The 72089-nt window shown below is 43.6% G+C and overlaps 1 protein-coding gene across 3 annotated transcripts; it reads right to left on the reverse strand.

Annotated features, from left to right (window-relative positions):
• Positions 1 to 4681: 4681 nt before the first annotated feature.
• Positions 4682 to 49990, reverse strand: CRBN (cereblon). 3 transcript variants are annotated; one of them, XM_056856474.1, is made up of 11 exons: positions 49893 to 49969; positions 34954 to 35063; positions 33507 to 33709; positions 32215 to 32364; positions 23957 to 24119; positions 21442 to 21504; positions 19576 to 19660; positions 18052 to 18167; positions 15875 to 15939; positions 5560 to 5691; positions 4682 to 4980 (listed from the first exon to the last, which is right to left on the reverse strand). In XM_056856474.1, the coding sequence occupies exons 1-11, from the start codon at positions 49954 to 49956 to the stop codon at positions 4797 to 4799; spliced, it is 1335 nt and encodes a 444-aa protein (XP_056712452.1). In that variant the 5' UTR covers positions 49957 to 49969; the 3' UTR covers positions 4682 to 4796. The 3 variants fall into 3 exon arrangements, with proteins under 3 accessions (XP_056712452.1, XP_056712460.1, XP_056712445.1); XM_056856467.1 differs by having other exon boundaries at positions 4684 to 4980; positions 34954 to 35066; positions 49893 to 49990; XM_056856482.1 differs by lacking the exon at positions 49893 to 49969 and having other exon boundaries at positions 4683 to 4980; positions 33507 to 33702; positions 34954 to 35064.
• Positions 49991 to 72089: the final 22099 nt, after the last annotated feature.

Here is a 72089-nt window from a genome sequence, read left to right on the forward strand (position 1 = left end):
TGAAAATTATTACTGCAAGTATTCTGTAAGACTGGTATTTCCACTTTTAAATCAACTGTGACTAAGGAGCACTTTCCACCTCCCAAGGAAGCCTGTTCCACTGAGGAACTGCTCTGTTAGAAAATTCCTCCTAATGTCTAGATGGAAACTTCGGAGTTAATTTCAACCCATTGGTTCTGGTCCGACCTTCTGGGGCAACAGAAAACAACCTGGCACCATTCTCTGTATATGACAGCTCTTCAGGTACTTGAAGATGGTTATCATATCCCCCGTCTTCTCCTCTTCAGGCTAAACATACCCAGCTCCTTCAACCTTTCCTCATAGGACATGGTCTCCAGACCCCTCACCATCTTTGTTGCCCTCCTCCAGACAAGTTCCAGCTCGTCTACATCTTTCTTAAACTGTGATGCCCAAAACTGAACACAATACTCTAGGTGAGGTCTAACCAGAGCAGAGTAAAGCGATACCATCACTTCTGTTGATGCAGCCAAAGATCGCATTTGCCTTTTTAGCTACCGCATCACACTGCTGACTCATGTTCAGTGTTTGGTCTACGAAGACCCCAAGATCCTTTTCGCACACAGTACTGCTCAGACAAGTCTCCCCCATCTATAATTATGCATTTGATTTTTCCTACCTAAATGCAGAACTTTACATTTATCTCGGTTGAAATGCATTTTATTGGTTTTAGCCCAATTCTCCCGCCTGTCAAGATCATTCTAGCCTCTTCACCATACTGGCAACAATCCAAATGGCCAGATGTGGGCTATGCAACACTCAAGCTATCAAGGTAACTGAACTGTGGTTTCTTAACTACCCTCACTTGTCTTGTCTTCAGTGCTGGCCCACAAAAAAACAGTAGTTCCAAATACTTTTAATTAGATTCCATGAACACTATACTATTAGACCAAATACTATGGATTTACTGACCCTTTAGCCTCTTCAGATGACATATGAGCCAGTCTGAAATATATTATGGCTGAATGCCAATATGAACAGAAAACGCTGCGAAACAAAAGCAGCTCTGCTCCTTCTATCAGCCCAAATCAATCCTAGTTTTGAAATACAGCAGACAGGATTTTGTTTTTGACAATGTTTTTCCAATGGAAAACTGAATCATTTTGAACAGCAGACAGAGCAGCCGTTAAAGCACTGGTTCCCAACCGGGGGTCCGTGGACCCCCAGGGGTCCGTGAGAACTAAATTAAGGTCCGCGAAACAAAGTAATAAACCCATAATTAATATTTTCAATTAAAAGTTCTCTATTATAAAAATATATTCAAATATTATTCTAAGTTTAATGTTTAACTAACAGTTATGATTAAAGTTTATTTTCAAATTCTTGGAATTTTTATTTTGAACCTTGGGGTCCCTGCACCGAACAAAAAAGTCCTAGTGGTCCCTGGTCAAAAAAAGGTTGGGAACCACTGTGTTAAAGGCACAGGGTATTTTTCCAACTGCAACTTTCACAAAGCAGTCTGAACAACCGCCGGGTAAAAGAACCCCCCACTGGCGGAGCAAAGTTTTCCCCATACAAAAATAGCACTATGAGAGATTATATGCTTGCTGATGTTCTCAAAACATAACAGTGATAAGTAATAGAAAAAGACTGCCAGATTTATGTGATTTTTTTATAAAAAGAGTTTAGAAATCCAGTGATATTTGCACTGACTTCTAACCTTAAGAGAAACAGTGTGGTGTAGTGGTTAAGAGCAGCTGAATATAAACAGGTTCGATTCCCCACTTCTTCACATGAAGCCTGCCCGGTGCCCTCTGGCCAGTCACAGTTCTCCCTGAACTCTCTCAGCCCAGGCAGAAGCAGGCAATGGCAAACCACCTCTGAACATCTCTTGCCTTGAAAACTCTGAGTCGCCATAAGTCAGCTGTGACTTGACGGAACTTTACACAGACACACTAAATTTAAATTTATCACAAACTGACATTGTTTGGGCTCAATTCAGATTATATGTTTTTAATATTTTGTTCTCAGATGGCTAAACTGATTTCTGCATTTTAGTATCTGCCTCATCACTAAGTTGTTCAGCTTAATGCCCTGAAAGTTCCCTTTTCTTACTGCTGATAGTACAACCCACACTGTGCAAGAAAAGGGAAAACCAAGAAAACACACGGAAGCATGAATGTTTTTTATACCGGTACTAGAAAGCATGTACTCTACATAAAGAATCCTTCATTGATGGTACTTTAAACAACCAGTTGTACAACAGGAGGATATACTGTCTTTGTAATTAAAATTACACTATTTGGGGAGTTATAAAATGTCATGAGGTTGGTAATCTCAAATCTACAATGCAGACTGGAGCAACTGGAGAAAAAACTGTCAATATAACATGAAATTAACACTTGCTTTTTGCTGATATCACTTGATAATGGTTTCCCTATTCTCTCCCCCCCCACCTTAGTTCCAACTTTTGTTTCTACACCCACAGCAAACCAAAAATAGTTCACGCTTGCCTTCATAATAACTATTCTATTTTCATTAGAGGCAACTAAATAGCAAACCTAAGTCCTGTGAAGTCAATGGGCTTAGCAGGGTGTAATTTTGCACTGGTAGCCAAACTTGTTAGGATCAGTTCATCACGCACTGCTGATACAGAACCTCTTTTTGTTCCAAAGGGCCCTGTACAAAAGCAAAGTTGTTTTCAAGATAGTGGTAGTTTCCTTACAAAGGCAACACCTGTTGAAAGAAGTCTAATTAAACCACTACTTCTGCCCCCCCAGATTCATTCACAACAAGATTAAAAGCAGTTCACTATCTCATACACGTCATCTTGCCCATATAAAACTAACAATAAGCCTGCAGATGCGGTATTCGGTATTTTCTTAATTGTGGGACTTCCCTGATCCTGTGGTATAGTGCTACTATAATCAAATGATACGCACGGAATGGAGGAAGTTTAATTTTAATGTATGTTTGCAATATGCTAGCACTGGTTGAAAACTTATCTTCAACAACACCACCACCACATCCCAGCCTCTTCTGTAGTAATGTCCCCTGAAATTTCAAAAATGAGATCTTCCTGAAATCCTGGATATCTGCAAACCCCACTAAATAGAATGAAGACCACCGGAATCTAGGCCCTTCAAAAAACAAAGGGCACAGTATTTTATTATACGCAACATTTTACTCATTTAAGGGGGAGGAGGAAGCTCTCTAGGTTTTCTGAATGGGTTTTGCACATGTTAAACTTTCATATTCCCTGTGCTTCCAACAACATAGCTTTATATTGCAAGGTGAAGAAAATTTAAAAGGCTTTCTCTAACAAAAATGGTCCATATTTTGCTCTGTTCAAAACGAGGTTTCAGCTAATATTGCTTTTCACAGCTCAATGGAAGGACAAAGCTGCCGCACAAAACAAGGTAGATAGATCAACTGTGCCTGGGATAAGGAAGTTTGGCAAACAAAGAGGTAGACTTCAAGGAACAGCGCGAGCCAGAACAATTTTTGTCTGCATGTAAAGAATCCGGAATCAGTATTAAACGCCACTTTCTCCCTGAAATGAATTTCCACCTGCAAAGTGCAGAAACCAAGGAGTTATAATTAAATGTCAGATCACTGAGGTTTTCAAGCAATGTCTCACAGACTAGATAAATACATTGGTATTTATACAAAATCACTGATTTTTAGCAGTGTTTTTACTTCAACAAAATGACTATCAACACTGAACAAGATCTCTACAATTTACATTGAACAAACAAGGAGGGGAAGAAGTAGGCTTTGGGGTAGGGGAAACGCTATAACCATATATATATATGTAAGAAAAATCTGCCATTTACAAACACTGCTTGTCAAAGTGCATTCTGGGGAAAAAAAACAGCAAAAAAGTTACAACCCTGTTTTTGGCACCCTTTTCTGTAGCATGGCCAGGCAATGTTAAAAGACAGTTAAGATATAGCTGCTTCCTTCCAATGCCAAAACTAAACGTTACTGAGCAACAGCTCAGCCAAGGGCTCCACAGAATCTTAAGCATGTATACAAAGAGACATAATGTCTCCGAGGATTGAAGGGATCAACTGGAAGTAGTCTAGGACTGACTGAAATGCTCTAAAGGGGTCTTACAGGAATAGTGGTTCCGTTTCTTTTTTAAAAAAATTAATAGGTCAAAAGATGTCAACTGAACGGAATCAGATAAAAAGGATAAAACAAGGACAGTACAATTCTATAGGGATTCTTTACAAAGGAATTGCATATAGTAGCTCCTTTAGCAGCGGGTTCCAGCACTTGCATTTCAAGCAACATCTTTTTTAACTTGGATAATTACTATCCCATCAGACCTCATCATAATTTAAGGCTTCTTCAAGCAAAACTCTAATGTCTATAAGCTATTTCACTCTGTAAGAAAATTGGGATTTCTATACATTCACAACATTCTGTAAGCAAACACCTTAAAAACAGTGGGCATGTCTATCTTTCTACACAAGTCAAATTAGACATCGTCTTCACTCCTAATCAAGAAGTGTTAAGACAGTTTTGTCTCGTCAGCAGTTTGTGTCTTCTTATATAATTACAGGTCAGGTATAAGCTGTGTGATCCTCAAGGTCTGCCAGATTTCTGGAAGCAGTCTGCTTTTCTTGTGCTCTGTCTCACATTTAGTCCTTTTTTCATCCAGATGTCCACATTCAAAAATTAAACGTTTCATGGCCTTTGGAAACAATAGTACCTTTCCTCTGCTGAAGCTCAAATATACTGGTTTTTAAATATATAATCAAACATATGCAGCACATAGCAGATTCATTTAAGAGACATCAACTGCTTCTAGTGCATCCAAAAAGAAGGTGTCACAGGCAAAGCAACGGTGTTTTTTCTTCACCCGATTCATTCTCCGCTTCTGGAATCCTTGGCAGCAGGGCAGAACGGGTCAGTCCCCAGAATCTTTGAGGCGACATATCCTTCCTTGTTGCAGTAAACTTCCAACCTATATGGCTTCCACAGATCCTACACTGGGCTATCGTCCATGCGTACCTACAAGATGATACCATGAATGGAACACACACACATATATATCTCAAGAACAATGCACAACACCACTTACAGTAATTAATACAGTAAAACCATTGCAGTAAGTGGATACACATGCACAGGGCGTGAACTGTAACAATCTAAAAGTGTAGGTGGTGACCTAAGATCATTTGTTGACAGATGGGCTTAGAAGCTGCAAATGGCTAGATACTTCTCCCTGACACATAAGCTTTCCAAATACAAAGAGATTTTGGTATGGGAGTGGTTCTACAGAATATCGCCAAGTATATTCTGGAGTGGTACATCTGGGTGAAGGGCTGTACCATATGCTCCTTAAATGTGAGGAATGGAGGAATCACAATGAACTTTGCGTTAGAGCGAGAAATGAACAGCTTGTACATCTGGACAAAGTCTTACAGTTTAGTGCCTTTGTAATTTAGCTGTTCTGGCAAACTCTAACTTGTGTGCCTCCCAGCCATTCTATTCTACTTACAAATCTGCCTCCTGGATGGCTGTGCACACCAGGTGCAATACCAGCAGCAGTAAAGAGCAAAACACTCGTATCAAAAAACATTTCATTACCCAGGAAACCAGCTGTGCTCAGTAGAAGATCTGCCACTCAGATTCAGGTTGCAGGCTTTGTACACAGTAAGGGTCTCATGCACGTAGCCATGTGGATTCACATACGCAGCCATAGGTCCACACAAGGATAAACTGCAACAAACGATTGCTACGTCAGTTAAGAAGCTACAGGATCCAAGAGTGCTTGTAACCCAAACCGGCAATAACCCAGCAGTCTAGATTCTACTTCAAGCAAATTCCTCAGACACCTGTGCTGGAAGTTTTGCTCTGTCTGTCTGTCTACAGTGAGGGAACAAAGTATTTGATCCCCTGCTAAATTTGCCCGTTTGCCCTCTGACGAAGAAATTTTAATGGTAGGTTTATTGTAGCTGTGAGAGACAGAATAACAACAGGAAAAACCCCAGAAACCCAGAATACAAAAGTCAGAGATTGATGTGCATTATAATGAGTGAAGTAAGTATTTGATCCCCTATCAACCAGCCAGATTAGGGTTAGGGTTCTGCTGTCAACAGAAGCAATCAATCCATCAGATTCCAAACTAGCCACCATGACCAAAACCAAAGAGCTGTCCAAGGATGTCAGGGACAAGACTGTAGATCTGCACAAGGCTGGACTGGGCTACAAGACTATTGCCAAGCAGCTTGGTGAGAAGGTGACAACCCTAGCCCTAACCTTAACTGTCAACCTCCCTCGGTCTGGGGCTCCATGCAAGATCTCATCTCGTGGAGTTGCAATGATATGAGAACGGTGATGAAGCAGCCCAGAACTAAATGAGGGGAACTTGTCAATGATCTCAGGGCAGCTGGGACCATAGTCATCATGAAAACAGTTGGTAACACACTACGCCGTGAAGGACTGAGATCTGGCAGAGCCCGCAAGGTCCCCTTGCTCAAGACAGCACATGTACAGGCCCGTCTGCAGTTTGCCAATGCACATCTGAATGACCCAGAGGAGAACTGGGTGAAAGTGTTGTGGTCAGATGAGACCAAAATCGAGCTCTTTGGCATCAACTCAACTCGCCGTGTTTGGAGGAGGAGGAATGCTGCCTACGACCCCAAGAACACCATCCCCACCGTCCAACATGGAGGGGGACATATTATGCTTTGGGTGTTTTTCTGCTAAGGGGACAGGACACCTTCATCGCATCGAAGGGACCAGGTATCGTCAAATCTTGGGTGAGCACCTCCTTCCCTCAGCCAGGGCATTGAAAATGGGTCGAGGATGGGTATTCCAGCATGACAATGACCCAAAACACACGGCCAAGGCAACAAAGGAGTGGCTCAAGAAGCAGCACGTTAAGGTCCTGGAGTGGCCTAGCCAGTCTCCAGACCTGTCAGGCTGCTATCTCGGTTTCAGTATTGTTTCTGTGTTGGTACTGTACTGTCTAGCCTCAAGGCCGACCACACATACCAAGGCCTGGGAACACTGCTCCTGGGAAAGTTGACTCTGTCTGTGTATGCTGATGTTGTATAATCTCCCGCCATTTACTGCCTTATATTATCGTTCGGCTAGTGAGACTCTCATAGCTGCCATAGTTCCCTGTATGCACTGTATTGCCTTTTTGACCAGTAAAAGTCATCTGATTGGATTCTATATGACTCTGTGGTGATTTCTGGTTCGAAGGGTCAGGAGCTTACATTATGGCAGCTATCTATCTCCTTCTTCATTGTACTACTAGTCAGGCTGGAGCCCAGGAGGGTTCGCCTGCCGCTTGGATGGGAGCTGAGAAGCTCTCCGAGTGACCTATTATCCTGGATTCCTCTCAGAAGGATCCCACCCTGTTACAGGACTTAGTCGCTGAACTCTTCAGGACTACCCTAGAGGTTTGCCGCTTGAGGGGACTGGTACAGGAACAGTGGCAATCTCTTAAAGGGACTCTCTGGATGTTGACGTCGGAGGATACTGATACTCGTTTAGATCTTCAAGACTTGGATCAATTACTGGACGATGCCCGGTTGGCAACTGAGGATTTACAAATACTAACTGGACTTTTGGATAATCTTATTTCTCGAGAGACTCTTTCCTCTAGTTCTACCATGGCGGGAGCCCCGCCGGAGGGTTTTTCCCTGATCCCGGATGCGGCCAGTTGTCAGGCTGAGGCCAAGCGAGTCGCTATTAGCACCGCTCTTCTCCTTGTGGAATGTACAAAGGACACCCAGGTAGCCACCTTGGCTCAAGTTTTGACCTCGACTTTTGGAGCCGAGGCACCCGCACTGGCGGTTCGAATACAACCTCTGCTGGGCGGGGAACCCGACCCCATACTCTCACTCCTAGAGACAGAACTTTTGCCGCGCATTACGGCGGAGGCTGCCCTAAGACTTGAGAACGCCAAAGTTCTTGCGGATCAGAAAGCCGCCGAAGCGGCTAAGGTCGCAAGAGAGAGAGAAGCTGCTGAAGCAGCCAGGGCGGCTGCAGCAAGAGTTAGGGATCGGGCGAACATGGACACGCGCCCCAAGGACAATGTACAAGGGCTATCAGGTCTGTCTTTTCCCCTGGCGTTTGTCCCGTCGCGCGCGACCCAACGCGCACGCCGTTTGGCTGACCGACGTCGAGACTCAGGAGAGTCTGAAGACGAGGATCTATATGGGGATAGCTCTCAATGGGCCACAAGCTTCCGGACCAGTAAACCTCATCTTACTGGTGGCCCAAGTGAGGAGGTTCACCTCTTACGAGCCCAGAATCGGGAGCTCTCCGACCGTGTTGATCAACTCCAGGAACTAATGGAACGTATGCTTCAGGAGAACAGGCAATTACAACAAACCCTGATAGCCCAGACACAGCCCGTTCCGATACCGGGTCAGGGGGTACCCATACAGCCACCCCAACCACCCGCTAATGTGCCTGCTCCACCCTTGCCTCCTGGAGCTCCTGTTGTTCCTCCGCCCGGACCACCCGTGCAACCGGGCCAACCTGCGCCCGGCCCTTGGAAGCAACTGAAATTGAGGACTACGTACGACGGATCTCTCGAGACTTTGCCTTGTTTCTTGCATCAAGTGGACAGTTATATGCGAGAACAAGGACAACTTTTCCCCACGGAAGATAGCCGGGTGCGTTATGTAGCTTCCCTTCTGACAGGTAAAGCGGCTGACTGGATGGTCCTCCAGTTTGACACCCGCTCTCGTGCTATTCGTTCCCTCAACAACTTCATGACTGCCCTGAGAAGGAGGTTTGAGGACCCCTTCCTGGGGGAAAGAGCCAAAACGGCACTCTTACAATTAAAACAAGGCTCTGCTACAGTTCGAGAATTTGCCGATGAATTTCAACGGCTGGCAAGTAAAATTGTAGGTTGGCCCGAGACCACCCTGATCCATCATTTCAGGGAAGCCTTGCATCCTGACGTTCTGAAATGGTCTTACATGCGGGGCGATCCCGATACCCTCGAAGACTGGATCCTATTGGCCGAGGAAATGGAAAGCCGCCGACGCTTTATTTCTCTCGTCCGTCAAAAGCACAAGGAAAAAGGCACCCAAAAGCCTCAACCCAAGGCACCACCGCTCGTCCCACGAAATCCTCCACGTCCGCCCCAGGAACGTGAAGCCCGATTTCAGAGGGGTGCCTGTCTTACTTGCGGAGAAATGGGCCACTTTGCAGCTGTTTGCCCGCACCGCCATGAATTATTTCGTCCCAGCACGACAACCCGCGCCAGAGGTCGTCCACCACGCAGAGGCACCGCGGCCACCCGCAGCGCAGCTCCGGGAAGACCCACACCCTCTGCACTCCATGCCGGGGACCCAGCCTCCCTGCCTACTACCAACGACCCCGCCGGGTCTCGGATTACAAGTGCCCCATTGGGGGACAACTTTCCCTCTTCGGATGAGGAAAATCCTTGGAATTCTCCAGCCTTAAACCTGGAATCTCCCCTCGACTTGTCAAAAAACGGCTCCGGTCTGTGGTGAATGGAGCGTCTCCACAGACCTCTCAGGATCCTCCTATCAAACCGAATGCTCCTACCAAAATCAAAGAAGTGGACTCCACCGTCTACGTGGATGCAGTTTTACAACACCTTAACGGTGGCCCACAACTACCCGTCAAAGCACTAATTGACTCCGGTTGCTGTCGCACTCTCATAAGCGAAGCCACTTTTGCTGCACTCAGAGCCGACTCTGAGGCTTTACCCGCCCCTGTCCAATTTGCCCAAATGGACGGAAGCCATTTCCAGGGGGGTCCAGTTGATCACCGCACCATAGGGGTGGCAATGGGAATTGGCTCCCACTGGGAGCAAATAGACTTCACTATAGCCCCTATCCGTTTTGAAGTGGTCTTGGGTATTAACTGGATTAAAGGACACAGTCCCAGCATTAACTGGGAAACAAACACTATCTCCTTCGCCAGTCCTATGTGCGATCAGCACCGGCAGAACTTTGCGCTGTTATATCCACCCGTCCCAGCATTGGCCTCCGATGTCCCAGCGCTTCCAGTCCTACCTAACGTCTATCGAGACTTCGTGGATGTCTTCGACCTTAAAGAATGTGACACCTTACCCCCCCACCGAGCCTCGGACTGTACAATTGAGGTGGTCAAGGACTGCACATTAACCAAAAGCAAAATTTACCCTATGAGCGCTTCCGAGCGCACTGTTCTCCGGGACTTCCTTGACAAAAACCTCGCCAGAGGGTTCATTCGCCCATCGAATGCCCCGAACTCGGCCCCCGCGTTTTTTGTCCGAAAAAAGGAGGGCGACCTTCGTTTATGCATTGACTTCCGAAAACTCAATGCGGTTACCCAAACCAACGCCTATCCTATCCCATTAATTTCTGATATTTTGGGACAATTACAGGAGGGCCGGATATTCTCCAAACTAGACTTGGTGGAAGCCTACTACCGAGTCCGCATCCACGAAGGAGATGAGCACCTCACTGCCTTCTCTAGCTGTTTCGGTATGTATGAATTCCTCGTGATGCCGTTCGGATTAAAAGGGGCCCCGGGGGTCTTCATGCAACTCATCAACGAAATCCTTCATGACTTGCTATATCGCAGGGTGGTGGTTTATTTAGACGACATTCTTATTTATTCAAAAACCATGGAAGAGCATGTAACTCTAGTCCGAGAAGTTCTGCAGCGCCTGCGCAACCACCAACTCTTTGCCAAACTGGCTAAATGCGAGTTTCATCAAAGCCAGCTCACATTTTTAGGATACATAATCTCCCACCAAGGTCTTCGCATGGACCCTGTCAAAGTCCAAGCCGTTCTCGATTGGACTCCCCCCACCAACCGCAAGCAAGTGCAACAGTTTTTGGGGTTTGCAAACTTTTATCGAGGGTTCATTCCTAACTTCGCCCAAGTGGCCCTACCCATTACTGATCTACTAAAAACCAAAGGGAAAGCAAACACAGCTGCCTTACCTTCCGCAAAAATCCTGTGGACTGATCAATGCCAAGCTGCGTTTGTGGCTCTCAAACGCCTCTTCACATCCGAACCCGTATTACAGCACCCGGACCCAAACCAAATGTTTGTTGTGCAAGTCGATGCCTCCGATGTAGCTATGGGAGGGGCCCTTCTCCAGAAAGGTCCGGATGGCCTTCTTCACCCCTGCGCTTACTTTTCGAGGAAATTTGCGCACGCACAATTGAACTGGCCCATTTGGGAAAAAGAGGCAGCGGCCGTTCACCATGCCCTAACTCTCTGGAGGCAATTCTTAGAGGGGTCCAATATCCCCTTCGAGGTTTGGACCGATCACAAGAATCTAGCTGCCCTCACAGGGTCCCATAAACTATCAGCGAAACAACAACGTTGGGCTGAATTCTTCGCTCAGTTTCGTTTCGTCCTAAAGCATGTTCCTGGGAAGCAAAACGTTCTCGCAGATGCCCTCTCCCGGTTGCCACAATACCCGGTAAAACTCGAGAGACCGACTGACTCTCTGTTCACCCCTACGCAAAGGGGAGCCCTTCCTGTACTGGCCGTGCAAACTCGATCTCAGCAACAGCATCCCAGGTCCAGTTCTCCAGCACCTCCAACCCGAGCGGCTACCCAACCGCCCTCGCAACAGCAACGAACCGACGATCCCGATCCTCCAACCCCACCGGCTGCCCTACCGCCTACAACCTGCGCACCACCGCACGTAAGCTCTACCCCCATAACTACTCCTAAAACTACTATAGCCGGGGGGGGGGTCCCGCCAAGATTCCCATCTCCGAATCCTTTTTAAATACCCTTCGGGACCACTGCCTTTCTGAACGCTCCACTCATACCCTACCCCCTGGGGTAATGGAACAGGGGGGCTCATGGTACAAAGACTCTAAATTGTACGTACCCAAGGCACTTCGAAAAGACGTTTTACACTTAGCTCATGGAGTAAAAACAGCTGGACACTTTGGATTCCTAAAAACTCTCCACTTATTGCGCCGACAATTTTGGTGGGGGGGAATGCGTTCCGATGTTGACTCTTTTATTCGCAGCTGCCCTGTTTACGCCACAATGAAACGCTCACAAGGCAAACCCCCGGGGCTACTGCAACCTCTAGAAACACCCAACAGACCATGGGAAGTGATTGCTATGGACTTTATGACTGATCTCCCTCTCAGCGGGGGAAAAACTGTATTATGGGTTGTTACCGATTTGTTTTCCAAGCAAATCCATTTGGTTCCATGCGCAGGAATCCCCTCTGCTCAAAAAATGGCCCGCCTCTTCGTGACACATATCTTCAAATTACATTCGTTTCCGCGCAAAATAATCTGTGACCGCGGCAGTGGCTTTGTTTCCAAGTTTTGGAAAGCATTTCTCAAGTTGGTGGGGGTAGAACAAGGATTGTCTACTGCATACCATCCCCAAACCGATGGTCAAACTGAACGTGTAAATGCTGTCCTTGAATGTTATTTACGCTGTTATGTTAACTACCACCAAGATAACTGGGTAGAAATGTTACCTTTTGCAGAATATGCCTACAATAATGCTGTACATCAATCTACAGGTTTTAGCCCATTCTATGCAGTGTATGGGCAAGATTTTGGTCCTGTTACTCCCACAAGCACTGTGGAGGGGGAGGGAGATCCTGACATTGCTTCCTGGGCACACACCCTCCGTACCACTTGGCCTTGGCTCATTAACAATCTCGACCGAGCCAAGCGCAAATACAAAGCACAAGCTGATAAACATCGTTCCCCCGGGGGCGAACTGCGAGTGGGTAAATTGGTCTATCTTTCCACCAAAAACCTACGTTCCACCCGTCCGTGCCTTAAACTCAATGCTAAATTCATTGGCCCATTCCCGATCACACGGGTCATAAATCCTGTCACGGTGGAATTAGCTCTCCCGAAAACCCTGAGGCGTGTGCATCCCGTTTTCCACATTAGCCTCCTGAAGCCCCATACGGCCTCTCCACGATGGCATCCCGATCCGCCCCCCGAACAGCCCATTATGGTGGGGGGGGAAGAGCACTTCGAAGTCTCCAAAATCCTTGACTCCCGTGTTCACCATGGAAACCTACAGTATTTGGTCCGGTGGAAGCACTTCCCCCCTGCCTACGACGAATGGGTTCGCGCACGAGATGTCTCCGCCCCCAAACTAATTGATGCCTTTCACACTGCCTACCCGGACAGGCCATCCCCCTTACCGACTGGGTGGACTCCAATCTGGAAAACCGGGTTTGATTCCCCACTCCTCCATGTGAAAATCTGTGGAGGGAGCTGAAGGTTCAAATAGCTACACATCAGCCTCGAAATCTTACTGACTTGGAGAGGATCTGCAAAGAGGAGTGGGACAAAATACCTCCTGAGATGTGTGCAAACCTGGTGGCCACCTACAAGAAACGTCTGACCTCTGTAATTGCCAACAAGGGTTTTGCCAAGTACTAAGTCATCTTTTGCAAAGGGATCAAATACTTATTTCACTCATTAAAATGCACATCAATCTCTGACTTTTGTCTTCTGGGTTTCTGGGAGTTTTCCTGTTGTTATTCTGTCTCTCACAGCCACAATAAACCTACCATTAAAATTATGGACTGGTCATTTCTTCGTCAGAGGGCAAACGGGTAAATTCAGCAGGGGATCAAATACTTTCCCCCCTCACTGTATCCATCCATCCATCCATCCACACATCAAGACTGCAAGGAACTACACAGAAGCCTGTAAAGATTTGCAGACTCAGCACTGTCTTCCCCATGCTGATTCCTCCCCACCATACCCACTGACCAAAATTATAACCAAGGCTAGTTGCCTAGTAGTACAAAGTGCTCGCAAACCTATCTCAGACCCAGAAGTAGAAACCAGTTATGATCAAGACCAATTCTGCTTTGACCATGTGACACTAAAATGCATTTAGTGTATTTAGTGACAAACAGCCACATCCTTACAGAATTATGTATTACAAAAAGAAGAGTTGGTTTTTACATGCCGATTTTCTCTACCTTTTAAGGAGAATCAAACCAGCTTACAATCTTGAAGAGGACTGTGACTAGCCCAAGGTCACCCAGCTGGCTTCATGTGTAGGAGTGGGGAATGGAACCCAGTTCTCCAGATTAGAGTCCACCGCTCACATGGAGGAGTGGGGAATCAAACCCGGTTTTCCAGATTGGAGTCCACCGCTCTTAACCATTATACCACCCTGGCTCTCTACATGTAGATACACTGGCTCTTAAACATGTAGATACTATTTGAGTCCACTCCCTAACAACTATGTACAGAAGCAGTTAGGCATAACATTGATCTTATGCACTATATTTATAGAAGACCTCTCAATCTTAATAGTTCCTGATAAAAACAAATTGAATTACAACTGTTCCAGTCTAAAAATACATCCAAAAACTAACAGGGAAAATATTTAATCAGATACCACGGCACTACAGATATTGTCATAGTAAGTATGGAAACACCACCAAAGCAAATGTAATTTATTGAAATTAAATTTAAATACAATTTATTTAAATGCAATTGTAAAAGACACAGTAAAAAAGAGTATATTTTGACTCCCCTCTAAAAGAGGAGACAATGCCTGCCAAACCTCCAAGTGGAAGGTGTTTCAGAGCCAGGAGCCACCACAGAAAATCCCTGCTCCTTGACAATTCCCCAGCACCTACAACAGGTGGTAAATGCTTCCTTGGCAGATTTCAATGGCTACTTGTATGGATGAAGGTAGCCAGGCACTCATTGTTTTAGACTGAGTGTTATTTGGGAGCAAAGAAGATACACATGTATTTGATTCTAAGGACATATTCAGATGTCACAAACCCCAGTTCCACTAAACCAAAGTTAGTTGTAGTGTCCAAATGAACACAGTCAAATCAGAGTTGTTGCTGGACTCTAAGAACAAGTGTTAATTACAGCCTGTAGCAATTGTCAGAATGGACAAACCCCAGTATGATTAGCAGCGCCGTCCCATTCAGCATCACTGACTGGCTGAAAAACCGAGCTGTTCCAGCAGCATTTGGCTTTTGCTGCTAGTTTCTCAGGCCGCATTTCTCCCGCCCCCTCTATGCCTTCACTTCATTAAGCACTCATCCATGAAGGTGAACTTGGGCCAGTAACTCTCTCTCCCAGCCTAACCTAGCTCACAGGGCTCCTGAAAGATTAAAATGGATAAAACAAGAACTACGCAAATTGCTTTAAGCTCCTTGGATAAAAGAGGTGGGAGAGAAGTTCCCAGAGGGGAAATGTAGAAGGCAACAAGAATAAAATAGATAGTTTAATAATTATTGTGCAAGTGGCCATTGTTATAAGCACAAATAGTTCACAACTCCACCTGTCATCTTTCCCAACCTGTCCCCATGAACCAGTATTTTGTGTTGCACAAGAAATATTATTGTGGCCCGGGGGGTGGGGTGGGGAGAGAGGGATTGAGGATTAAAAATTAAGTTGTCAAATTTTACAAAATCGCCATAGCACGACACTTTTCTTCCCATGTAAATAGGTGCTGCTATGACTGCACCTGAAGCGTGAGCTATAGTGGAAAAGGGAGGAGCCAGACAGCAAGCACAACCCATTGCTGAAATGGAAATGATCTGCCTCTCCTGAAGAGAGGCATTTTTACCAGAAGTAATTCAGAAGGCTTGCTTCGTGGGTATGAAACTGCAATGCTGGACTGTCTTGGATCCACAGGAAAATTTCCACAGAGGGAAGGGGGGATAATGTCGGTCAGCTCCTCTCTTGTGCTACAGAGTTCCGATTCCCCCATCAAGTAGCTCCTTGGGGGGGTCTCCTGTCCCCCGAGAACAGCAATCCAAGGGCAATTTTAGGCTGCATCAGAAACTAATCAGGGTTGGCACATGACATGTGACTTATTAATTCTAGTAGCCTAACCTGGGTTTGTATGAACAGTGGTTTCGTGTGGCATTAGAATGATACCTAGTTCAAAGGGTGAAAATGTAGATCCATTACAAACTCACCTGAATATTTCATTTTTTGTGGTTATTTCTGTGTCTTGACAATGCTTACAACATAGGGATGTACACTATAACAAAGCAAACAATGAGAAAAGCTCAATTCAAGCTTTTAGCCAGGCAATGTATAAAAATCGTATTGTCCTTATTTTTAACAACTACAAATTATATATAATTAGGACCAAATCCTGATTAAAAGTTACTATCTTGAATACTCTAATCATATACATGGAATTACTTTTCATGTATTTTGCATGTTTTTGAAGATTTGAGTTGAACACACTTTGTGGAAGGGGTATCAGCCTGTAATGCCCATATAATTTCCTGCAATCGCTCAAGTGGGGAAAATGCTATTGTTGTAATATATGCATACAACTACACCGAAACTATGCTACCTTAATACATGCAAGAGTTTACCGCTGAAGTTGGGTAAAAATGGATTTAGTTTTCCTCTGAAAGAGTGTTTTGAGAGAGAAAAATGCATCAATTTTCTCCTCAAATGATGTACTGGTAAAAATATGTGTTTTTTCCCCTCCATAATTTGTCATTTACAATTTTTGGAAAACAAATATAAAAACCATAACAGCACTGAAGAGAAGCATTTAAAGTCCTTTTATTCAACTTGAGACTAGCCTGAAGATACACGAGGCAAAATAAATCTCTCCACTTCAGGTACTGCTAATACATAAGGAGTCAGAACAACCAAATGTCTTGGAACCACATTACATGAAACGGCACCTTCAAGTAATATGGGAATTCTACCTCACCATTTAGAGCCTTGAAAGCATATAATATTTGGCCTTTGAAATTTTTGTAGAGTCACATTTATTTCAAATGCTTTTTATTTCATATTCATGCAGGGCTTCATTAAGATCCCAGTATAAAACTTTTGTATATAAATGCAATATTGGGATGAGGTGACAGGACAAGATATTACAGAGTTGGATTCTACGCCCTACAAGTGCCACTGGTCACATGGAGCAAAACTTTCCTACCTGCTCCCTTCCAACTGCAACAGGCTGTGCTTCCCCAAATGTATCTCTTAGGATTACAGACTCTTGGAAGCAGCATAAGGTGTCTGCAGGGAGCGGGGGTGAATCAGCAGAAGCCCAGTGAAAGCTAAAGAAAGCTTAAGATCTATAGAATTCCTGACACCTTTTTTAATGGACAGTTGTTTAATATTTTCTTATTTTAAAAATACGGAATCACACTTGCAGGGGGTATACCAAAGGGTATATTCCTCCATCTTGTTTTCTTTGACTTTGCTGTTAAAAATGTACTCCCAAACTGCTCTTTAAGCAGGAACTTGGCTCAAGGACTTTTAAGAGAACAACCTTCTTTGGTAGGCACTGTTCCTAACAATTCTCTCAAACTACAGTGAACACTTTGTTCTCCACCCTCTTCCTGAAGTTCTCTTGATCCTCAGGAACAGATCGGGGGGGGGGGGGCTCAACAGGAAAAGGAAGGTGGTAATGTTTTGCTCCACAGCCTTCACTCCATTGACAGTACTTAGGACCCAAGCCAGAAATCCATTCTGGTAAGCACGGAACAACATGACATAGTAGTTTTGTTGCCAAACATTTTTAACATTTAAACAAACATCGTTGCAAATGTCTACAGTATAAGGGCTTATATAACCACTTCCCAGTGTGTTTTTTTCCAATTGGAAATAGTTAGAAAGTTCTTAGACTTCTTCATGTTGTGCATCTGGAATGAGTGAAATGCTTTGCAAGACAAGATTTCTCTTGTTTAGAAAGCAAAATATTTAATAGGAAGGTTTTTTCAGTGCTCCCCAAAGCTCTCCCAAGCTTTCTATGCTATACATTTTCAGAGTGAAAAACTTTGCCTTAAGAAGCATTTTACTCCTTCGAAAAGATAAAATATTTCATAGGAGGGTTTTCCCCCAGTTAACAACATTTTGATTTTTCCATCAGAAAAACTGAAAAAAGGTCCTTGAGAAAAAAAGAGAGTAAAAGTTTTCACCCCAAATGCATCAGTTTTCCCGAGTATTCACCTCTCTAATTATTAGCAAAGCTTATCTCAAAAAACCTGATTCTCAAATATAAAAATGAGGGAGAACACAGGGGAGACAGCGTTAAAAGATTTTTCTTGTTTGAAAATAACAACATCAACGATGAATACTGAATGGGCTCAACATAATAAAGACATCCAAGTATACTTACTTTGTTCATGATATCTAGCTCACATCGAAGCCGCTGAATAGCACTACCAATTTTGAGGAGCTGAATTCGTAATGCATCATCGATGGGCAGACAAGCTGCAACCCTGTATGAAAAATCTGGGCAGGGTGTGGGGGGCAGAGAAGAGAAAAACCACTTTCATTTTATGATTTTTGTTTAAGAAGTCAAAAGGCTGAATCGGAAGCTTGATATTGGAGTCATTTTGTATTCCTTGTTATCAGTGCCTATTTTTACTTAAAGCACTAACAGTCAACACTGCATTCTATCGTGGTATCTCTAGTGGAAAAGATGGGTGGTGGGGATATCTTCTATGTACTTTTAGCATGTGCTCATGCGCTGAACTCTTGTGCGGTTTTACCTTTCATTAATTGGGGTTCATGTCTTAACAACAACTCTAGTGGCATGGCAATGGATATACATCCTATGAGGAAAGGTTGAAGGAGCTGGGTATTTTCAGCCTGAAGAGGAAAAGACTGAGAGGTGATACGATAACCATCTTCAAGTACTTGAAGGGCTTTCATACAGAGGATGGTGCCGAGTTGTTTTCTGTTGCCCCAGAAGGCTGGACCAGAACTAACGGGTTGAAATTAAAAAGAGTTTCTGTCTAGACATTAGGAAGAATTTTCTAACAGTTAGAGCGGTTCCTCAGTGGAACAAGCTTCCTCGGGAGGCGGTAAGCTCTCGTTCCCTGGAGGTTTTTAAGCAGAGGTTAGATGACCATCTGTCAGCAATGATGATTCTATGACCTCAGGCAGATCATGAGAGGGAGGGCATCTTGGCCATCTTCTGGGTATGGAGTAGGGGTCACTGGGTGTGTGTGGGAGGAGGTAGTTGTGCAGAGGGTCGGACGAGATGACCCTGGTGGTCTCTTCCAACTCTATGATTCTCTACGTTATTTGGTGTGGAGACACCGTGGAACTGATGTCAAAAAGGTGACAATATTGCTATGTGGACATAGCAGTGACCTCTGGCTGCATTACATAAATGGCAAGAGTGGGATGAGCAAGAAAAACAACCATGTTTAGCACAGAGACGGCACTTCACTTTAGCAGCAAATGAGCCCCTCTCTTGGGCTTTCTGCCCACCAACTAAGTTGCACAACAGCTTTATAGCTGCAGAGTGATGGAGATTGACCTTAAAGCTGCCTGAAGGACCTCTGATGATGGAGGTGTGGTGACCCCACAAGATGGTAGAAATGCATGTAGCAAGTAGTAATGGCCACATAAAAACCCTTTCAAATAGTTTCCATGTAAGGTCTTACTATGCAGAGGGGCCCAAATGCTATTAATGTATAGAAAAGAGCAGCATGCACCTTTAAGGTGAACAATCTGGTCTGGCACCTTGAAGACTAACATACTGTATTGTAAAAATAACCCACTTATTCAGGGAAAACTTCCCCCCAGTAACAGCGAACTACCTGCGGACCACTAATGGTTAAGAAACAAGGAGAAATGCAGGATGACATATTAAGGATTTTTAAAATTTAGTTAAGTGTGTTAAGAGTACCTATTGGATTTGATGGAAGTGATTCATCTTTAAGATTTTCATCCCACTCATGCAGCTGCTGCTTGACTCTTTCCATCAGGGTTTCCTTGTGTTAGAAGAAAAACCTAATTTAAACATAAAAACTTCTTTTTTCTTGTTTAAAGAAAAAGAACAAACATAGAAAGAGATATCCTATGAGGTTTGTTTTATTTCAGAGGGGCAAAATGTACTGTTTGAAATATGACAAAGGCATTCCTTAGGAATGTTTTTATGCATACGAAAATGAAGCAAACTATGAGCAATACTGAAACACAGGATACTACACTTGTACCAAAGATATGTACGCACGCTCAACAGCTAAAATATATCAAGTTACCTCTATTCTATGTCATATTTCAGTGGTTAAGAGAATAAATTGTGATCAATCCCAATTCTACCACTAACTCAGTAGGTAACATTCACTCTTGGTCTCCCATTTACAATATGGGGATAATATCAGTGGCCTACTTTGAAGGATTGCCATTATTACAAGACAACAATGTGTGTGAAAAACCTTCCACACTGCAAGCGCTATATAAATGCTATTATTCAATGACTTTTGCAGGTATCATTCAACAGGCATTTTACAAGATTAGGCTAGGCTGTAACAGAATATTAACTTTTACATTTACCAACAACAATAGGAAACAAGTAATTCTGTCATGCAGAAAAGGTTTCTGTTCAGTATTCACAACAATTTAACTCCTAATTTAACCTCTTTAATTGTGTAAGTACACTTACATAGCATAAGAGGAGTGAAGTACATATATAGAAAAGGGACATTACCCATGCAATCCTGAAGGGGAGGGCTGAAGCGGCACAGGAGGCTGCATAACCCTGCACCAGCTTTTGTGACACTTTGCGCTGTGATTAAGTGACACAGACGCCAGCGCGGGGGGCACTTATGCCGGCGCTGGGGTGTGATGCAGCAGCCTGGGTCTCACCTGCCAGCGCTCCTGCGTGGGCTTCAAAAATCCGGAAGCGAGTCCCCACACTGGCATCGGGGGGAGGGCGTTCCTGGGGCATTCCCAGGGCCGAGCTGATGTTAGTCATTTCCAATCTCTTTCGCCCCGGAAACGCCCCACTACACTGCAGTGTTGTAGCCCCAAGAAACTCCATGGAGGAGTTTGACAGTTTCTGTTTTTAAATACTTTATTTTCCAGCCGGAAAGCCTGTGAGGAGGTGGAGTGGCTGCACGGCTCCCAGCCATCGACTAATTACCCCCTTTCAGGAATGGGCTATCCACCTACTTTTGCTAAGGATGAATATATTAACTGAAAATATTCTATACTGCCAACAGAAGTGCAGTGGACAAGATATTAAAGGCATAGCAGAGGTATTGAAATAAGAAAATAAAGAAAGCATTTTTCTTCATTATGCTCAGGGTCCAGAAGGGCACTAAACAAATAAACCAAACAAAGCTCAAAGCCTATCTGAAGGGCAATTATTGAACTTTGATAACAAATTAAAGGCTACATTGGTGCAGCTCATCAGAGGCAAGAAGTACGCTTTTACGATCATGTTCGTTAATTCAAAACTAAGCCAGCAAGAGAACCTCTTGAAGTACAAAGTCAATAAGATAAAAATAACAGCATTATCATAATTAATCCACTGGAGAATGTACCAACTTTGGTAGGAGAATACAGCAATGATTCATTAGTAAGAAAACAAAAGACAACAGTCCAACCTGTAGAAAGCACATAGGGCTGTACCCTATTTCGCAGAAGAAGGGAGTTGCACAACGTATCATATGTTATTTTTTTTAAAGTAAATATTTTTAAAGATTAACAACCCACAATGATGTATGAAGTTAAATGTAACAAAGGTTAAGAGCCTGTTAATACTTACAGCATCGTATAAGGAATACAGCCAAGATGGCCAGGAAGTCAGACTAGCACAGTGGAACTTCCGCTGTAAAGACAAACATTTTCATTATTATTACAGAATAAGCTATTTCTCAAATTTATATTCTGCCTCTCTGCCTTAATCAGGGTCACCAAGGCAGCTTTACCAACACCAGAGGAAGGGTAACAGTATTAGGAAGCAGCGGCTTATTTAAAAATTACCCCTTTCTAGCACCTCCCCCATTTTGTATTTGCATCACTATTCTTTTCAGGATTTTCCACTAAAGAACGCAAAATGCCTTTTGAACCCCAGAACATCCCAATAAGGGAAACTGGGAAAAATATATATTTTCAGATGATGAAACAAAAGCAAGAAAGACTTGCATTTCTGAACAACACTGACTTGAGCTTCTTGGAGGAAGGTGCGGAGAGGATAAAATGTAACTAATGCATATTTCCATTTGCATTCATGTGCTTGAAACTGCCCCATTCATAGGGGAAATTGTTTGACCCGTGAAGCTAACCCTATGCTGCTTCATATTAAGCAGTTTATTGGGAAACACAGGGCATGGATTAATCTGGTCACAGTTGCATTGTTTTTAGGACTTCAATGTTTACTCTCTATTGAATCTATTAAACCAAAACACCACATCTGAAGAAAATTAATCCTAAATGAACGGGGGAAGCATTGCAAGAAGAGAGAAAAGCAAAGCCAGCACATAAAGGTATGCTTTATGATTTTGAATTAGACTCTACATTAGGGACCATTTATCGTCTGATCACCTGTCTTAAACCCACACTGAGATTTGCTGGAGGACTAAAGCAGTCACCAGATTAGATTCTGTATTCTACTTATCTTCTTTTAAAACTCTACCCTGCTTTTTTTAAAGGTCTTAAGACACATTAACATATATTCACATGAAAAGAATTAAAGCTACAAGTTTAGGCAGAATAGAGGCTCGGCCTGTACAGTGTATTACAGTAATCTGGACGTGATCAAGGCATGCATAGAAGTGGCCAAGCCTGCCTCTTTTAAGAAAAAGCACAGTTAGTTCACCAACCTAAGCTGAGCAGAAAAGCCTTGAACACTCTATTGAGTGCAGCGGATTACCTGGCCATCCGGGAGAGAACTACCCACCTGCATCAGAAAAAATTAAAATCTAGCAGGAACCTAACAACAGAATTCAACCTTCTCTAATTTAGGGGTTAGGTAGTCAAGTGTTTTCAGTTCTTCAAAGTAGCCTTTTGGCTGGTTGGTTAGTAGGTGAGAAGGAAAGAAGGAAGCAGAAAAACGAGAGACCAGTGGGGGCTTTCAGAGAAATAAAGAGGAAATAGTAGATGAATGCAATAGTAGGGGAAGGGGAAATGAGATGCCCCCGGCAAGATGAAAAGCTGAAGTATGGTAAAGTCCTATTTATTTCTGCAAGCAATTGGAGTATACTCTTTTTTGCATGCAGGAATATGCGTATGTTAACACAGCTCTATCCAGAACACCTGATCCAACTATTCTGGGAGCACACAGTGTTGACACTGGCTGACCGTGCACTGGAAAACCTTCAGTACAACTGGCTCATTAAATGTGCAAATTCACAAGTGACATTATCGTGGAGAACAATGAGGCAAGAAGGCCAAAGATTAAAAGCAACACCATCTACTAAGCCTTGTCCCAAATCTACCTCAACAATCCACACGACAATGAAAGATCAGGAGAAAGTCACATGCTGCATTAAGGTAAAAATCCTGCATAGCCAAGCTGACCTGAATGATACCATTCTCAAGGTTAAAACTACAAACAAAACAGAGGCCCAAGACTGATGCGACCCAGGATCACCCAGGATGTGGTGATGGCTGCCAACTTGGAAGGCTTTAAGAGGGGAGTGGACATATTCATGGAGGACTATCCATGGCTACTAGTCAAAATGAATACTAGTCATGATGCATACCTATTCTCTCCAGGATCAGATGAACATGCCTAATATGTGAAACACAGGCAGGATAATGCTGCGGCAGTTATCTTGTTTGTGGGCTTCCTAGAGGTACTTGGTTGGCCACCGTGTGAACAGACTGCTGGACTTGATGGACCTTTGTCTGATCCGCATGGCTTTTCTTATGTCTTAAGTTTGTTCTTATGTGACTACTCTGCCTATTACATCTCTACACAGATGCAGCCTGTCCTACTTCTGGAAAGCAGAGGAATTAAAGTATGTACCTTAATATGTATTTAGACATCGCCTTTCAGCTCAGCCTCTATCACCCTCTTTCCTTCCCCTGGTCCATGTAAAAAAAAATCCTTTCCTTCCAAAAGCAGCCAACAGGTAATTAGAATCAGCTGTGACTTATCTAACAAACTCGCAGCTGCCCACTGCAATGAACTGATAAGCCACCCAAACAAACAGCGGCAAACGGAGGGAGGCTGACAGATACGGTCCCGGTTTGCACATCTCTCTTTTAAAAGAAGACAGATGGAATTTATATTGATTTTTGAAATGTCATATAAAAAAATACAATTAGCTTCTGACCTTTTGATATTTCTGCCGCCATTGATGTACATGCTGATCCTGCCACGCTATGGGCTTGGAAGAAGGAAATAGGTGGCATCTGCTGCGGGACTCCAGCTGAACGGCCAACATCGTTGAAGGCAAGACTCGCTCAGGAAGGATTTGCACTTTTGCCTGCTGGATTCTGATAAAAAAAGATTTCATATAGTATGAAAATCGCACCCATCTGGCTTCTATGGACTGAATAAACATGGCTATTTATTCAGCCCCTTTATCTACATAAACAAGGCATCTCAAAGAGTGAGCTACACAGACCTTTAAGCGATTTCACATGATTTCCTGCATTTTTTTTTACAGTTTGTGAATACTCCCCCATCCATTTCTGACATCATTGATGGTCAAATAATTCCATTTCCATCACAGCTATGCTTTCGTTAACTCGGTTTTGAAAAGAACCCTGACACTTTAAAACGAGGAAAGGTATTCAAACCAAGCACAAGCTTACACTCTTTCCTGCCATCACAGCAAAATACAAAACTGGATTTGGAAGTTTTGAATATAATTATCCTCGCTGATGTGTGTGTAAGTGCCTATACTACTCCTGTTGGGGGTGAAGGAGGCAAGAGGTTTCTCCTCCACCAGACAAGAGATGAACACAATAGAAGAACTGCCCCACAACATTGTACAGACGGGTGGGAGGGGTAAGTAAAGAACAAGTTGCTTACCTACACACACACACACACCCTGGCCCAAAACAGAGGTCCCCAACATTGTGCCTGTGGACGCCATGCTTTTCCTGGACCCCACCAAGTGTTTGCAGAAAGTGGTCGGGGCCAGGTTGGGGCCTTTGCCCAGCAAGTTTTTTTTTAATTGTCCAATGACGTTTTGATTGGCTATGCAAAAATTTTAAAAACCTGTCACTACAGCATAAGGATCTTCACTGTATGACTGAAGGTAAGCTACAGAAGCCATTTTGTGGCTGGCTCTGCTTCCTGCAACAGTTGTTTTGTGGCTGCACCCACCACTCTACCAGAATTCCAAAGGTTCCCGCAGACTTAAAAAGTTTGGGGACCCCTTCTCCTAAACATAGTTCTGTAGGAACTATGTTAGCGTTTTACAAGGTAATATAGTTCTAAAAGGCCCACTTCCAGCAATGCTGAGCTATATAAGAAAATCTCCCTATATTACTGATGGTAGGAAGCAAGCCCCCTAACCTTAGCGCTACTGGAGATTTCTCTTTGGGCTTAAGCTTCATAGCACTGAAAGGATGCTTGCAGCTACTGAAGTCCCAAAACAGCAGAGCGTCTTCCAAAGGTACCAAGTTTAGGTTGCAGTCATATGCAGTCCTACCTGGGTGTAAGCCTTACTAAACACAGTGGGTTCAGCTTCAGAGTAAACATATGGTATTTGATATCCGAATTACACAGGAAACTGCATTAAAGAGTTTGGGTTGGAAGGCAAAAAGTGTGAGTTGCTTCTCATCTAGGCCTAACCTCTTACAGGGTCGCAGCTTGGATCTTTGGAAGGTTATTTAGGAGCTTTAGTAACAGCAAGGAAGGTTATTTAGGAGCTTTTAGTAACAAAAACCACGAAGCTCCAAACTACAGCCCTATAATGCTTACTTAGAGGGTAGGTGGGGAGGAAGCTACCGACTTTCCCTCAGTCCTAGTTCTACAGAACAATAATTCATACCTCCTGCAATATTATGTCGCATGACCTCACTTGTTCAGTGATAAGAAAAGCATTTTAGCTGAAAATCCGATTACTACAAGCAAGCCAAAGATCATTAGGTTAAGTTGTAACTCAAAAAACCACAGAAAGGAAATCTATCCAGTAAACAGAAAAAGTGCAACTTACTAGACAGCTCAAAATTCTGAAAATGGCTACCCGCTTCATTTTTAGAAAGGCAATCTGTATGGATCTGTGCTACTAACAGCATTGCCCATAACAGCTATACTTTAAAAAGTGTGTGTGTGTAAAAGTTGAAATGTATTTCCTTCTGCCTCCTGCAGCATTAAATCCATGTTTTCATCCTTCTGGCATTTATTCATACGATAATTTTGTAATTAGTAGCCTATCTAAAGAATTTCACAGTACATGAGACTTGTCAAGAAAGGTAAGAGGTACCGTAATATGTATAACACCTAAATCAGTCTATGTAGAGTTACTCTGAAGTAGGTCCAAACCCAACTCCCTTCTCCTTGGAACATAGTTCCTCTGAAATAATGTTAAGCCATCCAGATTTACACAACAAAAGATATGGTTGTTTGAACCTCACGTGCAATTTTATCATCTTTTTAAATGAGGCAATTAATACTGGATGTTTCAATAGAAATCATTACATCAAAGATTCCCCCCTCCCCCCATTCTTACAGGGTCGCAGCTTGCATCTTTGGAAGGTTATTTAGGAGCTTTAGTAACAGCAAGCAGCCTTCGTGATCTACCCCCCCACTCTGTTCAGGAGTCAAATAACAAGTCAGTTAACTACATACATTTTAAGAAGCTGGTTAACTACAGTAAAAGCTGTAAAAAAAAAAAAAAGTTGCCCTGAAATCCCTGGCAACCAGGGCTGCTGCTTAACCAAATACACTAGTTGAACAAGTGAGGACCCATCATCTCCTTCTCCACAGAGCAGCTGCAAAGGAGGAACAGAAATTGGGTCCCTGTGGCCTCTCAGGCATAGGCACAGCCTACTGGAAAGCAGAACGATGGGAGCCCATGGCCAGAACTGCAGAGACAGAACTCCATCTCCCCACGCTGCCTATCAGCAGTGCAGTGGGCAAGGGGTGTATTTAAAGGACCAGGAACACAGGAGATCAGCAGTTTGGGGGACAGGAAGTATGTTCTGGCTATGTCCAGAACATGGCTCATCCCCACACCCATACCAGGCCAAATACCTCCAGTCAGCTGTGTAGAGGGGCAGTGATGTTCAGCAACCTGGGATCCCAGCCACAAGTGCTGCCTGCAAGCCACCAGCTGGGACTTTGAGCCCGTTCCACCACTGCCTGCTCCCCCTTGAGCAGAGAGTGGCATCCAGCATGCCAGTTAACCGAGTCCCAGAGAACACATCTTTTACTGTACAGTAAATGAATGCCCTTAGTAGCGGCTGCTAGGCAACCACAAAAATATTGCCAGCCTTCAAGTTTGGTTTCCTGTCACTAAAAGACAGTGGGAAGGGCCAGGGCCCTCTGCAGGTCTGAGGGAGGATTTAGGCTCACCACTGACCACTGGGCGACTTGCTACCATCCAACTTGCGTGACTCACCCAGGACTGACTGCTTGTTACTGTTAAAAAGCAGCCATCCCATGAAAGTAAGTGTTATGTAGGAGTTAAAGAGTTTCAGGCTAGGATCTGGAAGAATCAGATTTGAATAATCTTTCTGCCGTGGAAACTCACTGACTCACCATGGGCCAGTTACACATTCTCAGCCTAAGTTATCTCACTGGTTTGTTGTGAAGAGAAAATGGAGCAGAGGAGGAGGATATAAGCTGCATTGGGTCACCATGGGTAGAAAGATGGGGTGGAAATGAAGCAAATAAATACACCTGAAGATGGGGGGGGGGGAGAAGAGATTGTTGGGCAGGAGAAGAGGAGGAAAGGTGGTTATGAGGGTTGCCAGGGGCAGGGAAAGAGGAAAGAGTTTGGGGAAGGGGATACAGTGGAAAATGAGGTGCCCCTGCAAGCTGTGTGGGTTCTCCACTATAAAACTAGGCCTAGCCTGACAAACTAGCACCACAAATCTAGGCCACAGTTTTCCTAGGTACAGGCTGCCAGAGGGAGGGAAGGATGGAAAGCTGAAGACGGGGGCATACTAAAGGTAGGGTGGCTGGTGGGTGGGACAGAGAGAGGGGAGAAGGAAAACAGGAGAGAATATGGGGGCTTTCAGGGAAGGGCAACAGTGTGGGGGTAGGTGAAAATGAGATGCCCCCCCTACGATTCCTTCCAGGTTTCCTGCTTGTATCCATCTATTTTGAAAACTTGCAGTCTGTCCTCCTTCAACATACTTCACAGTAGAAATATGGCACAGAAATCTGTACCCTCCCCAAAAAAACCAGAACTGCATGCCCTTTAAAATGAAGTACTAAACTGACAGCAATAATTCAGTGGAAACGAAGCCAAGCCTGAGCCATATTTAGGTTATGAAGAACGAAGCTGTCTATTTTTCAACACGGATTCAAGAGGGCTTGCAGAATAAGCAGTTTAGACCCTAACTGATAGCATTCCATAAAATGTCTTACAAAAAGAGCAGAACCACCAGAAGTATAAAATTAAATACATTAGCACCAGAATAAAAGTGGATTAGTAGTCACTTAGAAGTAAAATGAATAGAAGCGGCTTGTTATATTCAACAGCGAAATTGGGGGGGGGGGGGAATGCAAACGAAACAAAAACCCAGCCTGCTAAACAAGCATCAACAGTCAGCAGCTGCCGGGATAAAAAATAAAATGTAACCTGCTGCTGAAAGGCCAGCTGATCTGACACTGGCCGTCAGGATCGTTAGATATATTACTAATGTGCCAAAGTTCTTTTAAAGAGTAGAACAGAGTCTTTCACGGTATCAAAATATTTTCAAAGATGGAAATGGCCTTAATGTGTGCTGCCATCTTGTGTCCACCCCACCCACCTACAAGTCCGGATAATTTATTTTTATTATCAAAGATGGAAGAGGACTGCAAAGATGTTTTCATTACATGCACCAGACAATCATCTTCCCCCCTCAAGAGTCCCTTCCAAAAACGGCCTCATATTGACTTCTCATACCAAATCCTCAAATTACTTTTTGAGCCAAAAATCTGAAAGGTCAGAGAGACAGAGAAAAGCGTCTAAAGGATATGGAAGGGGTAAGGGAAAAAACGTGAAAAATGACAAAAGCCCCTCAAGAATACAAAGCTGTATTTCTAAACAGTTTCAAACACAAGATCTGAAGCCCTAGAAAAGTGACAACTGGCATCAAAAGGAATCATTTTTTTCCAAACGTTGTATTCTATTCTTCAAAAAGCGATCTACAAAATATCAATACCTTAGGCAGAATTCTATTGTGCTTCACAGCACATAGCTCAGCTCTAAACTTAAGTTGCATAATCCAAATATCTTACCATTTTGACTCCCTCTAATGCCTCAGGGACACTAAGAGTTTTCCATTAGCACAACTAGTTACGCTCATTCTTTGCTAGGTCTGTGAAGCTTTGGGACAGAGGATGTAATAAATCTGTTTTAATGTTCTCGTTATTTAACATCCCTCCTGCAAACATATCACAGGTACTGCAGAGGGGTAGTGCAGTTTTTTGAACTGCCACACGAGAGAATACGTATGCTTTGTCACAAATACAGTAGCTGGAACTCTAGAGCTCTACATTTATTTAGTATCAATCAATAAGTTTAATACGGTCCAAGACCAGCAAATAAAAGATATACATATACATAAAAAGGATAGCAAGTATATACCCCAATAAATACTTGTCATGAGTAATCACTCACTCATAAAAAGCCGTTGAGAGCATGATTTTAAAATATAATACATAACTGGAATCAACATAAGTCTAAAATCACTCAACCATTGAGTTCAACCCATGCACGCCTAGTCCTCATAGCTTGCCATCCAAATTTGGCCACTTTAAAAGTTAGCTCCATGTCCTTATCTGAGAGCATGTTAGAGAGACGGATTGCTCTGGTTCTCCCTGGAAAACCAGCTATTACAGAGGAAATGGCTTCTTGTAACTTACTATAAATTTTACAGTCAAACATGACATGTTCGAGGGTCTCTATACTCCCATCAGAACAGGGGCATAAACGTTCACCATAAGGTAACTTTTGGTATCTCCCTTCCAAAAGAGCTGAAGGGAGAACGTTACATCGCATCAAGGTGAAGGCCCTCCTGTAGTCTGGATTAACCAAGTGGTTAAGATAAAACATCGGGACCACGTTGGTAAGAGTGTTGCAGTTGTAACACACATTTTTAACTCTATTTAGGTCATGCTGTCTTTCTACATCCAGAACTCTTTGCCTTATCAAGGCCCTGGCCTGTAAATAGTCCATTGATAGGAGATGTTGTGAGAGACCATAGTAGCCTAGTTTGTTCTTCAGGTTTCTCAACCAGGGGGAAATGTTTATTTAGTAAACCAACACACTCAGAGTGACAGCCCAAGATTTTCTTCACAAGACCATGGGTGGCCTTATGTGGTTGGAGGGATGTATGGCACAAAAGCTCCATGCGCAGGGCTACCGGGGGAAGAAATCTGGCTTGTGGCAATCATGCTGTACAGGCATGCGGGGGGCAGGGCTTGCACTATTTTTGCTCCGCTGTCATGCAAGATCATCTCTGGCTGGATAAGTAAGTGAATAAGCAGGTGAGGTAACTGGACTTGGAAGGATTCCTTGTTTCACACTGAATGCTATTTTTTTCTGGGATGGTTTCAGTTTCTGAACCTAGGGTGCAACTTCAGCGTATCATGTTTCAGTTGTTCTAACTTGTGTGAGTGTGTGTGTGTTAAGTGCCGTCAAGTTGCAGCCGACTTATGGCGACCCCTTTTGGGGTTTTCATGGCAAGAGACTAACAGAAGTGGTTTGCCAGTGCCTTCCTCTGCACAGCAACCCTGGGATTCCTTGGTGGTCTCCCATCCAAATACTAACCAGGGCTGATCCTGTTTAGCTTCTGAGATCTGACGAGATCAGGCTATTAATTTACATATCTTTTAAATTACAGTTCACTGCTCTGAATCTTTCAGATGAGGGAGGCAACAAAGTTAATCTTCAGTCATCTTTTCTGATCTCTATAAATGGTCTCAGAATGTTACCATCAATATTCTCTCACACCCCAGTTTTTGTTCATTGTTAAAATCAATTCCTGGATAGGACAACTTGGAAGTATTATATTGTGTGATTATAAGGGGAAGTGTACAAGCGCAAAGATACAATTTAAATGTTATTAAGTAATATTTTGAGATTTCCTGCCAGAAACCCCCAGAGGTTGTTCACAAATTGACAGATATATCTAGAAGGCATCTCCATGATCAGAAGCAAATTATTAATTATTAATTTTCAAGAACAGCCCAGATAAATAAAACTATGCAAGTCAAGTATAAATAGTAGTGCAGACCAACTAGACTAGTCAAGTACTCAGAGACCAGTTTTACCAGGGGTTCCAACCTAGATGAACCTATGGGTACTTTTGGAATTCTGAGAACAAGTAGCGGGTACCACGACAAAATGGCTGCCATGGAGTAGGGGCAGAAGCAATCATAATATGGCTACCATGAGGACTGGGACCAATCACAAAATACTAGGAATATCCACAAAACAGGCTCAAACAGCATGCAGGCAGCCATTTCCAAAAAGACATTTCCAGCAAAAATAAAGGTGCTGCCTCCTGAATCTCCCACTCAAATGATCTGGAAGAAAACCAGCATTTGCTTTGGACAGTAAGTGCAAGAAAACATATCAGGGGCATCATGGCATCCACAGGAACACTGGGATCACTGAGCAACACGTTCATGAATTATACCACTATGAGCGCATTTCTGGGGGGGGGGGCAAAAGTCACCGGGAGGCAGTGTGACCCCGCGCCAGCTTAAGGACCCACTTATCACAGGATAAGGGCCCTTATGCCGGTGCAGAAGGTATTAGCGTTGGTGCCTGGGTGCTGCGGATCTATGCGGGGCTCCCCTGCTGGCACAGCCTCTCCAGTAACTAAATCCTGGAAGAAAATGGTGGCACCAGCATGGGGGGGGGGGGCAGACCCGCGGTGTTCCCAGGGGTGGAGCTGACTTTAGACAGCTTCCTAACCCCTTCCAGCCCAGGAACACCCCTCGCTACTGCAGCAGGGCTACGACACCTTTTTGGTGTCACAGCCCTGCTGTTCTCAACAGGGGCATTTTCCCCATTTTTGCCTTTTTTATTTTAATTCTCCATGGCGGCCAGGAAGCCTCTGAGGAGGCAGTGTGATTGCGCCACTCCTGGCCGCTGATAATCCACCCCCCCCACACACACACACCCAGGAATCGGCTGCCCAGCTCATTCCTAATTTGAGAAGGGGTAATAACCTAATTTAAAAATGAAGCTGGCACGTTCATGTGGATCACTACAGCCCAACATTTTTAGTAACTGTGTGTTGATTGTTGTACACAACATAGCTACCAGTGACTTCAAGAACTTGTACCTGGTTTGTGAATAGCAATTTGTACTGACAAATTTTTTTGAGTGTTTGTACTGACAAGATTATAAAAATCTGTTGTCTACAACAGGTTTCCCCATTCACCCATGGAATATGTGTATTTTCCTACCCATCTGACTGAGTTCTTAGTTCGAGCACCTTAAACCTCTGTCTTCCTATAGCTTTTACTTTAACTGTTTCAATTCCATACTCCCGTTCTTCGCGGTAGGCATAAATTTCAGCAGTCGTTCCAAAATGCGCTTCCCTTTCAGGTATATTACTAAGAGAAAAATACACAAAATAGACATTGTTAACCACCTTTTCAAGTATTTCCTCTCTCCAACAACTTTATTTTTTCCCCTAGAATAAAATTTCACCTTTTTTCAATCTTTAAAAAAAACTGGTACAGTAGTATTCTATACTATTAACAAAAATATAAACATTCATTTGATGACACGATAATGTAGAAACATGAGCAATGTGTCAAACATTTAATCAAATGTAGCGAAGTGAAAAATGTTATTTATGCCACCCAAGATTTTCAACCAATTTCAAAAGTGAGGTTGATATCTCATGGGCTAGGCTTCCCGCTGCCCACAAAATGAATAATCTTCCATGAGAAGACAACCACTCACTTCACAGCAAGGAGCTTTAAAATACAATCCCATGAAAATAATCACACCTGAAATGCATGCATATTCTGCCACTATTTACTACTGCCTCCAATACACTGTCACTCCTTTAATTTTCTTTGTTTTACACTGTAACCTTCTAGGGATAAGGGTTTTCCCTTGTACTCTATAAAGCACCATGCACATTGATGGTGCTACATAAAGAACAAGAACCACCACCAAAAACCCTTCTCTTATATTGACCATATGTGTGGTTCACAGTTTCAGCTTCTTTAGCACCCAAGTAGGGACACTGTATGAGGATAGGTTCCACTTCACTGAGTGGCTAGTGAAGTTGTATATACAGGCATACCGTTTTATTGCGCTTCGCAGACATTTGAGCAAATCTTTGTTTTTTGAGCAAATCTTTGTTTGAGCAAATCTTTGTTTTATTGGCACCATTTTCCCAACAGCATGTGCTCACTTCGTGTCTCTGTATCAAACTTTGGTAATTCTCGCAATATTTCTAACTTTTTCGTTATTTTTACAGTAGTTTATTTTTAGCCCTAATGCTATTGCACTTTAATGGACTATAGTATAGTCTAAACGTAACTTTTACATGCACCGGGAAGCCAAAAATTTTTTGTGACTCGCTTTATTGCATTGTGGAGCTCAGAGTATACACTGCAGCCACCAAGGAGCTTTGGACTGCAGCTAATGAATCACGTTAACACCAATAACCTTCAATTTATTGCTTCCCCTAGATGTAGTATCAATGCCATGTATTTACCAATCCATTGAAGTCTTTTACCTGTATGCAAGAACAGCAAAGGTTCTGTCTTTCTGGATTAAATTCCGCACCATGCTGACCTCTTGGGGGTGAAAGAGCTGCAGAGGTAACGTCTGTCCAGGAATCAACATCACCATTACATGAGGCAAGACTGGAATCGTCTGGCAACTGTCGTCATCATGAACAGTCCTCCCATGAAACTCTTCCATATCAGACCCTAAATACTTTCAAAATTTAAAACATAAAATGGAAATCTTACAATATAATAAGAGTCCTGGGATTTGTTAACACTTTATAAATGTAAAAATTAAGACACCAACTATAGGATGAAGGAAAGAAAACAGCTAATACTGTTCTCCAAACATTTGCAAAAATTGTAGTGGAAGTTTGTACAGTCATAGAATCACTGAGTTGGAAGGGACCTCCAGGGTCATCTATTCCAACCCCCTGCTCAATGCAGGAAATTCACAATTACCTCCCCCCCACCTCCATTTACCCCTACTCCACACCCAGATGCCCCCCCCTCAAAAAAAACCCCTCCAGGATCCCTGGCCAATCTGGCCTGGAGGAAAACTGCTTCCTGACCCCAAAGTGGTGATCGGCTCTACCCTGGGCATGCAAGAAAGGGGCACAAAAGCCAAACACTGATGCAAACCTTCCTGCTCTCCATCTCATGTTCTGCCTAAATCCTATAATATGCAAGAGTGATTGAATGCTATAGCTTGTGCTACTGGTTGGCAAGGTGAAGTTCAGTTAAGTCCAACAAGCAGAACAATAACTTTCTAATAGGTTCCATTTTTCTAGACAGGTGTAGAAATGTCCCTCTGTAAGTGGAAGGGTACCTCTGGAGCAACCTTGCATTCTAACCATCTGTAATTATACTAATATATTCAAAATATTTAATGAAGAAATGCTGAACCAGGTTAGATGAAGGGTAGGGTAGGAATTTTCAAGCATGTAGTGTACATTTAAGGTACACAGAGACAGCTAGATGCACACCTCCCTCCTGCATGATTTGAGGCTTGAAAAGAACCAGTTCTACTAGGATTCCTGGAAACCTCTGGGTGGGGATGGAAACGAGAAAATGCTGTTGCTTTTATCTTGCATAGAAGAGAATAAAGGGAGGCCTCACTTGCTGAAACTGGATCATGGTGGTATAGAAAGAGGAATCCAAGGTGTTAGGGATTATACTCCTTATCAGTTATATAGGCTAATTCAGTCAAATTATCCAGAAGGAGCACTTGTGGAGGGGATGAAAGCTACTAGCAGACAGAAAGCTGTTATAAGCTTTATAAAGGACAGTTGAATTATGGGGAGTATGATGTTTTAAAAAATTTAGTTATATGAATTTGGGTGAGCTGGTCCCATTATAGTGCTTTTCATCTGAGCCCCACGTCATCAACACTTGCAGTTCTGCAGCATGGATAATGATGACGTTGAGGAAAGGAGAATACTGCAGGGCACATACCATGTGTGACGTTGGTAGGCTAGTATCAAAATTAATGATGTTTGGCTTTTCAGCATCCTTGCTGTCTTGATCTTCAACTTCCATTTCAACATCATCCTCTTCATCACTCTCTGCTAGAAAGGCAAAACAGAATACATACATTGGTTAAAAAACAAAACAACCACGAGCATTCAGCTGCCTGAAAGGGTCAATGTTTGAAGTATTTTGGGGGAAAGAATGTCCTGCACGCGTAATTACCATGATGGGTTAAGTTTTCAAGTTTTCTTCTGAGACAATATAAGCAGCTTATACCAAGAGTATAACTTAGTACTGTTTATATTGGCTGCAGGAAATCCTCCTGCTCAGGTAGGAAATCTTTCCCAGATCTGCTAAATAACATCATTTTAACTAGCGATTCCTAGGAGTGAGCATATTGACTTTATATATCCAAAAGCACATGCCACTGAGTTTATAGCCTGTTGATCCCTCACAGTAGGTTATCCTCCATGCGATTTTTTTTCTTTGTATGCTGAGCATTTTCCTTTTCAGAGGTGACGACAGGGAAAGCTGTGTACAAACCTACAAAACCCCACCTAAACAAAGCTCAGAATGCAAAAGATTAAAAAATAAGTTTAAATTTGTGATTTTTACCTCCATAAGTTCTAAACTCGTCAATATTTTCCAAGCTTTTGTACACAACGGAAACAATGTCGGAACAAATTATTGAACACACAATACATTTACTACTACTTTTCAACATTTTCAAAACTATGGATATCTACATGCAAGTTAACGGTGGCCGCCTCTGCAAGGCTTGTTCAAAACGTTTTGCAGGAATTATTTGAGAACATGTAACTCTGTGAAAAATACAAACTAACATTTAGTTGAGTCTTCCTGCAAAGTCACATTTTCTCACCCTGCAACTGCAAAATTCTTTCTTCGCAAAAGTAATTTTGGCCTTAAACCACATTTCATCAGCTTTCGGGGTTTTACCTCATCATAAAAATAGTTGTTATGCAGATGAGCTATCCTAGCCAGCACTCCAGTGGTGCCAATGTCAGATGAATAAAGTCGATATGGCAAGATGTATTTAATGTTAGAGCAACTGCAGTTTATAATGCCTATCCCCTTGTGTGTATGTTGTTCCATTGTTGTGAAACAGAAAATCACTACAAGGGAACATTTAACTATTTTTTCCTTTTCTAATCCTCCTGTAACTGTAGGCCCTTAAAAAAAATCAATAAGAACAAAACCTGGAATATTTGTTTTGGTGTGAGCATTTTGAGCTCCAGCGAGCTGACACTTTATTTTTTTTATATTAATAAGTTGAGATAATTGATGTTTCAAAATGCAGTATTCCTCCGGCAATTGAGTGGCAGAAGAATTGCGAAAATTCTGATAGATTATACGCATATAAGATTTTAATTTTATACATTCCCCATTAAACCAGGAAATTTTAGGTTTATGGTTTATATGATTAGCATTTGGAACGTTAACTTCTTGATGTAATAAATGGGTTACAAATGATATTAAACAATCATAGAAATAGATTGTTTCCTGGGTCTTAGGTGAGTTCATTAATGCACTTTTAAGATCAGTGCTGTATTTAGAGCCAAGTAATTGAGAGATTCTCTGATTTAAATCAGGCGAGCGAACAATCCTAGGGATCGAGTCTAGCCCTCCTTCCAGAGGGAAATTGTGTACCTCACCAAATCTAAAATTAAGTAACAGTGGTAAATGATCACTGAAGATTAGGGTACCTATCTCAAAATTAATAATATTTGGCCAAAAGGAAGGGGGGGATTAGGATGTAGTCAATTACACTACAGCCCCTTGAAATAAAAGTAAATTCTCCAGAGTTGGCATATGTCATTAGGCCATTTAACCAAAATTTATGGAGCTGGACACTTTATTTATGTGCAGCTGGTCATGTAAAATTGAAACAACCGAACCAGGACTAATGTTCAGTCTCTGCTGTACACAAAGAAATGGAAACGTGGTAATTCCATATAACAGGCTCTACTTTGGAATGCAATAGTCTGGAGATGCAATAGTCATATCCCAGTCCCATGGTGACAGCTCCCTTGGGGAAGGAGGTCATCTCTCTGAGGTAGTCCAGGGAAGTTTACAACCAGGGTAGATCAATGTTTTAAAAACAAAATCAATGTTTTTTTAAATCAATCAATTTTTTAAAATAAAAAAATAAAAATTGGATTTTTAAAATTTAAATTGGGTATTTTCTTAAAATGCTTTCTGTGAAAAAAGTGATCTAAAAATAGTTTTCTATCTAAGATACGTTATAGTCCAAAGGTTATTCATCATGAAATAAGGATTAGTTTTTAATTATGTAGCATGAGGCTGTATATTCATGCAATGTTTAAATTTTTTTGGTAAATGAATTCCATTAATCCAAGTTTCTGTAAAATTGCAGTTCTCAAAACTGTGAATTTGTGTCCGCACAGATATCATGCATCTTCTTCACAGCAAAAAAGTTATAAACTAAACATACAAAGTTGAGAAAAAATACTTTAATCCTATTGTTCCTTTGCAAATCTACATACACAGAATCAATCCCATACCTCTTAAGTGCTAAGTTTCAAGAAGTTCAATGAATAGAAGATTGTTTCGAGTAGAATAGATCTGCACAAGGAGCTAAGTGTGAGGAAGGAGGGGCCAACAGTAAAAATGAAAATGAAACCTTTGGAGCAGAATACCCCCCCCCCCCACACACACACACACTCGTCTTGGAATCTTTGTGTGTATAGCCTGTTTATCATATTATTCTCTTCCTGGAGGAGAAAACCTATAATGACAGCAGGCTGTAAGAGATACTTAGTTTGGGAATATTTTAATGAAGTTCCTTTACCTATGGGTAAGGCATACATGCATGCAAAATGCAAACACTGCAGCAAAAAATTCAAGTCCTGGTGGCCCAAATGAAACTGGAGATCGTTCACCTCACAATAATTTCATAATTATCTACTTATGTATTTCTAATAGTGTAACCAAATCAGTATTTTTGATATAACTGTAAAACTAATCTGAAAAATTATTATTCTAAAAACGAAACCATCTGCTTGTAAATATTAAGATTATTCCAGCAAGAATTAGTCTTTATGTAGAAAACCATGATTTAAATCAAGACTTCCTGACTAGAGATTTAAATTGTGATTTAGATCATGATTTAAATCATGGAATCATAGAGTTGGAAGGAGCTGTACAGGACATCTAGTCCAACCCCCTGCTTAATGGAGGATCAGCCTAGAGCAGTGATGGCGAACCTTTTAGAGACCGAGTGCCCAAACTGCAACCCAAAACCCACTTATTCATCGTAAAGTGCCAGCACGGCAATTTAACCTGAATACTGAGGTTTTATGGTTCTTGTAGGTTATCCGGGCTGTGTAACCGTGGTCTTGGAATTTTCTTTCCTGACGTTTCGCCAGCAACTGTGGCAGGCATCTTCAGAGTAGTAACACTGAAGGATAGTGTCTCTCAGTGTCAAGGGTGTAGAAAGAGTAATATATAGTCAGAAAGGGGTTGGGTTTGAGCTGAGTATTGTCCTGCAAAAGTATTGTCCTGTAAGTATCAAGATAATGTGCTAATGAGGGTATGGTATGTTAATATGGAACCATTGTATCCTGAAGTGATCTGTTAATGTGTGTAATCCAAAACTAATCTGTATGGCTATTGTTGAATGTTGTCTTTGTCTGGAGGTTTTTCAGGGCAGGAAGCCAAGCCTTATTCATTCTTAAACTCTCCTCTTTTCTGTTAAAGTTGTGCTGATGTTTGTGAATTTCAATGGCTTCTCTGTGCAATCTGACAAAATAGTTGGTAGAATTGTCCAGTCTTTCAGTGTCTTGGAATAAGACCCTGTGTCCTGTTTGTGTCAGTCCATGTTCAGCCACTGCTGATTTCTCAGGTTGGCCAAGTCTGCAGTATCTTTCATGTTCTTTTATCCTTGTTTGTATGCTGCGTTTTGTGGTCCCGATGTAAACTTCTCCACAGCTGCAAGGTATACGATATACTCCTGCAGAGGTGAGGGGGTCTCTTTTGTCTTTTGCTGATCGTAGCATTTGTTGTATTTTCTTGGTGGGTTTAAACACTGTTTGTAGGTTATGTTTTTTCAAAAGTTTCTCCATCCTATCAGTGACTCCTTTAATAAATGGCAAGAATACCTTTCCTATGGGAGACTGTTTTTCTTGAGTTTTCTGATTTTTGTTTGGTTCAATGGCCCTTCTGATTTCATTCTTGGAGTAGCCGTTTGCTAGCAGTGCGTGATTTAGATGGTTAGTTTCTTCCTTGAGAAACTGTGGTTCACAGATCCGTCTTGCACGGTCCATTAATAATTTTGATTATTCCTCTTTTCTGTCGGGGGTGGTGGTTGGAGTTTTTGTGTAAGTAGCGATCTGTGTGAGTTGGTTTCCGGTAGACCTTGTGACCTAACTGAAAGATACTGCAGACTTGGCCAACCTGAGAAATCAGCAGTGGCTGAACATGGACTGACACAAACAGGACACATGGTCTTATTCCAAGACACTGAAAGACTGGACAATTCTACCAACTATTTTGTCAGATTGCACAGAGAAGCCATTGAAATTCACAAACATCAGCACAACTTTAACAGAAAAGAGGAGAGTTTAAGAATGAATAAGGCTTGGCTTCCTGCCCTGAAAAACCTCCAGACAAAGACAACATTCAACAATAGCCATACAGATTAGTTTTGGATTACACACATTAACAGATCACTTCAGGATACAATGGTTCCATATTAACATACCATACCCTCATTAGCACATTATCTTGATACTTACAGGACAATACTTTTGCAGGACAATACTCAGCTCAAACCCAACCCCTTTCTGACTATATATTACTCTTTCTACACCCTTGACACTGAGAGACACTATCCTTCAGTGTTACTACTCTGAAGATGCCTGCCACAGTTGCTGGCGAAACGTCAGGAAAGAAAATTCCAAGACCACGGTTACACAGCCCGGATAACCTACAAGAACCAATGAACTCTGACCGTGAAAGCCTTCGACAATATACTGAGGTTTTAGTTTAGAAAAAACAACTCATACGTTAACATCTTATGCTCACAAGCATAAAATGATCCAAACAAAGTTAGGAAAGCAATCCCAAGTGCTTTCATTGATTTAAAATTATTTGGCAGAGAATTCCACACTTTAAGGATTTCATTTTCAGAACTAACTGTGCTATCCTTTGTCATCCATAAAATTAAATCATGGCAATGACTGACAAACACCATTTTCCCCATCTGCATTCTCAAAACTCTGCAGGGGGGCTTACTGTTGAGTTGTGCATCTGAGTGGCAAGTCCAAGGCAAAACCTCCCATTCACAAATGGACAACAACCCCCCCCATGCAGTTTTGAGAATCTGGATGGGGTAAATGTGCATCTCAGTGGCAAGTCCAAGGCAAAACCTCTCTTTCACAAATAGACAACAAACCCCCCATGCAGTTTTGAGAATCTGGATGGGGTAAATGTGCATCTCAGTGGCAAGTCCAAATGGACAACAACCCCCCCAATGCAGTTTTGAGAATCTGGATGGGGTAAATGTGCATCTCAGTGGCAAGTCCAAGGCAAAACCTCTCTTTCACAAATAGACAACAACCCCCACCCCCCCAATGCAGTTTTGAGAATCTGGATGGGGTAAATGTGCATCTCAGTGGTAAGTCCAAGGCAAAACCTCTCTTTCACAAATTGACACCCCCCCATGCAGTTTTGAGAATCTGGATGGGGTAAATGTGCATCTCAGTGGCAAGTCCAAGGCAAAACCTCTCTTTCACAAATAGACAACAAACCCCCCCCCCCCCCATGCAGTTTTGAGAATCTGGATGGGGTAAATGTGCATCTCAGTGGCAAGTCCAAGGCAAAACCTCTCTTTCACAAATAGACAACAACCCCCCCCCCATGCAGTTTTGAGAATCTGGATGGGGTAAATGTGCATCTCAGTGGCAAGTCCAAGGCAAAACCTCTCTTTCACAAATAGACAACAAACCCCCCCCCCAATGCAGTTTTGAGAATCTGGATGGGGTAAATGTGCATCTCAGTGGCAAGTCCAAGGCAAAACCTCTCTTTCACAAATAGACAACAAACCCCCCCATGCAGTTTTGAGAATCTGGATGGGGTAAATGTGCATCTCAGTGGCAAGTCCAAGGCAAAACCTCTCTTTCACAAATTGACACCCCCCCCATGCAGTTTTGAGAATCTGGATGGGGTAAATGTGCATCTCAATGGCAAGTTCAAGGCAAAACCTCTCTTTCACAAATTGACACCCCCCCCCATGCAGTTTTGAGAATCTGGATGGGGTAAATGTGCATCTCAGTGGCAAGTCCAAGCGAAAGAGCCGCCCGCCGCCAGCCTCCCGCAAGCCTCCCGCTGCCCCGCTCCGCCACAGCAGCAGCGCCGCCGCCCCACCCAGGCGCCGCTCTGGACCCGCCGCCGCCACCGGCCGCTCATGCTCGGCCCCGAGGGCTGCCCTGCCGGCCGCACCGCTACGCCCGCCGAGTCGCCCCCGCCCCTCGACAAAGTTGGCTGCGGCGCGGCGGAAACGTGCGCCGAGGCCGCGAGGAGGGGCGGAGGAGGGGGACGGGCAGCCAAGGGGGCGGAGGAGGGGGCGGGGGCGACTCGGTGGGTTTAGCGGTGGGGCCGGCAGGGCAGCCCTCGGGGCCGAGTATTAGCGGGCGGCGCCGGATCTGGAGCGGCGCCTGAGTGGGGCGGCGGCGCTGCTGCTGCTGCTAAGGTGGAGCGGGGCAACGGAGGCAGATGGCGTCGAGGCCGCAAGGAGGGGGCGGGGGACGGGCGGGGGACAGGCGGGGGGGCCCGGCGGCTCCACGCGTGCCCATAGAAAGGGCTCGGCGTGCCGCTTGTGGCACGCGTGCCATAGGTTCGCCAACACAGGCCTAGAGCATCCCTGACAAATCAAATCCACCGTTTACCACTAAAACAAAAACAATTAAACACAAGCCAGTGAATACAACAAACATTGAGCAGCCTAAAATGTTACTAACAAAACAATCCTCAAATCAGAAGTAGAACATTAAACAGTTAAAAAAAGATCAAGCCCATAGTTAGAAGCCTAGGTAAAAACAAAAGTTTTGGCCTGGCTCTTACAGGAAAGTAAAGTCAGGCACCCAGTGAGCCTGCCTCCCCAGACACCAGGTGGAGGAAATTCCAAAGGCCAAGCACCGCCTCTGAAAAAGCCCCATCTCCAGTTGCCACCCTCATTACTTCTGCAGGCTGGGGCACAGACACCAGGTTTGAGAGGCAGATCTAAATTGGCAAGCTGGATAGTTTAGGAGGAGATGGTACTTCTGGCACCCTGGCCCCAAGCCATTACGGTCCTTAAACGTAAGAACCAGCACTCTGAACTGTGCACAAAAACCAATGGGCAGCCAGTAATGTACTTTCAGACGTGACATGATCCCCCTACAATAACTTTTTTAAAAAATGTGAACTTACCCAGGCATCACCACTAAGATAGGATACTTTTCAATCTGAAAAAAATCCTATCTTCGATTAATTCCCCCCCCCCCCCACAGAAGGCACACACATAATATTTCTAGAACAACACTGGCTTGCTTTCACCTACCAGGGTTAGGCCAACTGACAGCTGTGAAGTCCACCCACACTGTGGTGCACTGCAGTTACATAATAAAATACGCACGGGCCTGTGCAATTAAGGTAGGCACAGTTCTACTACGGTACTACTTGAAATGACAGTCATGCGCTGGTCACCTGTCCCTTCTGTCAAAGCTCCCTACCACAGACTTCAACACTCAAAGATATTTTCTAATCTAGACCATGATGATATATACCAAGACAAGGTACAGTTATACCTCTGTAAATATAAACAGTATTGGCACACAGTGGGACATGCTATACATAATTTAAAAACGTACAACATTCAAACTGACATTTCCTCACTATCCTGCTACAGCTACAACTATTCTTAGATCATGTCTGGTTTCTAAAAATGTTCCTCTAATATAATTTTGATACTGTTCTTCATAGGAGTCACAATACAGTTCATCCACTGTTGCTTTTCACTTTTTCATGAATATTTTATCATGCTGTGTCAGCTTCCACTATGTTTTCATACACAATGCCCATTTAGAGGAAGAAATCTTGTTGTGTTTTACCTACAACTGTTTAAAGCTTTCTTCTTCTTCTCTCTCTCTGCTACCTATTGGGGTTGCTGTATTTTAAAAATAGGCTATTTACTGTTAGCACTAGGCCACACTTTATTTTTAAATCCAATTCATGGCTGCTCCATTTTGTTTCATCATTTTTACTTATTTCTGCAAGAAAAAGTAAACAGTCCAACTGTGCTGAATGTTGGTTGAAAGAGCCTAAAAGCTTGTGAAGAGTGATGACTCATTTTACTGCAGTGGCACAATGGAAAAAACCAAGAGACCATTATTCTAGACTCATTAATCCACAATACATGCTCACATACTCAGATGGATAAAGACACAACATACCTTGCCCTCCATTATCTGACAAGGGAAGTCACATATATCTGCAATCTCTTAATTCAAGGCAAACACAGAAAAGAATGCATTTTATTTACATTTGTCTTTTTTTCAGGACAAAAAATTCATTTGTCAGCATTCTTGCAATACCAAAGTGTTCTAAGGGTAATGTCTGCATACTTTACTGGACCCATATGATAGTCTTGACTTAAAGCCAGGGCCATTCATAAAGTCCCTTATATTAACATCCTAGTTTTGTTAGTCTATGATCACAAGTCATGGATTCACCATACTGGAAGAAGTACCAAAAATCTTATCTTGTCCAGTGGCTTTCATTTTGGGGGTTCTAACTGGGATGCATACCTAAAGTAGCACTAACCCTACCATTTACTTTTTTAAAAAAGAAGGAGAAACAAACATGTGAAAGAGAGAAAAATGAAGAGATGGAGATATAGGGATAAAACTTTAAAACGATTTTCATGTTACAGGGTGGGCTTAAGAGGTGATCCCAGATCTAAAAACACAGATAATTATGGATCCAGTTCACCGCTATGCCCCATGGAATGAACCCATCCACATATCTACTCCATATAGATTAACCTGCACAATCTGACTCTCAGCAGTGAGAAAACAAAATGCATATAACTTAGGATACCTGCAAGCAAATCATAACAACCCAACACAAGATAAAAGAATAAAGTCAGTGAGGAAGGTGGACTATATATGAAGATAAATAAATTAAAACAATGCAGAGAAAGTCAGCTTCCCACATCCCGTACTCCCACTCAAATGGAATTATGAAATCATGCTTTTACTAAAGGTACATGAGAATATCTGCACTGAGCATTTCTTCTAAATCATTATACCAATATTAAAGAGTCTCACTTTACATAAATCCTGACTAAAATGCCAGCATATTACTGAAAAACATTTGGTAAGCACCTTATAGCTGCAGTCTTATTCCTTTCAGTTTCCTTCTTTAGGGAATACTTATCCTACAGCACCTATGCAAGTGAGCCTCATTTCATCTCCACTTTTCCTTTCAATAAACAGGAGCCAGCCATTTCCAATCCATAATGCTTGCAACCACCAAATGCCTAGTTCACAATTTTGAACTATAAGAAGGCATCGTTCTCAGAAGCAGACGCTTGATTTCAAACCTGAATCCAGTGTTATTTTACTTTTGGTTGTATTTTGATTTACATTTTAAATTTAATTACATCAGACAATCTGAGAAGGCCAGACAGCTGCTTGCAGGACATATGTAAACATATTTATCTTCTGTTTTAGGGAGGAGGCCATACCAACTAGTGTATCAAAACACAAATATGCACTTATCTACTAAGGAATGAACAATAGGGATTTGTTTTTGCAGTTTTAAGTCAGAAAGGATGATCTAGAAAAAAATGACAACTGAGGCATTATGACAGTTACCCTGATGCAGCTCTACTGCCAACTATGATATAGCATGGGTGAGGCTTTCTTAAGAAAGTTGGCAGAAGCCAGCAAAACGTAAAAGCCAGGAGACAGCCCTGCCCAAGAGCAGCAGCAAGTCCTACAAAAGTTGCACCATTACATAAATTCTTGCCATGCTGCCGTGTGCGTCTTTCAATAAACACTTGCAGCTAAGCTGGTGGGAAGATGATAATGAAGATAATTTATTCAAGCATTGCCAGTATATTAATTCCACTTCTTTCCAATCTGCCAGACCCTACCATACTTGCATAAAAAGATAATTCTCCATTTTCCAATTAGAGGTACCGTATTTTTCGCTCCACAAGACGCACTTTTTTCCTCCTCAAAAGTGAGGGGAAATGTCGGTGCGTCTTATGGAGCGAATGTGCGCACAGAGCCGGCTGGGCACGCTGAGAGGCGGCCGGGGAAAGCTGCCTCGTGCCGTTCCAGCGCGCCCAGCCGGCTCTGTGCGCCGGCTTAGCCCGCTTTGTGCGCCTGCCTGCCTCCAGCTGGGAAGCGGGGGGGGGAGCACAGAGCCGGCTGGGCGCGCTCGCCCGCCCCCCAGCCGGCTCTGAGCGCCCGCCCACCTCCCAGCCGGCTCTGTGCACCTGCCCTCCTCCCAGCTGGGAAGCGGGGCGGAGCACAGAGCCCGCTCTGAGCGCCCGCCCGCCTCCCAGCCCGCTCTGAGCGCCTGCCCGCCTCCCAGCTGGGAAGGGGGGGTGCAAAGAGCCGCACCCACCTCCCAGCCCGCTCTGTGTGTCCGCCCACCTCCCAGGGCATTCACTCCATAGGACAAGTTTTTAGAGGAGGAAAACAAGATTTTTTCTTGTTTTCCTCCTCTAAAAACTAGGTGCGCCTTATGGAAAGGTGCGTCCTATGGAGCGAAAAATACGGTAGACAGAATCCTCTATCTGGCCCCTTTCCCTATGTTGAATGATGTAGCCCAGGGTTCCCCAACTTGGTGCCCATCACGGCTTGTTACTGGCTGCCCTCATTCAAATGAAAGGACTTTCCAGAGCTGCAATAGAAACCACAACCCCTGGAGGATCAGCAAGACTTGTGGTTTCATTCTCACTTTGTGCTCCCCCCCTATATTCCCCCTCTTCTCTTTTTCCCTTCCTCCCTCTCAGGCTTTCCCTTCATTTCTTTTTATTTATTTATCATTTAATTACATTTCTACTCTGCCCTCCCCAGCCAAAGGCCGGGCTCATTTTATTCCCCTTCTCATTTTATTCCTTCTGTGATTCTTCTGCAAAGCGAGGAGGAAGATATTGGCTCTGTCTCCAGCAGCAGCCAATTTGGGTTTGGAGCTCACCACCTCCTCTCCAAATCCCAAAGATGCCCACAGGCTCAAAAAGGCTGGGGGCCTTTCACCTAGTCCATCCCTGTTTTAATGGAGGCTCACGGATTACCCAGATATTTATGTGTATTCTCACATATTTTTCAGTTGTCCCATGTCAAAAAACATCCACCATTATACCTCCATAGTCAAGGGAATTCCACATGCTTTTTCACAGCTGAGACACCAAGAGACCAAGTCTCCAGCCTGACCTGGTGTTAATCAAGAAGTCAACCCCGCAAGGAAGGACACTTGCAAATTAAGATCCACAAACCGTTACTGGGTAGCTGTAGCCAAAATAGGCCAAGGTACTGGGTTTAGATTGAAGCCCCCAAAACCAAATAACACTACAAGACTATAATTCATAAGTATTGTTGAAGGCTTTCACGGTCAGAGTTCATTGGTTCTTGTAGGTTATCCAGGCTGTGTATCCGTGGTCTTGGCATTTTCTTTCCTGACGTTTCGCCCGCAGCTGTGGCAGGCATCTTCAGAGGAGTAACACTGAAGGACAGTGTCTCTACACTGTCTCTACACTGTCCTTCAGTGTTACTCCTCTGAAGATTCCTGCCACAGCTGCTGGCGAAACATCAGGAAAGAAAATACCAAGACCACGGTTACACAGCCCGGATAACCTACAAGAAACAATAATTCATAAGGTTTATTAAAAGCAATGTAAGGTTTATTAAAAGCAATGTATACAAATATAGAAGAAAAGCAAAGCGGGGAAGAAAATATTAAAACTAAGTAACTGTCCTAGGATATTTATTCAGGCTTTAGTCCTCTGACCCAGATGTTAACTGGTCATACTGAAGGTACTGGGTCCATACAGAACTCCAAATCTAAAATCTATGCAGCAGGTATTCCAGCTGTACAAGACCCAACCTACAGTCAAAAGGATGGCAAGACGAAAGGCAGGCCCAAAGAGAGGAAGGTCGAAACTAGAATTATTGGTGTTGCTTTATGCCAGGCTCCCCGCAGCTGGCCTGATCCAGTGTGGCCAAGCACTGGCCACTTACTCTTACCCCAAACCACTTACTCTTACCCCAAACTTGTTTTCTTTTTACTCAACATGACAAATACCTTGACTCTTTCTGCACCTTAATGATTCAAATCCCTATCTCCCACTTCAGAGCTCTGTACCCCAGACTCCAATTCACACACAATGACCCAACCACCAGCTCCTTGCACTCATTTCCCTTCCTCTTCTTCAGCTCCATTGAGAACAACATAAAAACATAAAAGTCCAGCAGTCTGTTCACACAGTGGCCAACCAGGTGCCTCTAGGAAACCCACAAAGAAGACAACTGCAGCAGCATTGTTCTGCCTATGTTCCAAAGCACCGAATATAATAGGCATGCTTCTCTGATCCTGGAGAGAATAGGTATGCATCATGACTAGTGTCCATTTTTACTAGTAGCCATGAATACCCCTATCCTCCATGAACATGTCCACTCCCCTCTTAAAGCCTTCCAAGTTGGCAGCCATCACCACATCCTGGAGCAGGGAGTTCCACAATTTAACTATGCGTTGTGTGAAAAAAACACTTCCTTTTATCTGTTTTGAATCTCTCACTCTCCAGCTTCAGCAGATAACCCCGCGTACTGGTGTTGTAAGAGAGGGAGCAAAGCTTCTCTCTGTCCACGCTCTCCACACCATGCATAATTTTACAGACCTCTATCATGTCTCCCCTTAGCCACCTTCTCTACAACTTGCTCTATGGGTCTCACACAACACCAATCCAATCTATTATATGCTGCACAACTGTCTTTGCTTCCTCCTGGGAGGACTAGCACAAATAAAATGGAGGAGAGGAGAACAATGTAAGCCACTTTGGGTCCTCACTGGGGCGTGTGTGTGTGTCAGGATATAAACGAAGAAAATAAACATGGCATGTCACCAACACAGGGCAGAGGCAGAAATTCCACTGGCGAAGCCTTCCCATCACTGTATTCCCATTAGAGGATAAGATGCCATTTGTCCAACTGCTGATAAAGACCTAGGATCCATGCCAAAAAAAGTGGCAGTTCTAAGCTATTTCCCCTACACTTCGTGCTCCCCACCCATATTCAACTTCCTTCCTCTAAGATAATTCACAGTGGGTAGCCGTGTTAGTCTGTCTGCAGTAGTAGAAAAGGGCCAGAGTCCAGTAGCACCTTAAAGACTAACAAAATTTTTTTCTGGTAGGGTATGAGCTTTCGTGAGCCACAGCTCATTTCTTCAGAACTTCTTCATGCAGAAACATCTGAAGAAGTGAGCTGTGGCTCATGAAAGCTCATACCCTACCAGAAAATATTTTTGTTAGTCTTTAAGGTGCCACTGGACTCTTGCCCTTTTCTATTTCCTTCCTCTAAATACATCTGCCATGTCCCAGATGCATCCACGTCAATGCCACAAGGCCCAGCTCCTTGTTCCCCTACTCCTTGCCAAAAACGCCCTAAGTCTCACGCAAAACCTTTTTTTTGGGGGGGGGGGGACTGGCTGTAATGCAGCATGCTCCTTTCCCCCGTCCACCCCACAATACAAGCACCACAAATGCCCTCCTTCCCTTCAGTAGTAGAAAAGGGCAAGAGTCCAGCAGCACCTTAAAGACTAACAAGAATTATTTTCTGGCAGGGTGTGAGCTTTCGTGAGCCACAGCTCACTTCTTCAGAAAGCTCATACCCTACCAGAAAATATTTTTGTTAGTCTTTAAGGTGCCGCTGGACTCTTGCTCCTTTCTACTACTGCAGACAGACTAACACGGCGACCCACTGTGAATTATCAGTGTAGAATCTGGGAGAGTCAGGGCGCTTTCACGCATCTTGAACAATGCACTTTTAACGATATTTGCATGTGGATTTTGCCCTTTCACACATGAAAATCCAGCTGCAAAGGGCATGGAAAAGGGACTGACAGTGGATTAACTCAGGATGGGTGAAAAGTAAGTCAGGTTCGAATCCCCACTCAGCCACAGCAGACGACCTTAGCCCAGTCACTCCTCCTCTGCCTAAGGTCACAGCACCTCACAAGGTTGTTGTTAATTCACAGCGGGTCGCCGTGTTAGTCTGTCTGCGGTAGTAGAAAAGGGCAAGAGTCCAGTAGCGCCTTAAAGACTAACAAAAATATTTTCTGTGGGTCGCCGTGAAAGTCTGTCTGCAGTAGTAGAAAAGGGCCAGAGTCCAGTAGCGCCTTAAAGGCTAACAAGAATTATTTTCTGGTCGGGCATGAGCTTTCGTGAGCCACAGCTCACTTCTTCAGAAAGCTACCAGAAAATATCCCTGTTCGTCTTGAAGGGGCCACTGGACTCTTGCCCTTTTCTACTACTCCAGACAAACACGGCGACCCACTGGGAATGATCTCCTTCCCTACGGTTTTGGTTTACTACCATCCAGGCTCGCCCCCTCTCTCTCCCAGGCCCGTCGCGCCCCCCCCACTTGCTCCTCCCTCCTCGCCCCACGGCTCACAGCCCACCTTGTCACCATCACCGCCCCCCCCCCCCGCAACCCAACCCAACCCAACCCGGCCGTGCTATCCTCGCCACAGTGCGGCCGGCCTATCCGACGGGGCCTTCCCAGCTCCTGCCCCCCTTCCTAGCCACACACACACACACACCGGCCTCCTTTTGCGTCACCCTCCGCCTCCCCTGCTGGGCCTCCGGGCCGCCTCTTCCTTTGCCGAGCGGCCATTACCGGGAATGAGCTGCAAGTGGTTCCCCATGTTGTCCTCCTGGCCTCCGCCTCCGTCGTCGGCCATCGCTGTTTACCCGCAGAGGAGCCTGGGAAGGAGCGGGGGGGGGGGAAAGGAGGCGGCGCTTTGAAGAGGCTCTCGCCCGGCCCCGCAGCGGCCTCTAGCGGCCGCGAGGGGAACGGGCTTTTCGACGCTCCTTCCTGGGACGCGAATCGCAGGGCGGGCGGGGAGTGCCCGGTCCTCTCTTCTGAAAGCTCATCTCCTGCCAGAAGATATTTTTTGCAGTGGCTCCCAACCTGTTTTTTGACCAGGGACCACTAGGACTTTTCTGTTCGGTGCAGGGACCCCAAGGTTCAAAATAAAAATTCCGAGGATTTGAAAATAAACTTTAATCATAACTCAAAAAGGGCAAGAGTCCAGTAGCACCTTAAAGACTAACAAAAATATTTTCTGGCAGGGTGTGAGCTTTCGTGAGCTCACTTCTTCAGAAAGCTCCTACCCTACCAGAAAATATTTTTGTTAGTCTTTAAGGTGCTACTGGACTCTGGCCCTTTTTGACTGTTTGCAAACAGACTAACACGGCGACCCACTGGGCATTTTAATCATAACTGTTAGTTAAACATTAAACTTCGAATAATATTTGAATATATATTTTTATAATAGAAAACTTTTAATTGAAAATATTAATTTATTATGGGTTTATAACTTTGTTTCGTTGACCTTAGTTTAGTTCTCGCGGACCCCTGGGGGTCCATGGACGCCTGGTTGGGAACCAAGGTGCTCCTGGACTCTTGCCCTTTTCTACTACTGCAGACAGACTAACACGGCTACTCTCTTCTGCAGTATTCGTAGCTGCATCGCAGGCAGAAGTGCAGCCAGGGAAGCCTCTCCCTCCGTGTGCTGCTTCTCCACATCAGTCACCCCCCCACCCCCAGTGAATTCCTGGCCACCACGTGCGCCTGTCAGAAGGCTTTGAACCAGGCTGACCAGTACAAGAGATACAGGAGTAATGAAGCGAAATGCAAATTTCTCTTGAGTGATCATGATCCACAGCTACCGTGGCTGAATTTCTTACAGGAGTTCTTAAAAGAACAAGAAAAGTTTTATTAACCCGACTTGTAACTTTGGAGATATATTGTTGTTTTATCTCTGTCTTTTGGTATGCCAATAAAGGTTAATGAAATGAAATGAAATGAATGAACTAGGCTGACCATATTGTCGAAGGCTTTCACGGTCAGAGTTCATTGGTTCTTGTAGGTTATCCGGGCTGTGTAACCGTGGTCTTGGCATTTTCTTTCCTGACGTTTCGCCAGCAACTGTGGCAGGCATCTTCAGAGTAGTAACACTGAAGGAGTAGTAACACTGTCCTTCACGTCAGGAAAGAAAATTCCAAGACCACGGTTACACAGCCCGGATAACCTACAAGAACCAATAGGCTGACCATATTTCCTTGAGACAAAAACGGGACATTGGGATGGTAAAAACGGGACAGGGGTTCTGTAATAATGTAACCCCGTCGGAGCACTTTTTCTATGCGAATTTACCTAGCCATTGGTTCTTACTTTTTACCTAGCCATGCCATGCCTGCATGCATCATAAGAAATGTCAGAACTGAAGGAAACAAACGTTGGAAGGGTAAGGAGGTGCAAAACGGGACAAAGTTGACATTGAGACAGCAAGGTAGATTTCCCCTGAATATGGAAGATCCACTTAAGCAGTCTGATTTAATAGTGTGTAACAACCTCTTTCCCTTTCTGTAGATGTATTGAAATGTATTAAGACAGCAGGGGGAGAAGTCTGCCTGGATACAAGCTAGCTAGCCCTGTGTCTATGCTATTAGGTGAAATGTCAGGGAAAGTCATGGTGAACGCTGTATGATATCGAAAACTGGAATAAACTGCCAGAGCTTTAGAGGCTCCAGACAACGTTAAACAACCTGATAGGCGTGGAATGTTGACACGTCCTCTCAAGGCATCGATTTTGGTTAAAAGTGTGTGCCCCAGTATAATCGGGGCCCAGTTAATTTTGCTTGCTAAAGCCACTGGGTGACCAGCTGGAATAAAACTGTTTTTTCTTGATAACGGTCTCAGGTCTCTTTTCCCCCCCACGGACCCCAGTTTGCCGCTACAACATTTTAATTAAAAAGACAGGGAAATATGATAAAAATGGGACAGTCCCTTTCAAAACGGTACATATGGTCAGCCTACATTGAACACGGATGATTGTTTGGGTTTCTAGACCCCCACCCACCCACCCCACCGGTATTTTCCACGGCACTTCTGAAACACACACAGTGTGAGTTATAATAGTTACTAATCCCCACAACAAAACGGAAAGGTAAAGTCGTTCTGTAAAAGATAAAAGCCATTGATGCATGGGAGGTTTTGCCTTGGATTTGCCGCTCTCCAGTTGCACATTCCCCCCCCCATCCTAAATTCTCAAAACTCGGGGGTGGGGGCTTGTTTTTGAGTTTTGAGAATTCGGATGGGAAAATATGCATCTTGAGAGCGGAGAATCCAAAGCAAAACCTCCCATGTGTTCAAGACTAAAGTCATACTGTTAGGGTTGTCGATCTCCAGGTGGGGCCTTGGGATGTCCCAGGATTACAACTGATCCTCTGTAAACAAAAAAGTGCAAAGGGAACATACCAACCCCAGAAATATGCTGATTTAGACTTTGGTGTGTTTTTACACCAGTGCATCCATATAAGGTACCAGGTTACAGAAATACCTCATTAGTTGTTGTTTTTTTAAGTAGAAAACATTGGTCTAGGGAATCACTTAGCCTCTCCTGACACCCCGATGACCATTCCTGATAATGTGAAGAACGAGGGTTTTTTTGGCCATCAAATCACAGCTGACCTATGCGACCCCATAGGGTTTTCAAGAGCCATTCAGAGGTGGTTTGCCGTTGTCTGCCTCCGCATCACGACCTTGGTATTCCTTGGAGGTCTCCCATCCAAATACTAGCCAGGGTTGACCCTGCTTAGCTTCTGAGATCTGCTGATATCAGGCTAGCCACAAAGATATATGTTCTTGGGGTAGACATATATTCTAAGATACAAATAGCTTGAGAAATTAATAATTTTAAATGTTTTCCTTAATTTATGAAGTTTATGTTGAATGAATTTTTTTATTGTATATAGCCATTGGCCATCACAGTTTGCTAAAACAAATAAATAAAATACAAATACAATAGATTAGCAAGTAAAATATTAACTAGATAATGGGATATACGAAAACATTTCAATTTAAAAGAAAAGTAGCTGCTTATTCCGATACCATATTCGACCTTATTTTCTTTGCTGCAAGAGCAAACAAAGAGACTCTATATGATGTATATACATTAATATCTGCTAACAGAAATATAATTTTCTCTGTATCCGAGTGTGCATTGATACCGGATATTCCTGCCAAAAAATTAGACCTGGGGCCTGCATACAATGGGCAAAATAGGATGTAATGAGGCAAGTCCTGCAGAGTTGAGGATCCACAAATACAGACACTTTGATCCCTTGGTGTTCGGGAGTAGCACCCCACCAGTAAAGCTGTTGGCATAGTTTGGAAGTGTAATGATGTGAAGGATACTCTAAGATTGTAATTTGCGATGTTGGCTAAATAGGGAGTTCTAAAGTGGTCATTTTTAATTGATTTGTACCACGGTGCTGCTTTTGTTTTTTAAATTAATGATCGATTGAGCAGTGCATCAGCTTTAAATACCCAGTGTCTAAGCTGGTGGTTATCGGCTGAAATTCCTAGAAGATCATCAGGGATGGAATAGCATGAAAGAATGTTCTTAAGAAACCCAAGGCGCTTCGGGTCTTTAGATAAAAAAAAATTAAAAGATTGCAATGCTGATGTTATAGTAATAGTAATGTTATAGTAATAGGCCATTGGAGTAGCAGGACCATAGGAATGTACTGTAAATATTAAAGGAGCCAATTATCTGAGTTGATGTACTATTTATTTACAAATTTGATATTGCAGCTGTCTGCCCTTACAACGGCCGCCAAGGTGGCTAACAATTTAAAACATACCTGATAAAATTACATTATAAAACCATTAAAATCAGCATACATCATCAAAACAATTGTAAAAAGAGTTTCAAAACAAAGTTAAAATACATACTAAACATTAAAAATGTTGGTTAGGAATGAGGGATCATTGAAAGAATGTCAGATGAAACAAAGAAGTCTTCACAAGCAGGCATAAGATAGGAATAGAAGGGGACAGACAAATCTCCCTGGGGAGAGAGTTCCAGAGCTTTGGTGGCATGACTGAGAAGGCTCTCTCCTGGGTTGCTGTCTGCCTAATCTCAGAAGGTGGGGACCTCCAAAGATGACAGTCCTTCAGATATGTTGGTGCAAAACCATATAGGGCTTTGAAGATCAACACTTCCCCTCCCCAAACCTCACCCTCCTCAGGCTCCACCCTAAAAATCTCCAGGTATTTCCCAACCTCAAGCTGGCCACCCTAGGTATCATCCAACCCTGTCACTGCTAACATTGAGTCCAAGCTGGAATGGACGCGAGAGATTTTATCTGTAAAGTGCTGTGTAAAAAGTGCTGAGTTCACTTAGAGGTAAAGGGTTTCTCTGGTGAATTTACCATTTCTATCTCATATAGCGGACACATTTTGTAAAAAGAGATGTAGAGGTGAGTGCTTCATGATTTCTCCAAAATTTAGCACTTTGTTCAAGAACAGAGGAGAAAAAACATATTGTTGTATTATATATTTTGACAATATAACTTCTACCAATAAAAAGATACTGTTTCATAACTCTTCCATTTTTTTTCTTTCCTACTCATAAAGAAACACATTTATAAGCTACTAAGCAGGATGTGAAAGAGAAAAATGATGAGAGCGTTCTTTTTCTCTTAAGAAATAAAGAATAATTGTTTTATAGCTAAACAAAGATGCTATTGAGTCTAATAAAACTTGCACTAGAATGTGCTCAAACAGTGGCTTTCTTGATTTTTAAGTTTTAAAGCTCTCAGGAGCCCCAAATTTGATGATGGCAAATAAGAAAATAAGATTTTGCCATCCCCCTTTTCCAATCATACTACTACTACTACTACTATTTAACTCTTATGTAGTGCCAGCAGGGCAGCTGGGTGGTGGTATGGCGCTGGTTATGAACTCAATTTGGTTCACTGTCAAGAAGAGGATGGTATGGTTTGTTTGCTAGTGTTCAGTACAGTGTATGATTTGCCAGCTCTGACACTGGAAAAAACAATAACAGTAAGAGCCCAGTGTGGTGTAGTGGTTAACATTTTGATGTAGGGGTGGGAAGGAGGAGGAGTTGGTTTTTATATGCCGACTTTGTCTACCACTTAAGGGAGAATCAAACCAACTTACAATCACCTTCCCCTCCCCACAACAGGCACCCTGTGAGGTAGGTGGGGCTGAGAGAGTGTGACTAGCCCAAGGTCACCCAGCTGGCTTCATGTGTAGGAGTGAGGAAACCAACCCGGTTCACCAGATTAGCATCCGCCACTCACGTGGAGGAGTGGGGAATCAAACCTGGTTCTCCAGATTAGAGTCCATCACTCCAAACCACCACTCTTAACCACTACACCAGGGAAGACCTGGGTTCAAATCCCTACTTGGGCCAGTTGCTCTTTCTCAGACCAACCTACCTCACAGTTATTATGAAGATGAAATGGGAGAGGGGAAACTAAGGTAAACCACCTTGGAGGACAAGTGGGATTAAATATAGAGACATGCACCCCATGTTGCCAACATAGTCCAAAGAGCAAATTATGGGAAAGACAGCAATGCCCTATGAAAGAATTCAGGCAGAAAAGGCAATACAGTGTGGGATACATTGATGATATTTACAGCATCTCAACATTTTATAGCATTATTTACAATTTTAATCTCTAGGAATGAGTGTATTGGCAATTTGATTCAGAAGAATATTTACTCATTTATTAAATGTATATTTTGCCTTGCTTAAACATAAGGCTATCTAAACATGAGTTCCAGGAGTGTTGGCACTGAGCAGAGCCAGGCCTACTTCTTACCTTCAGCAAAGATGTGGCATCACGTCCTTTCCAAACACATCCATTCAGCCCATTCCTGAGGTTAGGGACCGAATGGATTTAGGAGGCGGTGTGACTCCTACCCCGGCATCTGTGCCACTTGCACCGAGCAAACTGGCATGGATGCCGGTGTAGTGCCACTTATGCAGCCCCCCCTGGATTGTGGCAGCAGCATGGCCTCAGACGCTGCGATGGCCTCCCGCCGGCATCCTCCTGGCGCAAGTCCCCGCACTGGCATCCTAGGAGGAGTTCCCGGGGCATTCCAGGGGGTGGAGCTGCCTTTAGGCAGCTTCCTAACCCCTTTTGACTTGGGGATGCCCCCTACAGCAACGGCGTTGCCACACCACCTTTTTATTGGCACAGCATCACTGTTTGCTATGGGGCTCCCCGCTACCCCCCCCCCAGCAGCAGCCACAAAACCTCTTTGGAAGCGCAGCAGCAGCACCACGGCCACGCCGTCCCCAGCCACCGCGGCTTTGAATGGGCTGTTTGTCACTCAATACTTAGCCAAGAAAAAATTCTCCTATCAAAGGACAACGTCTCTTACTCAGGGGCCAAAAAAGAATGAGGAACTGCTGCATATCCCAGTGGGAAAGTTAGCTTAATCGGTAGTGGAACAGAAATTCACAACAGGTTGCAACTGGCTCTGCTCTGTTGCTCACATGCTCCCTGAACAAATTTTAGTCAATGGAACCAATCCAAAACCTGCTGGGCCTGAGAAGGAAAATTTCATGGTTCGTATATTCTAGAGCAACGGAGAAGTCAACATGCAGTTCCTCAGCAGGCTGACCTTTATGTAATGATGTAACGTTTTCTAGGATGAGTTTAACAGGGTAATAGCGATACGCGATTAGTAGAGAATTTAGCTGGCTGTCAGCATGGCTTTCATTTCTGACAGGAGGATTTTTCTTCTTTCTTTTTTTGATTGAAATTGCTCTGTCATTTGCCACTTGGAAGATAGCTTTGCCTCCCTTTTCTAAAATAGCATGCATGGGAATAACTCATTAGCATGTGTCATCATTTTCTGTGGGCCACAGACATCAGTGGGAGGGTTTCTGGCCCACAGATAAATATATCAGCATTTTGTACACATAACTGCCCAGTGAAACACAAGCTAGCTATTTAGCTCTGTTGATGTGTGCAGCACTTTGACGTCTGATCGTTGGTATTTGCAGATCATGTATTCATGTGCACATATCCAGGGGAATAGTGTTGTTGCTGATAAACAATAACTGGAGGATGGGTGCCATGTCTGTCACTGGAGGGTGTCACTAATACAAATGTGTTGTGAACACATATGAACATAGGAAGCTGCCTTATGTTTAGTTCATAGACCAGTATAGGCCAGATCAGACCATAGGCAGTCTATGAACATCAGCATTGTTTACTCTGCTGAATCTCATGGCGCAGAGCGGTAAGGTACAGTACTGCAGTCAAAGCTCTGCTCACGACCTGAGTTTGATCCTGACAGAAGTTGGTTTCAGGTAGCCGGCTCAAGGATGACTCAGCCTTCCATCCTTCCAAGGTTGGTAAAATGCGTACCCAGCTTGCTGGGGGTAAAGTGTAGATGACCGGGGAAGGCAACGGCAAACCACCCTGTAAATATAGACTGCCTAGTAAACATCGTGATGTGACGTCACCCCATGGCTCAGTAATGACCCGGTGCTTGCCTTACCCAGGGCAACCGGTCCAAAACCTACTTTTCCTCAGTAACACAGTTACAGCTAGTTTTGCTTGATGGCCACTTTGAAAAGGGTATGGGGAGTAGTGAGCTAGGCTCCTTTCTCATACTGCACTGCTGGCAAGATGTCTTGTTTCTCCAAACTGAAGACCTAAAACTAGAAGCTCTGCTGGGCAAGAACCCCACATGGCTCCACCTACTTACTAAAAATGCTTGATGGGCACCAGAAAAGTTGTTGTTGGGTGCAATGGCACCCATGGGCCCCATGTTGGAGACTCCAGTCTTAGGGCCTTTCAACAGCTCTTTTTAGATGTAACCGGAGTTCAAAGGGAAAGGTAACCTTACAAAAGCTTCCAGGGTTATAATCCAGCAAACTCGCTCCATGTATCAATATGGCTTTTCTTTTCTGCTAGGGAAAAAAAATAGTGCCCTGTTTACCTTTGTGATCCACAGACAGCAGTGGATGTATTTACACGAGGCTTCACATATGCCTCTGATCCATGGTGTGGGGTAGAATATGGAAGAAGAGTCAAATATACTGGCATCAGTGATCAATTAAGGCCAAAACAAATTTAACTTTTTTCCATGGAAGTGTTCTATGTTACTATGTGGAATTAATGGACAGATAAAGGACACGGAATCCTATCTGTTATCTTTTGAACCAAATCTTAATAAATGGGAGGTGCCAATGAAAGGCCAAACTACATGCGACACTCGACAAACTGTGTTCCACCCTCCCCCCCAACTCAACTTGTAAGCAGTTAGTCATGCTACTAGGAACTAATGCCCCAAGCATGAAAGGCCCCATTTCAGGTGAGGACCATGGCATGGCAGGAAGAAGATGTTTCAGTTTTCTTCTCTATGCCACCCTGACCCAAACTAGCTCAGTGGGGCATGATTTTCCCTGTTAGTGTAGCCCAACATGTCAAATAGCACCCCCAGAGCCATTTCAAATTGGGAAAACAGTGCAGGAGGGAGGCTGACTCCCCCCTTCTATGGTCCTGATCTGAATTAGAGCTGTGGACGCTTAGGAAATCAGTTCCCAGCAGTATGACATGTTACGGATTAGTTGGGGAAACCCCCACATAGCACATCAAATAGTGTAGTGTGTAGTCTGACCCTTTGTACATGGAGTTGAGAAGATGTTCATTCAACATCCATTTCCCATTGAGTAATAAACAGCCCAGGCTAGCGTGATCTTATCACATCTCAGAAGCTAAGCAGGATCAACCCTGGCAAATATTTGGATGGGCAACCTTCAAGGAATATGAGGACTGTGACAAGATGGCTAGCAATGACACAACACCTCTGAACATCTCCTGCCTTGAAAACCCCACCAGTGATCGCCATAAGTCAGATGGGATTTGACGGCAAATAATAAATATATCAGTAATTACTGCTTAGAAAATATGTCTTGCTCATAATTAGCAACTATAGTTTTTGCATGGGCCTGTATACAAACACCAAACAAATTACAACACTGTAAACAGAGCTAACAATAACAGATTGTATTATGAGACAGAAGGTATCCCTGAAGATTTACTGTCCAATTTAGAAATGTGTAACAAAGCTCCCAAATTTGTCAAAGCTTTTCTTCATGGCTAGATTAGATGATAGGTGTGTTTATAATTCAACTAATTACAAAAAAAACCCTCAACAATGCTATCCTACCGAGGCACTAAAGTAAATTATTGTAATACATTCCCACCGGTCACATTATTCCAAACTGCTGAACACATTTTCAGAGAAAGAACAAAGCAGAGAGCAGAGGAAATCCACGCACACACTGTGCTTGAGGTGACCTAATCTGTTTTCAGTTCATCCACCAGATATGCTACTGGAGGCACCGGGCATATAAGCACTCAGTTGCAAGAAGGGTTGCCAGGTCCCTCTACGCCACCAGAAGGAGATTTTTGGGGTGGAGCCTGTGGAGGGTGGGGTTAGGGGAGGGGAGGGACTTCAATGCCATGGAGTCCAATTGCCAAAGTGGCCATGTTCTCCAGATGAACTGATCTCTATCGGTTGGAAATCAGTTGTAATAGCAGGAGATCTCCAGCTAGTACCTGCATCTCTCCCCAGTACCTGGAGGTTGGCAATCCTAGTTTCAAGCCAGAGCTTGTGGTATTACACGAAACCTAAAATATTACTGGGCTGCAAAAACAACAACAAAGGACCTCAAGTAGTGATGTGCAGCCAGGGCCCAAACAAGTTTTCCAGGCTCAGTACAAATTTGTAAAAGGGGTAGGAGTTGGTTCTTATAAATTCTGGAATAATACTGTTTAATAATTTCACTTGTATGGCTGTTCAAAGTGCTTCACATATCTCAGTAATCTTTACAACACCCCTGTAAAATAGGTCACTATTATTATCCCTGTAATTCATTTCACTATTATTATCCCTGTAATTCAATTCACTATTATTATCCCTGTAATTCAATTCACTATTATTATCCCTGTAATTCAATTCACGAGGAGCCCCGTGGCACAGAGTGGTAAGCTGTAGTACTGCAGTCCAAGCTCTGCTCACGACCTGAGTTCGATCCCAACGGAAGTAGGTTTCAGGTAGCCGGCTCAAGGTTGACTCAGCCTTCTATCCTTCCGAGGTCGGTAAAATGAGGACCCCGCTTGCTGGGGGTAAAGGGAAGATGACTGGGGAAGGCACTGGCAAACCACCCCGTAAACAAAGTCTGCCTAGGAAACGTTGGGATGTGACGTCACCCCATGGGTCAGGAACGACCTGGTGCTTGCACAGGGGACCTTTGCCTTTTTAATTCAAATGGAAGATGATGGGGGTTTGTTGAAGCGGAATATATAATGACTTGCCTAGAGACTTTACAGCTTACACAAAAATTTCACCAGGGATTTTCCATTTCATACACTTAGCCACAGCACTGAACTGTACAATCTCTTACCATTCATCCCCAAATCTCAGGATATTATTCCTTGGTTCCTTCTGAAAATGAAGATTTTAAAATACCTTTTCCCCTTCAACATGCTCATTCATCTGAGGAGAAGGATGGTTCTTCAGATGACCATATTAGAATAGGAAGCTCTGAGGTAAGAGATTTAACCATTTATTTTATAATATTGTCCCCTTGAACTGAGATTCGCTACTTTGTCAGTCCTCAAAACAGTAGACTCTGTACAGATCTAAAAGCTCTTGACAATTTGAACTATTAACCTGAAGCAATAGTGCTGCAGGCTGTAATCCTCTCAGGTGAAGCATGATTGACCATGTATGTGTTTTGGAAAGAAAGGAGGAGGCTGAGGGGGGACATGATTGCTCTCTTTAAGTATTTGAAGGACTGTCACTTAGAGGAGGGCAGGGAGCTGTTCCTGTTGGCAGCAGAGGATGCAATAATGGGTTTAAATTGTGGGCAGAAAGGTACTGGTTGGATATTAGGGGAAATTTTTTTTTACAGTAAGAGTTGTTTGACAACTCTTTGGGAGGAGGTGAGCTCTCCGTCACTGGCAGTCTTTAAGCAGAGACTGGACAAGCACTTCTCAGGGATGCTCTAGGCTGATCCTGCATTAAGCAGGGGTTAGACTAGATGGCCTGTATGGCCCCTTCCAACTCTTATGATTCTGTGATTCTATGAAAACTCCTAAGAAAAATATTAAAGACCTTCTTGCAACTACGTAACTATGCCATGTAGTACTCTGTACTCCCTGGTTTGGTTCAGAAACAACAGGAAACCAGGTTTATTCTAACTGGGTAATTTGTGAAACCATGGTTCAGTTTGCAGATGATCTTTGAATCCTAGCTTCTCTTGACAAACAGAGCCTTCATTCTTTTGCTGCTGGCCCATCAGAGCAGGAACGGCTGTAAACATTATCTTGGATAGAGTTGATATAAAAGGGAAAATTTTTATGGCTGCCGGCAACGCTGGGGTAGGCAGTCTTAAGGCAGGTATGATATTTTAGGAGCAAGGAATAGAAATATGGAGGGCTAATAGTCCCTGATACACTTGATGACAGATATCCTTCAGTTCTCATAGGCTGGTTGCCTGAGAAGAAGTGGTCACTCAACAGCTACCCAGGATGGAGAAGCTGTCCATAAACCTTCAGCTGTGGAGGTTGCTCACAAATAGTCGGTTCAGGTCGGCCAATGTTAGGGAGAAATGGGGAGTGGGGACTATGGAAATCAGCATCATACAATGCTGCAGCATCATTTCCAGTTTGGGGTCAGAAATGACGTTATGGAGTCTCACAACAGTCTAGGAATTTTCCAGATTCAGGGAATTCCTAGAGTGCTGCATGATGTCACTTCTGGTATGAAACCGGATGTGATGTTTCAGGATCGCTAATTTCCCACCTTGTTTTGCTCTCACTGCTACCTTGAGCAGCAGCAGGAGCCCAGAGTCTAGGGCAGGTGGTTTTATGAGAATCAGCTAGAAACGTCATAGTCAGCACACTGATGGTCTTTGTGGTGAACCATTGGAGCCTGCAGAATAGAGAAACAGGAGGCACCATTGTCTCCCAAGTGCCAACATGGCAGCTGTCCCAAGTAACTCATCAATTCTCTCTGGCTTAGAGACTCCTCTACTAGTTTACTAGTGATTCAGTGCCAGTACTTGGAGAAATAGTGTACCCCGGCCATGAGGAAGTGAGAGAGGGCACAGAGCCATTTAAAAACTAAAATGCTATTGACATTTAAAGTTCTGAATCTGAAGTTGCAAGAGGGACAAACTTTGGATCAAGTTGAAGAAAGTCCAGGAGTTCTGTATCCAGAATTACTGGTACTCTCATTTGGAATCCAGTATTCCCAATTAAGTACCATCTAAAAATAACTGCTGGAAGCAAGCCAAGTCTTTTAGAAGCAAGTTAAGCCGTGTATACCTTTAAAAAACAACGCACTGGTTTCTGTATCATTATTGATTCTAACTGGAGTGATTAAAGCCTGAGTATAATAAAAAAGAAAATATATGAAATGTCATCTTCCATCTTCTTGTGAGCCAATGTGACAGAAAAATATTGATTACTTTAAAAGTTTCTAACATCTTGAGACTGGCTAAGATTTTACTTGATGTATTATTTGCTGTAAAATCCTCCGCAGATTTTACAGTAAATCTTATTATGTTATATATTAAAGATCTGAGGGTTGAATTCTTTCCTATACTGCTTTTCAAAGTTAGGCAAGCGCTGGCAATCTTACCTGTCAGCATTTTGTAGAAAGATGGCAGAAGTTACAACGAGGGGGTGGGGAGAGAAACACACACATATGTGATCCTTTGAGTCTATCGTGCCTTTTAGACTCAGTCTTGTGGAATCCTGAGGCATCTTAAAGACTAACACATTTATTGTGGCATGAACATTAAAAGGCAAAAGAAGTCTATTTCATGGAGTATAAAATGAAAGTAAGCAACCCATGCCAATCAATCCAGAGGAACATTACTGAATAAGCCATTGCACAGATGGACAGCCAGTGTCACACAGTGAGTAGAGTGTTGTGTTTGTGTAGGGAACTTATATGCATATCTCTGTTTAGCCATGAAGTTCATAGGGAGCCAGCATGGTCCAGTGGTTAAGAGCAGTGGTTTGGAGCGGTGGACTCTGATCTGGAGAACCAGGTTGGATTCCCCACTCCTCCACATGAGCGGCGGAGGCTAATCTGGTGAACTGGATTTGTTTCCCCACTCCAACACATGAAGCCAGCTGGGTGACCTTGGGCAAGTCACAGCTCTCTCAGCCCCACCTACCTCACAGTGTGTCTGTTGTGGGCAGGGGAAGGGAAGGTGATTGTAAGCCAGTTTGATTCTCCCTTAAGTGGTACAGAAAGTTGGCATATAAAAGCCAACTCTTCTTCTTCTTCTTCAACACCCTAGTGCTGACAGTGATGCTGTCATATCTGCCTGCCACATTACATTCTTGCTTCTGCTGTAGTTGTGCACGTCCATCTGTGTGTACTAATTGTAATGGCCTAAACCAGGGGTCCTCAAACTACGGCCCGCGGGCCGGATCCGGCCCCTCAGGGTCCTGAACCCGGCCCCTCAGGCCGGGCCAAAAACCAGCCCCGCGCCTCCCCACCAGGAACTACGAGCCCCATGATGCAGCGCGGCCCGCCTCTGGATGGACACAGGAGGGGGAGAAAGCCTGTTTCCTCTCCCGCTGCATGCCGGGAGCAGTAATTTGAAGCGGCCCTCCGTGCGGGGATGGCCTCCGACCGGCTCCGCTTGGGCACTATCTTGTGACCTGAGGCGGCCGTCACCGTCTCCTCCTCCTTTCCCCCTCCCTCCCTCCCTCCCTCCCTGCCTGCCTTCGTCCAGCCCTCCAAAAGAAAGAGCTGAGGAGGCTGCCACCAATTGCATCCACCGGTGGTTTGGGAAGAAGCAGGAGGCAGCTGACCCGGACCTCAAGCCTGTAAGGGGGGCATTGGCTCGCCTCTGGGGCAACCCGCCTTCCTCTCTTCCCCCCCACCCCTTCCCCTCCATCTAGCCTCCTCCCTCCTTTGCCTGGTCCCGAGTGCACCTACTCAGGAGTAAACCGCATTGACTCCCGGTAGAGCTTAGCCCGCTGCCTCCTGTCTGGAGTTGCTCTTGTCGGCCAATTATGCACGGGAGGTTTTGCCTTGGATTTGCCGCTCTCTAGAGGCACATTTTCCCCATCTTGCATTCTCAAAACTCTGCATTGGGGGGGGGGGGGCTTATTGTTGAGCTTTGAGCATTCAGATGGGAAAAATGTGCCTCTAGAGAGGGGCAAATCCAAGGCAAAACCTCCCGTGCATAAATGGGCAAAAATAAGCCCCCATGCAGAGTTTTGAAAATTCAGATAGGGGAAATGTGCATCTAGAGAGCGGCAAATCCAAGGCAAAACCTTCCACGCATAAACATTCCCCCCCCATCTGAATTCTCAAAAACTCTGCATAGGGGCTTATTTTTGCCCATTTATGCACGGGAGGTTTTGGGGAAAATGTGCATCTCGAGAGCAGCAAATCCAAGGCAAAACCTTCCACGCATAAACATTTCCCCCTATCTGAATTCTCAAAAACTCTGCATAGGGGCTTATTTTCGACTTTTGAGGATTTGGCTGGGGAAAATGTGCATTTAGAGAGCGGCCCTAGGATCGCACTGAGATAGATTTTTTAAAAAAATAAATAAGCCCATATAGCAGCATGCCCAGGAAGCATCAAGCCGACCTCCTGCAAGACTAGTGACCCACCCTGCAGCCCTCTCCTTCAAACTGACCTTTTCCACTTCCCCTCCTAAATTTACCTTTTTTTATCCTTATTTTCCCTCTCCCTTTTTAAATCGGTCCTAATTTTACCTCTCTTCCCCCCCCCCCACCCTGTTCTCCTTTCTTGGCGTCTCGCTGAAAACTGCACAGCATCTTTTGCAGAAATGAAAATTTTGCGGAAAGCCTAAGTGGGGGGACTGAGCCTAAGCAGGCAGCTGGCCCCTTCCCTGGGCATTGGTAGTGTGCCCTACGAGATGTAGGCATATATGCCACATTTGGTGGCACAGGGTGGCCAGTTGCCCACTTTTCTTCTGTAGGAAAAGAATAGCCAGTTTCTCTTTGCTGAGTGACATCAGTGGGGTTTTGTAGTCAGATGACGACCATGAGAGATTTTGTGTGCCCTTTCAGTTCTGGAGGTTCCTGTAACAATGCATTCCTGGCGCTATGAAACCCAGCCAGAGCAAAATACTAACTATATCTTTGTTACGCTGCAGAGGTGAGCGTGGTGTAGGGGAAACCTTCACCTTTAATAGTATAAATGCCTGTTAATTAAAGAGTGTGTGTGTGCCTGCTAGTGAGTGAGCTTGTGCGTTACTGCTGAGCAGTATGTGCAGTGTGAATGGGAATTTGTTCATATTTTTTTCAAACTATAGTCCGGCCCCCAACAGTGTTTGAGGGACAGTGAACTGGCCCCCTGTTTAAAAAGTTTGAGGACCCCTGGCCTAAACGTTTTGCTTGGTTGTCTGCCATGCCAGTATAACAGCCTAGCTTCAGAAGCACATTTCCTTATTTGGACTAGTAACTTTCAGCCTTCCTTGTCTCACAGCAGGTTGTGTGGATAAAAGGAAAGGCTTATATATGCTGTTTGGGGGACAGTTAGGAAGATACAAATGTTAAAAAAATAAAAAACAAAGTGACAGTTTTCTTCATTGTTATCTATAGTAGCACTTGCAAATTACATACAATGTAACTTTCTCTTCAATCAAGGGTTACCATTTTCTGCCTTTTGTTGCAGTCTAGATGGAGCTGTCATACCGCTCATAGTTATATACAAGGGGGGGATATGCAAGGAATTGCAGGGGCACCTCATTTCTCTCTCCGCAGCTATTTTCTCTTCCTCGAAAGCCCCTTATAGCCTCTCCCTTTTCATGATATCTTCTCTCCTTCCCACCTACCACCTTTATCTGTTCTCTGTCTCCTCCCCTCTCCCTGGAAGACTCCCTGGGAAAACTCTGTGCCAGGCCCAGTTGCATGGTGGGAAACCCACAAGGAACCCCTTACTTTATATCCCCCACCCTACAAATATTTCCTGTTTTCATCCTCCTTGCAACCCCCCATGTCCATACCTTTCCATGTTTCCTGTTCTCCTTCGCACCCACCCACCCATCTTTTATCTGCCCCATCTTCAGCAATATTTATTATTTATATACGTCATTTATACCCCACCTTTCTCCACAGTGGGGACCCAAAGTAGCTTATAGCATTCCCCTTTCCTCCCATTTTATTCTCCCAACAACCCTGTCACCTAGTGTGTTTCCATGGCAAAATTGTGATTTCAGTCTGGGTCTCTCAGATCCTAATGTGATACTCTAAGCTTCAAATGGCAATATTGTTGTGGTTACCTAACAACGGCCACTGAGGGCATTTGTTTCTTAAAGCGGCAAGCACGGCTTCTATAATTTAGGGGTGGGTGGGTTAAACCTTCCAGGTTTTTTAGTTTTTGTTCTTTTTAGTTTTCAGGGTTTTGTTTTTTTGCAAACCTGGGTCTTTTCTCCGATATTTAGAGAGACCTTTCTCATTTATCCATGGCTCCAGTGTCCGGATTTAAGTATTCACTCATGAGGCCATATTAAAAATTAGACATATTGATGGCTACCTCTTGCTTATTTCAGTGGAGCACATGACTGTAGGTAGAATACAATCTTGGAACATTAATATTTGCCATACTTCAATGGCAATGTTTTGAGTTGAAAGCCCACTACAAAAAGCAGCTGACACTGGGTTTTTTTTTTAGAAGTTGAACCACGTTTCCTCACTGAAGTACTCAATGTAGTGTACCAAAGAACATTAAAACCAATACAAAATGTATCCTATATAACAAAAAATCCAAAATAAGAATCAAAATAATTCATTTTAAAGCAATGCTCAGGGCTGTAATCAGCCCTGTCTTGCAAGACAAAGTTTTCAAATTGCAGCAGAAAGCATACAATGAAGGGGATACATGAATGTCTCTTTAGAAATCTATGGGTGGCTGCTATTACTAATACCTCACTATTGTGAAGACCATACATAGTAGAGCATTGTCAGCTGATTTCAATACCTGGAGAGAAACTTGTGAGGGAACGCACTCCCTCATGATATAAATTGAGGTCCTTTAGGGCTTTTAAGGTAAATGTAGTGAGTAAGTGACACCTTACACAAAATATATTGATAAAACTCTCAAAAGACACATGAAGTAGTAGGCCATTCTTAGGAAAGGTCATGACGCAATAAATCACTTTTTGAACTGTCTTGTTTTTGTTACTACAGACTAACATAACACTTCATCTACATTTAACTTTCTTTCTTGCAAATAATTATATCTCTGTGTACTTGAAGAGGAGATAATACTCTAAATATTGTCGAAGGCTTTCACGGTCAGAGTTCATTGGTTCTTGTAAGTTATCCGGGCTGTGTAATTGTGGTCTTGGAATTTTCTTTCCTGACGTTTGGCCAGCAGCTGTGGCAGGCATCTTCAGAGTAGCAACACTGAAGGACGGTGTCTCTCAGTGTCAAGTGTGTAGGAAGAGTCAGAGAGGGGTTGGGTTTGAGCTGAGTACTGTCCTTTAGAAGTAATGTGCTAATCATTGTCCTGAAAGTATCAAGATAATGTACTAATGGGAGTGTGGTATGTTAATATGGAACCATTGTATCCTAAAGTGATCTGTTAATGTGTGAATTCCAAAGCTAATCTGCATGGCTATTGTTGACTGTAGCCTTTGTTAGTCTGGAGGTTTTTCAGGGCAGGAAGCCAAGCCTTATTCATTCTTAAACTCTCTTCTTTTCTGTTAAAGTTTCCTGATGTTTATGAATTTCAATGGCTTCTCTGTGCAATCTGACAAAATAGTTGGTAGAATTGTCCAGTCTTTCAGTGTCTTGGAATAAGACCCTGTGTCCTGTTTGTGTCAGTCCATGTTCAGCCACTGCTGATTTCTCAGGTTGGCCAAGTCTGCAGTATCTTTCATGTTCTTTTATCCTTGTTTGTATGCTGCGTTTTGTGGTCCCGATGTAAACTTCTCCACAGCTGCAAGGTATACGATATACTCCTGCAGAGGTGAGGGGGTCTCTTTTGTCTTTTGCTGATCGTAGCATCTGTTGTATTTTCTTGGTGGGTTTAAACACTGTTTGTAGGTTATGTTTTTTCAAAAGTTTCTCCATCCTATCAGTGACTCCTTTAATAAATGGCAAGAATACCTTTCCTATGGGAGACTGTTTTTCTTGAGTTTTCTGATTTTTGTTTGGTTTAATGGCCCTTCTGATTTCATTCTTGGAATAGCCGTTTGCTAGCAGTGCGTGATTTAAATGATTAGTTTCTTCCTTGAGAAACTGTGGTTCACAGATCCGTCTTGCACGGTCCATTAATGTTTTGATTATTCCTCTTTTCTGTCGGGGGTGGTGGTTGGAGTTTTTGTGTAAGTAGCGATCTGTGTGAGTTGGTTTCTGGTAGACCTTGTGACCTAACTGAAAGTTTGTTTTACGGATGACAAGGGTATCAAGAAATGGGAGTTTACCCTCAATTTCCTTTTCCATGGTAAACTGAATGTTTGGATGGATATTATTAAGATGGTTTAGAAAGTCCATTAATTTTTCTTCACCATGGCTCCAAATGGTAAATGTATCATCTACGAACCTGAACCACACTGTAGGTTTGTAAGGTGCCGATTCTAATGCTGTCTTTTCAAAATATTCCATGTAAAAATTTGCTATTACTGGACTGAGTGGACTTCCCATAGCTACTCCATCAATCTGTTCATCAATCTGTTCATCATTGTTTGACAACAAGTTATTTCCTATGGGAAAAAGAATTTTATGAACAGATTTTGAATATTTTGAAAAAAACCTCCAGATTAACAAAGGCTACAGTCAACAATAGCCATGCAGATTAGCTTTGGAATTCACACATTAACAGATCACTTTAGGATACAATGGTTCCATATTAACATACCACACTCCCATTAGTACATTATCTTGATACTTTCAGGACAATGATTAGCACATTACTTCTAAAGGACAGTACTCAGCTCAAACCCAACCCCTCTCTGACTCTTCCTACACACTTGACACTGAGAGACACTGTCCTTCAGTGTTGCTACTCTGAAGATGCCTGCCACAGCTGCTGGCGAAACGTCAGGAAAGAAAATTCCAAGACCACGGTTACACAGCCCGGATAACCTACAAGAACCAAAGATAATACTCTGTTTGTGACCATCGTCCAAATAGCAGCTATTATCTTAGGCTGTTAAATACGAGAACCAAAGTGACTTGTGCTTTCATGGTTTTCTTTTTGTACATCTCTACTGTACATTCTCCATACAGTAAAGCTGCACATTTCATTGTGATTCAGAAATAAAAAGGAATCTCTCTGGTTTAACAGCAACGTTAAATCAAATGAGTCGATAGTTGTCTTCATAGGCAAGGGACTTAATTGGAAGACACAATGATTGAGTGAGGTCTAAGATATCAAATGATGTTTTTGAGTAAATAAGTGTTAAGTGGGACTAAAAATCAGCTGCTGTGGAAAATGAAGCTTCTTATCTTTGCTATAATTCTGGCCCAAGTGCTTCTGCAAATGAGTTTGCTCTTGAATCACAGCAAGATTTTTATCACAGCTTGGTTTATTGAGTGGTGTCTGTTTAACTATCTTGGAGGATCCTTTAAATACGGCAGTTCCAATCACTTTTTACCTTAGAACTCTGGAGAATGTTTGAACTTTTCAAATAAAATGCATGGAGATTATACCCAAGACGACTACAGCAGCTGCTGTTGCACAGCTGAAAGATAACAAGTAATAGGAGAGGAAGGATCAACCGCAACAGCAGGACAGACTCCACGCTACAGTAACTGTACAACAATACCAAAAAAATTGCAATAAATATGCTCCCGAAAAATTTGAGAGTGTAACAGGGGAAGAATGGGAGAACTGCAGATGGCTACCGAAGGCATCCAGAACCACTATTATAACTAGTTTTATGGCTGACTGGTATGGAGTCCACCCAAAGCCAACTCTCTCAAAACACACTTGATTGGGTAGAGTCAGGCCTCATCAGGGAGCTGCTTTATACTTCTTCATTTTCCCCTTTGAGAAATGTGGCGAAGGCTGGAGCAGGTGGCTTGTCCATTGTCTTACAGTCAGAATAAAAACAAAGTGGGAATGTATTTGTGGCACAATGTACTCGGCAAAACAGTGGGAATGTATTTGTTGAGCAATTAATTGTTGCATCAGCCCTGTTGTAGTTGTGCTGATCTCAGACAATCCCCCAAACAATAAAAGAACATCCATAGTACTGCACATGCTACTCCAGGCTCCAGGTACAGGAGGCATTCCTGTGAGCCAGGGGACTTTTGGGATTGCCTGGAAGAGGTCTGAGCAGGGTTGCCAACTCCAGGTTGGGAAATACATGGAGATTTTGAGGATGGAGTCTGAGGAGGGTGCAGTTTGGAGAGGGGAGGGACTTCAATGCCTTAGAGTCCAGTTGCAAAGCGGCCATTTTCTCCAGGTGAACTGATCTCTATTGGCTGGAGATCAGTTGTAATAGAAGCTAGTACCTGGAGGTTGGCAACCCTAGGCCTGACCTTGAATGATGGAGAAAAAGTACAGTTAATGGAACAGAGATAGTTTTTGAGGAAGTAGCAGTTAAAGTACATGTTTTGACTCTGCTGTACCATGCTTAAAAGAAGTGGGAGGGAAAGCAGGACAGAGATGTGGGGAAGTTATGTCTTTGAAAGTTAGGTTCCCCCACCCCCCATCCAGTCTCCTGCTCAGATTCACCTGTTCAGGTTTTCTGTTTACGTCAAATTGTCTAGATCCCTGTGAGGAAGTGGAAGCAGAAATGGATCTTTACCTGCTCTCTCCAGGTTCCAATGTGCTTACTGAAGGGTCAATAAGCAGCCACACATGGGAGCCTTATAAAGGTCACTGATGTTGTGTCCTTAATAGCAGGCTTCAGAATAAGGAGGCAGCACAGTTTCAAGCAGGAATACAGTTCAATAAGTCACATTCTTCCTCCTTGTGGAGCTGCAGTGACAACAACTCATGGGTCCTGCCCACATAAGAAAGGCCATGCTGGATCAGACCAAGGTCCATCAAGTCCAGCAGTCCACACAGTGGCCAACCAGGTGACTCTAGGAAGCCCACAAACAAGACGACTGCAGCAGCAGCATCCCACCTGTGTTCCACAGCACCGAATATATTAGGCATGCTCCTCTGATCCTGGAGAGAATAGGTATGAATCATGACTAGTAACCAAATTTACTGGTAGCCATAATACCCTTCTCCTCCATGAACACATCCATTCCCCTCTTAAAGCCCTCCAAGTTGGCAGCCATCACCACATCCTGGGGCAGGGAGTTCCACATAGGGTTGCTAGGTCCCTCTTTGGCATTGGTGGGAATTTTTTTGGGTGGAGCCTGAGGAGGGCGGGGTTTGGGGAGGGGAGGGATTTCAATGCCATAGAGTCCACCTTCCAAAGCAGCCATTTTCTCCAGGTGAACTGATCTCTATCGGCTGGAGATCAGTTGTAATAGTAGGAGACCTCCAGCTAGTACCTGGAGGTTGGCAACCCTATACCCACACCAAATTCTGGAGTGGATTGAGGCAGTCTAAAACACCAGCCCAGATTAAAAGAACAGAGTTAACAAAAACACCCCAACTGAGACCATGACATAACACATTTTGTTTTTAAGGAATGTGGGGAAAATAGAATTTTTAAAGCCTCTGGGGAAAATGTGGCATTTTGCTGTTCTGCAAACTAAGAATATTTTAAGTGCCCTATAAATTTCTATGATTTAAGACCACTGCTTAAAACCACAGTCACTAGACACTCTGTAATTCTTGGCAAAGGCATAATTCAGGAACTGGTACTATACAGAGGTAATGTCTTGGGGTTCTGTTTTTTGGGGAGGACAGAAGTGATCTGCATGTAAATGTCAATACTGTAACTGAAGAAAAACTGGGCCATTAACTTGGAGTGCATTTACAGTCCTCTGAGAGTGAATGCAGAGTCATTTCTTTTGAAAGTATTATTCTTTGAAGTTCAGATATGCT

The sequence above is a fragment of the Euleptes europaea genome, chromosome 1, assembly GCF_029931775.1.
Source record: "Euleptes europaea isolate rEulEur1 chromosome 1, rEulEur1.hap1, whole genome shotgun sequence".
Taxonomy (NCBI): Eukaryota; Metazoa; Chordata; class Lepidosauria; order Squamata; family Sphaerodactylidae; genus Euleptes; species Euleptes europaea.

What these genes read in the sequence shown, in the direction of transcription:
- CRBN (XM_056856467.1), bottom strand. Translation starts at nt 49,956, where the DNA reads ATGGCCGACGACGGAGGCGGAGGCCAGGAGGACAACATGGGGAACCAC. An exon ending in CCACTTGCAGCTCATTCCCG is followed by an intron (nt 35,067 to 49,892) that starts GTAATGGCCGCT and finishes TTGCCTTTCTAG; the next exon opens with CAGAGAGTGATGAAGAGGAT. An exon ending in ACAAAAAATGAAATATTCAG is followed by an intron (nt 5,692 to 15,874) that starts GTGAGTTTGTAA and finishes CGTTTGTTGCAG; the next exon opens with TTTATCCTTGTGTGGACCTA.